Source organism: Callithrix jacchus, chromosome 12, assembly GCF_049354715.1.
Source record: "Callithrix jacchus isolate 240 chromosome 12, calJac240_pri, whole genome shotgun sequence".
NCBI lineage: Eukaryota > Metazoa > Chordata > Mammalia > Primates > Cebidae > Callithrix > Callithrix jacchus.
Window position 1 is genome coordinate 10788772 of NC_133513.1, and position 71738 is coordinate 10860509.

The 71738-nt window shown below is 46.7% G+C and overlaps 1 protein-coding gene and 1 long non-coding RNA gene across 4 annotated transcripts; one reads left to right on the top strand and one right to left on the bottom strand.

Annotated features, from left to right (window-relative positions):
- The first annotated feature begins 29822 nt into the window (after positions 1–29822).
- LOC118146185 (uncharacterized) lies at positions 29823–53507 on the top strand. The gene is made up of 5 exons (XR_004731693.3): positions 29823–30329; positions 33060–33161; positions 39276–39353; positions 43687–43891; positions 51035–53507. It is a non-coding gene; the product is annotated as an uncharacterized LOC118146185 (long non-coding RNA).
- On the bottom strand, positions 34443–55949 carry TMEM114 (transmembrane protein 114). 3 transcript variants are annotated; one of them, XM_035266880.3, is made up of 5 exons: positions 55747–55949; positions 55057–55304; positions 54652–54732; positions 37472–37609; positions 34443–34939 (listed from the first exon to the last, which is right to left on the bottom strand). In XM_035266880.3, the coding sequence occupies exons 2-5, from the start codon at positions 55271–55273 to the stop codon at positions 34707–34709; spliced, it is 669 nt and encodes a 222-aa protein (XP_035122771.1). In that variant the 5' UTR covers positions 55274–55304; positions 55747–55949; the 3' UTR covers positions 34443–34706. The 3 variants fall into 3 exon arrangements, with proteins under 3 accessions (XP_035122771.1, XP_035122772.1, XP_035122773.1); XM_035266881.3 differs by lacking the exon at positions 55747–55949 and adding an exon at positions 55539–55602; XM_035266882.3 differs by lacking the exons at positions 55057–55304; positions 55747–55949 and adding an exon at positions 55539–55602.
- Positions 55950–71738: the final 15789 nt, after the last annotated feature.

Below are 71738 nucleotides of genomic sequence, written 5' to 3' on the forward strand. Positions count from 1 at the left end.
ACGCGCAGTGGCTCATACCTATAATCCCAGCACTTTGGGAGGCAGAGATGGGCAGATCACTTGAGATTAGTTCAACACCAACCTGGCCAACAAGGCAAAACCCTGTCCCTAATAATAATAATACAAAAAATTAGCCAGGCATGGTGGCCCACATCTCCCAGCTACTCGAGAGGCTGAGGCAGGAGAATTGCTTGAACCCGGGAGGCAGGGGTTGCAGTGAGCCAAGACCACGTACTGCACTCCAGCCTGGGCAACAGAGTGAGACTGTGTCTCAATAATAAATAAATGTGCATTCCCTTGCTGTTCAACTCATGGGCCCTCACAGCTCCCAAGCTCCTAAAGCTGTGAGATCTTCCCTCCAGGGAAGGAAGACAACAGGGGAAAGCAGCAAAGCTCCAGCTTTGGTGTCAGGGACACCCAAATTCAAATCCTGTCTCTGCCTGTTAGTGTCTGTGTGCTTTGAGGCTTATTGCTTACCTGAACCTCAGTCCCCTTGTTCGTGAGATGAGCATAAAAGGGACACTTCCTCATGGCTTTGCTGTGAGCAGAAAATAAGATAACATCTGTAAAGCCCAAATCAGATTTCTAGTCTGTGGTAAGATTTTTTTTTTAATCAAATCATGGAATTTTGCGTGTTTTTAGCCAAACTGCATTGGGACTATACTCTAAGCCCCTTTCTTGTGCTGTGTCTTTTTATTCTCACGTGGGACTATTGAGGGCGGTAGTTTGGGGCCCCTCTTTACAGAAAAGGGAACTGCTCAGAGAGGTTTAGTAACTAGTCCAAAGCCACACAGTTGCAAACAGCTACTAAACAAGATCTGATTCCAAATTCACGCCATGACCCTGTCTCCCCACAATACGGGGTGCAAAGTGAGGGGTTCTGTGAGCTCTCTGTGAGTTATTTCTTCACCCTCCTCATCACCTAAACCGGGTCTCTAGCTTCCTGATCATTTCCTCCTTTTTGTTTGTCGGATTGTTTGTTTCTGAGACCAGGTGTCCCTGTGTTGCCCAGGCTGGAGTGCAGTGATGTGATCTCAGCTCACTGCAACCTCTGCCTCCCGGGCTCTAGTTTATTCTCGCACCTCAGCTTCCTAAGTAGCTGGAATCACAGTCACATGCCACCATACCAGGTTAGGTTTTGGTAGAGACAGGATTTCGCCATGTTGCCCAGGCTGGCCTTGAACTCCTGGGTTCAAGTGATCTGCCCACCTTGCCCTCCCAAAGAGTAAAGTGAGCCAGCATGCCCAACCTAGTTTCCTGATAGTTTCTGATATGAATTTATTCGCCCAAGATGCACAAACACACACACACACAAGCTTTCTCTCTCTTTTGAAGGAATTCGTAAGTTCTGATAAAGAAGGAAGATGCATCTCACTTCACCCTGCTGCCCCACTCTGCTGCAGAAGGCTCATGCACCACACCACACTTTTTTAGTTAATAGACATCAACACTCCGCTGCCCCTTCTGACCTGCTCCCCCAAACACAGTTCTTTCAAAGCCTCCAATCACACCCTTCCTCAACCTCTCACACCAAGGGGGAGCATCTCTTGGAAGGCAGTGTTGAGGAGGGGGGCATGCTTTCACAAAGAGGAGCACAACAGGCTTTTGACAGATCCAAGGGAATGACTCTCTCTCTCTTCACTCTGTTGACATAATGAGGGGATAACCTGGTATTTAAATCGCAGCCATGGTGGTAAATCTGCATTGCCAGCCTTCAACATGATTTACAAAATAATTTAAAAATGCATGAGGATGCTTCTTCTTTATAAAGCATGAGGGTGCTAAGTTAACTTCTGAATATTTCATAGCCCAAGGTGAGCTCTTTGCCTCTGGCCATCACTCACTGAGCACCCTCCCTGTGCGTGCTTCTGAAGACACTCCATTACAGAATGTAAGAATTTGTAAGGCACTCTTGGTCGGGGGGCTATTTCGCTTCTGGTCATTTGAATAATGCTATTATTTGCCATCTTCCTGGAAAACTGCTGCTGCAGGAATTCCCAGCAGACTTTAGAAGTTGTCTATTTCATTAGAGCTGAGAACAGGACTATTGATTTTGAAGGTCTTTCCTGAAAAGTGGGAAAGGCACTCTCAGAAGAGGACTTTAGAGAATTATTTGGAGAAGAGAGCAAAATCCTCAGCCTCTCGGCTACCTGGAAGAGATTGCAGCTGGATTGGTGAGAAGCAAGGATGACCAAAAATCCTCCATCAATATGGGAAGAGAACAGCTAGACTTGGATGAAGGTTATTTCTCTCTTAGCGCTAGCTTTCCACTCAAGGCTAGGATTACGTGTACATCCCTGGAGCTAGAGGTTGAGTACTGCTCTTGCAAAATGATTCCAACCAGGACTCCCCAAAGCTATCTGAGACGGTTGCCCTTGAGTCAGAAGTCTCTTATGTGCAGTTAACCCATTATTGGAATTGGCTCCTCGTTGCTGGATGCAGCGAAGGGGCAGCTGGATAACTAGCAGGGACATTTGTTGAAGAGAATGGAATATCACATGGAGAAATGGGCAGGGAGTGTTTGTGAAACTGTGGTCCTCAGATCAGCAGCATCAGTGTCATCTGGGTTGTTTGTTCAAATGCTGATTCCCAGGACCCCCTTCAGATGAACTGAATTGGCATAGGTAGGCAGAGGCACCCAGGAACCTACGCTGATAATTAGCTTCGTAGGTGTTTCTCATGCACACTAAAATTTTAGAACCACTGGACTTACTAGTAGTTCTGAATCCTAACTGAACATTGGAATTCTTAAAAGAAAACTTTTTTAAAAAAGTTCTGGGGCCGGGCACAGTGGCTCATGCCTGTAATCTCAGCACTTTGGGAGGCTGAGGTGGGCAGATCACTTGAGGTTGGGAGTTCGAGACTAGCCTGGCCAACAGGGAGAAACCCCATCTTTACTAAAAATACAAACTTAGCCTGGCATGGTGGCACATGCCTGTAATCTCAGCTACTCAGGAGGCTGGGGCAAGAGAATCGCTTGAACCTGGGAGGTGAAGGTTGCGGTGAGCCAAGATCACACCATTGCATTTCAAAAAAATAAAAATTTTAAAAGTTGCTTGAACCTAGGAGACAGAGGTTGCAGTGAGCCGAGATGTGCCACTGCACTCCAGCCTGGCGCCTGGCGACAGAGCAAGACTCTGTCTCAAAAAAAAAAAAAAATTCTGATACCTTAAGTCGCACACCCAGAAATTTTGATTTCATCAACAAACACTGTGGCTTGAGCATGGAAAGAGCTTTCAAATCTCTCCTCGATGATTCTGAGGTGCAGCCAAGATTGACCACCACTTAGCTGGAAGAATTTTGGGCTCTCACATTTCTCTGAAGTAGTATTTGCACTCAACCTGAAATTCTCTACGTGCTGGAATTCGCACCACTTCACCAGGCAGTTCCTTCTTTGACTGATGGTTCAAACTGTGAAACGTTATTTTTTCAACTGAACTGAAATTTTACTCCACACCAATTCTAACTTGCTGTCCCAGTTGCCTTGAGATCAAGTCATCCCAATCAATAAACTGTACAGTTGATGACATGTGCGTTAGCTTTTTCCTGCCACTTCCTTTCGCCTCCACTTTCTCACCTCTTTCCCACCCTCTAATCTCACCTGAGAGCCAGTGCCCTAATCTCTCTCCCTCCATGCAAACCCACTCTCAGGAAGGTGTCTGAGATGAGTCAATTGCTCACTGGCATGATGGAGTCTACTGAGGGGGTGAGTATTGCAGAGACCTGGCTCCACCTGGCTCTATCCCTGTGGCACCTTGGACATGACTCACTCTCTGGGTCTTGGAGTTCCCATCTATAAAATGAGTGGGACTAGTCTAGATTGGTTCTTAAAACTCTTTCAGCTCCAATAATCTAACCTGGCAAAAATTAGACTGTGAAGCACAGGAGTAATAGCTGGTGTAGCCAGTGGAAGGAGAATGATAGAGAAGGAAGGAAGGAGACAGGGAAGGAGAGAGAAAGGAAGACAGCAAGGGAGGGAGGGAGGAGAAAAAGAAGGCGGGAAGAAGGAAAGTGGGAGGGATGAAGGGAGGGAGGGAGGGGAATGTAGTTAACCAATAGAGAAGGATGGGAGGGAGGGAGAGAATTGGGGTTGGGAAGGAAGTCTGGAAAAGAAGGAGGGGCCGGGCATAGTGGCTCACGCCTATAATCCCAGCACTTTGGGAGGCCGAGGCAGGTGGATTGCTTGAGGCCAGGAGTTCAAAACCAGCCTGGCCAACATGGAGAAACCCCAGCTCTACTAAAAATGCAAAAATTAGCAGAATTTGATGGCATATGCCTGTAATCCCAGCTATTCAGGAGGCTAAGGCAGGAGAATGGCTTGAACTGGGAAGTGGAGGTTGCAGTGAGCCAAGATCGTGCACCTGCACTGCAGCCTGGGCAGCAGAGTGAGACTCTGTCTCAAAAACAAGGATGGAGGGAAGAAGGAAGGGAGGGAGGGAGGGAGGGGTGAGGAAGGAAGGGAGACCCATTACAGCCTTTTGAAAACTTTCTAATGCATTAAGCAAAATATTTTGAAAATGTAGACAACAACACTACTCTTTATATAGTTACTTATTACACAGTGCTGGTGTGCTGTTTGAATCACAAATTGCATGCTAATGGCCTAATTCATAAACCATTGACATTCTTTATGAGTCTTTAGCATTCAGAAATGAAGAATTTCTGTTCGAAATATAATTTGCATTGCAAAATTCAATAATTTAGTTTCTCAGATTCATTAATGCCTAAAACCACAACACATAACTTATCCCATTCCAACCCCCTCCTTGGGACACTGGAAAAAGAAGTGTTTCAGCTAGGAAATCAAGTACTGCTTTTTATGGCCACATTTGAAACTGCCGTGAGAGTTATCACAAGGGAAACCATGTTGGTTTTCCTCAAGGAGTGGGCACTGAAGGGTTCTGCCACCACAGGATAACAGAGGTAGAAGGATCTCTTGAGCCATGCAGAAAACCTTCACAATCTTAGGAACCCCATCTAAGAGCAAAGTTCCTGCTGAAAGAAATGTGCGATGTTCGATGCACTCATCCATGGAAAACTCAATGAAGTGACCAGTAACATTCAAGATATCAAGATAACAGTTGAATAATTCATGGGACACTCAGTTGAATAGTCTGTGGAACCCTCAATGAAATGAATAATGTAATAGTCCATGGGTAAACTGAAGAATCTGTGAGCACTCAGAGGTATTGTCAATCAGATATTTAATGGAAAATGCTGTAGAATTCTCTGTGAACTAGAAATGAGGAACATTCTCTTGGCAGATACCTCTGTAATGAGACAGAGAACCTACCTCATGTAGATGAGAAGTAAAGTTGAATTCGTAGCAACTCCAGCTATTTTTGTGTCCTAGTAAAAGAGAGGCACTGAAAATCCGTTGGAAGAAAGAATGGAATGGTGGACTGCTTATGGAAGAGCCAGTGGGAATGCTTATCTGATGCCAGTGCCCCTAGTAAGGTCTTTTCTGGTACTACTTGGGATTCAGCTCCAACACACAGATCTTGATGTGATGGGTTTTAATTGGATTGTGCTAGTATAAATTTTTCTTTTAAAACAATGTGTAGGCTGCTCAGAACCCAGATTCTACTATAGAGACAATAAAATTGAATGAACTCTTGGAGCCAAAAGTCATACATTTTAATTTTCACTCTGCCTTTAACTCTCTGTGTAAACTTGTCCACAGCACATGCTCTTGCTGGGACTTATAAATAAATAGGGACATTTGGATGTCGTGATCCCTAAAAATTCTTTCAATGCTAAAACCTCTAGGACTTCTGAACCTGACCCTAGTATCATGACCAAAATTAGACACCAATCAGTCCTGTCTGGGTGCGTTTGCCTCCCAGAGCTGCTATCCCAGGCCATGAAAAGTGAACAGCCAAATATCTTATTGCATGTAAAGGGGTCCATTAAAGAAAACCACGGGTCTCATTTAGTGCTGTATTCCAGGTGCTCAGCATACAACCTGCAAGTCATTAGTGCTCAAGAAATATTCATTCATTCAACAGATGTTTGCTGTGCAATCACACTGTGATGAGCCACATTCTAAGCAGTAGGGATACCATGACGAACAACATAAATAAAGTCCTTACCTTTATGGAGCTTATATTGAACTGGAAGCAGATAATCAACAAGTAAAGCACATGGAAACAAAGCAGACAAGTTCAAATAGGGATGAGAGTTGATGAAGTAATTGGTGGAGAATGGTTGAGATGAAGGGATTCCCTTAGCTCAGTGCAAGAATATGTGCTCAGACATTTGATAGAACATTTGAGTTGAGACCTGGATGACAGCAAGAAGCCAACCATGGAAAGATCCCAAGGGAGAGTATTCTGGGAAGAGAGAGGAGCCAGTGTCAAGGTCCTGGTGCAGAAACATGCTCTGTGAGTTCATGGAAGATGATCAAAGGCCTGTGTGGATGGAGTATTATGAGGGGCGATGAGTGGGTGGGGTGGTTATGATTCATGTCGGAGCCTTAAGTACATGGTCAGGAGTTAGTATATTATTCTAAGTGTAATAGGAAACCAAGGAATATTTTTAAAAGGTAAATGGCATGATCTAGTCCAGAGCTTTGAAGGACCAAGTGGATGATTTATGGGAAATTGAATTGTTGAATGAATGGAGTACACAGTACCAATTGAATGTTACATCGATCATTTCACGGAGGGTTCCACAGACTATTCAACTGAGTGTCCCATGAACTATTCAGTTGTTACCTTGGATGTTTCATTGGTTGCTTTACTGAGTTTTCTATGGACCAGCTTACATCAAATTGCACATTTCTTTCAGGAGAAACTTTGGTCTCAGAGGTGGGCTCCTGAGATTGGGAAGATTAAATGTGCTCCTTGGAAGAGAGTCAACCCAGGAAAGTGACCCCTGTCAAGAAGAAGGACATAGGCATTTCAGAAAGCAACTCCAGTGTGACTCCAGATGTGCAGTGACGTCTGACCAGGAAAGCCACCCCTTCTGCCTGGCACCCGGCACCTCTTTGTGAAGCCTGAGAGTGACTCTCATTTTGAGTTTTGCTCCACTTCTTCCTCCTTCTGTCCCTGCAAAACTCTATCCCTGCAGCCTTGCCATGAGAGCAAGTCATTCATCAGAAAATCTAAAATATTTATTGTGCATATTTTAAAGGCCAAAGTGCTATATCATTGAGCTCTGCCCAGATGGGAACAAGGTTTCGCAGTGTGATGACTGAGATAAAGACGTGCCGGACAAAATTGCAGATAATTAATCTGTGCAAATGTAACTCTTCAAAGGGGACCAGAGGACTTGCTTCAGTGCCAAAGACAAACCAGTCCATAATGACCATCATTAAAATTTAATGCAATTTGCTTATTTGAAAAGAAAAAGGAATTCTTCATGTCCTTTATAGCTATCATTTATCGTACTCCTACAGGGATAATGAGAGAAGTGGGAGCAGGTGGAGGGTGTAGAATTGCTTTGAGGGCTAATCGTGAGCCAAATTCTGGTGGGAGGATCTCTCCAAGGCAACTACATCCATAGACATCCCTCTCTCCTGCTCCCATCACTACTTTTCCTTTGGCAGTGAAAGGAAGAATAGGAATGGGGTGGTACATCAGATGGGATGACACACACGTGCTTGGTGGGAGCTGAAGGCAGAGGTGCCAGTGGAGAGGTGAGCAGCATGCTGGTTGTTACTGACTTGGAGCAAGTCCTCTGATCCTCAGGATTCTCGTTTATAAAGTCTACAAATGTACTTAGCACATGGTCAACGTTGAATTCATGCAACTATCATCATGGTTATCATTTGCTGTCATTGTACTCCTAGATACTAGCTGTGGGCATTTGGGCAACTCTCCCAAGATTTCCATAAAGTGGAATTATTACTGTGTCTTCCCCATTGGGAACTTGGGAAAATTAGACAAAGTAACCTGTGCCCAGCACTTAGGTCCCGGTACAAGTTCAGAGAACAGCTACTCCTGTCATCATCACCCTTTCCATCAGTCTCAGTGATTGACTTTCTCCTTAGGTCAAGATTTGCCTTGGAACTGGGGCTGGTGCTGAGATGCTATGGTGGGGAGTGGTGGTGAAGGGGTGTGGGTGGCGGGAAGTCTCACCATCTGAGTGTCTTCTGTGCCCAGTCTCTGATGTGTCTCTGTGTCCCCCATTAATAAATAGGGCCACTTATTGGAGCCACATACTTCATGAGTCTTGTTTTAAAATGCAGTCATACTCAGGCACTAGGAAGGGTTAAAAAGCTCTATATAAATATAAGGTGTTGATGGTTATTGTTTATTAAGTAGTGAGGACTTTTTTATTATTATTTTGATTCCTCTATCCCTGAGATAGCAAATAAATCAGAAAAACGTCAAATCAGAGTGAAACATAGATCTCCAGGAAGCAGGGTACAGAGCTTCATCGGGATTTTTTTTTTCCTCTTACAATCTTCGCTGAAAGACATTTGAAGGGAAGTTAATAATTGAAACGTAGTGAATAATTGCAGTTTGGGGTCCATAGCACAATCATAATTGCCAGTTTATTACTTTTTTAATATATTTGCCAAGTATTAATAATATTGAAATAATGCAAGAAGATCATGGGAAATAAATGAAATATATCATTTGTCAAGGAAAAAGGATTTCCAAACTGTAGGCACTGCTCTTATGAGTTCTGTGATGAATGTGGCATCGCAGCAAATCCTTCATCGTGGGAACGTCACCTGCAAATTTTGGTTCCTGCATCATTCTCATCAAGTCAAATAAAGGTGAAGGTATGCAAGGCTCACTGCGTAGGGAGCCCGGCCATCTTTCATGTGCTGCCTAGGGTATGTAGAACACAACGTTGAAGAAAGTTCCAGAGCTAAGAATCATAATACCCAGGTTTTAGCCCTGGCTCTGGTTTGATCCTGAACAAGGGTATTCTCAAGTCTTCACGGTCAAAATGAAAGACAAAAGCATCAAAATTAAAGGGGTTGGGCAGGGCGTTGTGGCTCATGCCTGTAATCCCACCACTTTGGGAGGCCGAGGCGGGCAGATCACCTGAGGTCAGGCGTTGGAGACCAGCCTGGCCAACATGGTGAAACCCCATCTCTGCTGAAAATATAAAAATCAGCCAGGTGTGGTGGCATGCACCTGTAATCCCAGCTACTCGGGAGGCTGAGGCAGGAGAATCACTTGAACCTGGAAGGCAGAGGTTGCAATGAGCCAAGATCACACCATTGCTCTCCAGCCTGGGGGACAGAGCGAGACTCTATCTCAAAAAAAAAAAAAAAATGAAGGGTTTGAAACAGGCTCTGAATCCCAACTTTTTCATCTCTAATAACCCATTTTATTATTTTTAGCTCCCAGGTACTTGTATGTTTTGAAAGCTTTTCATATAATAATTTCTACATAGCTAACTTCACCACGCCTCGACGTCTTCTTCAAAAACCAAACATCCTCGTCTCTAAAATGAGAAGGTCGACTTGGGTGAAGGCTTGCAACCTCAGTATCTCAACATTAGCAATGGGGAGAGTCACAACTATTTTATTACTGAAATCAGCTCCAGTAATGAAGTCTGTAATGAATTGCTAAAACAAAATAGATTCGAAGGCTCCTCTGACAAAGCCACTCTTGCTGCCTTCAGTTCAGATGCTTGTTCTTTTTCTTTTTCTTTGTTGTTGTTGTTGTTGTGTGTTTGTTTGTTTGTTTGTTTGTTTGTTTGTTTGTTCTGGGTTTTCTGCTTCCAAGTCTTCATCATGTTCCAGGCATTGAGCTAAGCAAAAGGAGAAGACTCACAGTTGAGGCACTGGGAATCACCATCCCTCATGGTCTGATTATCCATCCTAAGGCAGTGGTAAAAGGCAGAGCAGGTGTGAAGGGCACTTGTTTGTTTCAAAACAAAGATAATATTTCCTTTGTCATGGCTGTAGGAATCACATTTTCAGTTTTATTAAAAATACAGGACAGGTGTGGTGGCTGACACCTGTAATCCCATCACTTTAGGAGGCCAAGGTGGGAGGATCATTTGAGCCCAGGAGTTGGAGATCAGTCTGGGCAAGAAGATGAGACCCCATACAAAAAAAATTTAAGAATTATTAGAACACATGGACACAGGGAGGGGAACGTCACACACTGCAGTCAGTGGGGCTGGGGGCCTAGGGGAGGGACAGCGGGGATGGGGAGATTGGGGAGGGATAATGAGGGGAGAAATGTCAGATATAGGTGGCGGGGGGGGTGAAGGCAGCAAACCACCTTGCCATGTATGTACCTATGCAACGGTCCTGCATGATCTGCACATGTACCCCAGAACCTAAAGTACAATTCAAAAAATAATAAATTTAAGAATTAACTGGGCACAGTGGCACATGCCTGTGGCCCCAGCTTCTTGGGAGGCTAATGCAGAAACATCTCATGAGCTCAGGAGGTTGAAGCTGTGATTGCATCACTGCTCTCCATCCTGGGCAACAGAACGAGATCCTGTCTCAAAAAACAAAAACAAGCCGGGAATAGTGGCTCACACCAGTAATCCCAGCACTTTGGGAGGCCAAGGTGGGCAGATCACCTGAGGTCAGGAGTTTGAGACCAGCCTGGCCAACATGGTGAAACCCCGTCTCTACTAAAAATACAAAAGTTAGCCAGGCATGATGGCGCATACCTGTAGTCCCAGCTACTTGGGAGGCTGAGGCAAGAGAATGGCTTGAACCCGAAAGGCAGAGGTTGCAGTGAGCCAAGGTGGCGCCATTGCACTCAAGCCTGGGCAACAGAGCGAGACTCTGTCTCAATATGTAGATATTATGTATATATACACATGATATATATATGATAGTAAATCTACCACTGGGATATAACTGATGCTAATATTTTAATAAACCTTCCTCCCAATTCATCTAGCTATTCACATACACATATAGATTCTGTTTTTCATAACCATGATAATACCGCGTGGTGTGAAAACTACAACCTGGTTTTCTCCCCCATTATGTTTTACACCGGGAACTTCTTTCCATGACATCAAAGCCCTGCAGAAGTTTTCCATTCTATTGATTTACTGTTAATAATTCACCACTGACATCCGTGGAGCTATCAAAAAGCAGCTGTAAAGAAGAACAAGAAAGCTTTTTGTATACTGATATGAACCACCTCCCAGATAGGTATAAGTATAAAAGGCAAGGTTAGAACACTGTTTACTTTGCTCCCATTTGTGTATAACAAGAGGGAAATGAAAAAGAAGGGTGTCTCAGGGTCGGGGTGGCAGTATTTAAACATTTGTGCTCTGAGGCTTACACCTGTAATCCTAGCACTTTGGGACGCCAAGGCAGGCAGATTGCTTGAGCCCAGGAGTTCAAGACCAGCCTGAGTAGCATGGTGAGACTCTGTCTCTATAAAAAAAAAATAAAAAAATTAGTTGGGCATGGTGGTGCATGCTTGTAGTCCCAGCTACTCAGGAGGCTGAGGTAGGAGCATCACGGAAGCCCAGGAAAGCAAGGCTGCAGTGTGCCACAATCCTGCCACTGCTCTGTAGCCTGAGTGACAGAACAAGATCACGTCTCCAAAACAAAAGATAAACGTATTTGCTCTGGAGGGGAGGCCAAAGAGTTGATGGTGCTGGCTGTGCTGAGAGATAACCCAGTGGGCAGACAGAGACCTGAGGCAGAAGAGAGAAGTGTCATCGTGTACCCTATTGTACCCATGGAAGTTTGGACAATATGATTGTATGAACCTAGACAAAGAATGTGTGTGCTGTGTTTTTATGTTATAAATACTTCATTGCGGATGGGTTTGTATGTATGTATTTAATTTTAAAACAGTAGATACATTTGTGTTATATTTAAGTTCTATCATTTATAATGTATCTATTTGTGACTTATGAGAAAACAGTTTATCACTGAATCCTCGATCTCCAATCAAATGCCTGGAATATAAGGAGCTCAATAAATATGTACTCCATAACTTGATGTTCACATGAATAAATAAATTCTGATCATTAAATAGCATATCTGTGAGTTGCGATTTTTTTTAGTTACTTCCCCTTTTTTCAGTTTGGGCATGGCCACAGAACATGTGACCTATATGAACGTATGAACAATGTCTGCCTTGTATGCAGTGCTGAAGAAATGTTTGAGGATTCCTGGGCCAGCTGCACTCACAGTGCTTCCAGCTGATATAATCTGGAATCCCAGAATGGGATCTAGAAGACTCAAGATTCCGGTATTCTTTTCCTCTGAAAAGGGAATTGAAGGGTGGGAGGGTAGAGAAGCTGGAAGCGTAATCCCAACCCAAGACGCACTTACGCAAAACACCTGCCCCTGGCCCAAGTGATTTCTTCAGCTCCGCAAAGTCTCCTTCTCTCTCCCATCCCTCATCAGACCCAGAGGAGGGCTCTGCCTTGTACAAGCAGGCTCAGATGCCTGGACCGATCTTCCCAGCAGCCTCATACCACCATTTCCTTCCAACCTCCTACACCTCAATTCCCTTCTCCAAGGAAAATGACCCCTGAGCCTTCACTCTTCCAGATCCCATCCTGGAATTCCGGGTTGTACCCGCTGGAAGCACCCTGTGCACAATGGGCCCAAGGATCCTTAAATATTTATCCGCCTCCACAAGCAAGACAGACGTTAATATAGGTCACATGTTCCATGAGATACCCAGATTGTGACAGAAACCTAAATTTAAAAAAGAAAAAAAAAGGAAGTAACTAAAAAAAAAATTACAACTCACGAATATGCTATTTATTTATTTATTAGACAGAGTCTTGCTCTGTCACCCAGGCTGGAGTGCAGTGGCACAATCTCAGCTCATTGCAACCTCCACCTCCCCGATTCAAGTGATTCTCCTGCCTCAGCCTCTGCAGTAACTGGGATTACAGGTACGTACCACCATGCCTGGCTAATTTTTGTATTTTTAGTAGAGATGGCATTTCACCATGTTGGTCAGGCTGGTCTCGGACTCCTGACCCCAGACTGAGGCCATCCGACCACCTCAGTCTCCCAAAATGCTGGGATTACAGGCTTGAGCCACAGGACCAGGCAATAAATGTGGTAATTTAATAATCAGAATTTATTTATTCTTTCAAACTTCAAGTTACTGAATACTCCTTGTTTCAGGCACTTGGCTAGAGATTGAGGATAAGGTAATGAACTACTTTTTCATAGAACAGTTCATAGGAGGAATAGAACAGTCTCAGTAGAGGCAGGAGCCCTGGAGTCAAGCCACCTGTGCAGGAATCCCAGCTGGTCACTCACCTGCTGGGTATCATTACCTCAGCATCAGTTTCCTCATCTGTGAATGTGGGTGGTGATGACTGCATTGAATTCGTCAGATTATCATAAGTCTTCAGAGAAATAATGCAAGTAAAATATGTGGTATATAGCAAGTACTCTGAAGATCTCAGCTTTTATTACTGTTATAATAGCACCCATTTTATCCAAGGATGGATAGTCAGTGAACGATACGGAAAACGACGGGGAGACTCGGGAGTTGACAGGAACAGATGAGGTAGAACTGATGAGTCAGAAAGCAGTGAGATTCAATTCACTCATTCAACGAATTGTTATTGACCACTCACGATAGCCCAGCATTCCACCAGGTACTGAGAACCAGTGGTAAACAAAGACCGACACAGCTCCTGTCTTCTCAGAGCTTACAGACTGGTAGGAGAGATGGACATAAACCAAAGAATCACACAGGTACCTGCTAATTTTTTACAATGAAAGTTTTTATAGAAAAGAGATGTAGGATGTTTCAAGAGCTGACAATAGGAGGACTTGACCTGATGAGAGAGATCTGGGCAGGCTTCCCTGGGGAATAATGTTTGAGCTGAGATGCGATCAGGTTAAAAGATGAAGCAGCAGGTACAAAGTCCCCGCGGCAGAGACATACACATAGAACTGAAAGAAGTCCCTTGCTGCTAGACAGAGGCTGCAACAGGAGGTGTAAAGTGAGGTGAGGCTGAGAGCAAAGTCTGGACCAGCCCCAGGCAGGGTCTAATGATAATAATAGTCACGAATATGGTGGCGGCATCATGTATTGATCTCTTGTTATATGCCATGCATACTGTATCATATCATCTAAACCCATGACAATAACGTGAAGGTGGTGCTATTATGTGCTGCATTTTACAAATGGGGAAACAGGCCAAAGAGAGGTCACATGGTTACCAAGGACGTGAGCCAGTTATGTCAACTCAAAAGCCCTTACAGTCTTAGACTCAGAACCTGATACACTTTGTCATACAAATGAGGACAATCCCGGGGTACATTATTAACAATACTAAGACCACAGACATAAACCAGGACCTCCCTAAGCACTACTGGATAATATCTCAGGATTTTTAAAAAAGAAAGTACTTTGGCCAGGCACAGTGGCTCACACCTGTAATCCTAGCACTTTGGGAGTCTGAGGCAGGCAGATCACCGGAGGTTGGGAGTTCAAGACCAGCCTGACCAACATGGAGAAACCCTGTCTCTACTAAAAATACAAAATTAGCCAGGTGTGTGGCACATGCCGGTAATCCCAGCTACTCAGGAGGCTGAGGCAGGAGAATCGCTTGAACCCAGGTGAGGGAGGTTGCAGTGAGCCGAGATCACGCCATTGCACTCCATCCTGGGCAACAAAAGTGAAAACTCCATCTCAGAAAAAAAAAAGAAAAAGAAAAAAAAGAAAGTACTTTGTAAACAGTGATATCTATTAAGAGATCAGAGACAGTTTATCTGACCATAAGGTTCAGGAAGGGAAAGAGCTCAATGTAACCAAGAGATCATTTTCTTGAACCAGTGCCTCCTTCTGCTACAACATGAAGCTTCATTCTAGTCCCACATCTTCAACATATTTGACATTTTGAAAAATAATTAATTGTGTCAGTTTTATTAATGTTTTCAAATACAAATTAGAAATGTGACAAATGAGGGAGAAACAGCAGTCTGTTTTAATGAAAATTTCATATTCTCCATCAATAAATCATAGACTAAAGAGAACCTAACATAAGCTACAATATTTTTCGCCTGTTTGTGTAGGGGGTTATTTGGCAGAGGATTCCACTTGGGAACTGGGAAGATTCTGGAATTCTGCAGGAGTCAGGAGGTCAGGCTTGCGAGGATCAAAAGGGTCTGGCCCCAACCGGAATGGCTTAGAGTGATGTAGCACAGTGGCCCGATACAAACTTTACCTCTGAGGGATCCGCCACCCCATGAGGCAGCTCTCATCAGGACAGCATGGTGATCTAGAAAAGGAACCCTCACATTAGGTTGAAATGCAGCCACAGAATAGCACTGTGCTTGCTGGAGAGGTCATCCACCATCACCCTCCCTGGTTTAGATGTTGAAGATGATTCAGGGCGGGAGATCCTGTGACCAAGGAGGATGTGAAACCAGGCACCCCTCTACTTCCTGTGCCAAGATTTCTCCCGCTTCAGACTTTGTTCCAACTACAGCGCTCATTCCCAAAGTGTGTGTCTAGAACCTCTACTGAAATATTCTTTTGGCTGGGTGCTGTGGCTCACGCCTGTAATCCCAGCACTTTGGGAGGTTGAGGTGGGTGGATCACGAGGTCAGGAGTTCAAGACCAGCCTAGCCAACATAGTGAAACCCCAGCTCTACTAAATATACAAAAAGTTAGCTGGACATGATGGCGCACGCCTGTAATCCCAGCTACTCCGGAGGATGAGGCCAGAGAATCTTCAACCAGGGAGGCAGAGGTTGCATTGAGCTGAGATTGAACCATTGCACTCCAGCCTGGGCAACAGGGCAAGACTCCATCTCAAAAACAACAACAAAAAAAAAAGAAATGTTATTTTCCCTGTTTTAACATCTTACAAGAGATGTCTTATCCTACCTCTGGGTAACAATAAACCAATTCCACCTATTGCACATTTTTCAAGAGACCCAGATAAGGAGATGCGACGGTCTCCCTTGGTCATCTCAGGTGGTTTGAAATTCCCACATCTGCTCTTCCAGCACCATCCTGAAAAACTTTCATATCCGATTTCAGGTTTGCAAAGGATTGGGCCTGATTGAGCTAGATCTGCTTTTCAAAAATTCTAAATACGTAAGAATGATTTGTCAGGGAGTAGTTGGAAATGCAAATTCCTTGGCTTTATAACGTTCTAAATGTTGATTCTGTGGGTTTGGGATGGGGGAAGGCCAGCAAAGGGGGTAGGAGTGTGCTATGTACATAAGCAACCGAGGTGCACTCTCAGAAGCACTACACTGAATGAGCCTTGGAAAGAACAGGGGAATTGGAGCCTGGGGTTGGTGGGTTCTTTGGGGGGACTGGTATATTTCCAACCAGAATCACCTCAGTCTCAACTCCCCAATCCTCCCGGCTTTTCCCCACATCCTCCCTCTGCACCAGAGTAGAGCAAATGTAGCCTCCTTAGGCCAGATTGAAATGCCAGAATGTATGGAGATTAATCACAGAATAATACAAACTGCCGCTTATCATCTCCCATATATTTGACATAATTACCCTACAAGCAACATGAAAATGTTATACTGTAATAACTCCCAGCCAGGAGAAAAGGCAGCGTTGCTGATAACACGAAAATAGAGAAGAATACAGAACACGGCCCTTCGAAAACTTTTAATTAATTTTCCCCCTTTCAGCATAATTGATGTCAGCTCAGGCTTCAGTGTTTTGAAAGTGCTTGGCCTCGTAGCAAAGAAACTTAGGACCAGTGCAGATTGTCTACAGAGCAAAGCTGGGCCCCGGTGGGGGACTAAGGAGAGATGGCATAAGGAGCATTTCTTCATCTTTAAACACATAACTTAGACTATGTCACTTTTTTATTTAAATTATTTTATAGCCCCCCTTGCCCTGCCCTGCAGAACCCAAAGACCAAGGTCCTTTGGTGTCATTGGGGATGATTTATGGTGTGGCACTTGCTTGTTTACCTTGTCAATTTCACCTGCTTCCACTACTGCCAAACACCCTAGTGTTATTGAATTGCTTGCATCATGCAGTGGTACACTATACACCATGCTTCATTCCTCCAAAACTTTGCACTTGATGTTCTCTCTCCTATGACACCCCTTCATCTGGCCAACCCAACTCATTCTTTAAAACTCAGCTCAGATGTCATCTCCTCCCCAAAGCCTTACTTTCTCAACCACAGCCAAAGTTCCTGCCTCAGGATCCTAGAGCCTCCCGACTTTCCTTCTAACATGGACTGTATCACTCTCTACTGTATGAATCCACCTTTCTCTCTCCTCCTGTAGAATGTGAACGTACCATTGGTTTCTGTGGCCCAATATCCGCACAATGTCTAGGAAAGAGCAAATGCCCAAAGAATATTTGAAGAATGAACAAATAAATATTCTCTATAGCTACTAATCTAACACTTTATTGATGTTCATAACATAGGAACCTATAGAGTAAATTCCTTGTGTAAAACCATGTATCTCTCTTGATAAACTACTGTGATTCATTAGTCAAACTGGCTTATGTAACCCAATCTTTTCCTTTTTGCCTAGACTGCCAGGAAGCTCAAAGCTAAATGCCATGATAAATAGTAACCACAGCATTAGCCTAGGTTTTTGTTGATTGATTTTCTTTTTCCTTCACTGTGATTTTGTTGCTGTTTTTGTTTTCTGTTTCTCATTTACCGACTCATCAATAGCAAACAACTTTGTATAGGCAAGCTGCAAAGAACAAGTAAAGGATACATGCAAGCCCTCTCATGTCTTACTTAACAAATAAGCACACCTTTTAGATAAATAACAAGTATAATTTGTCTAAGTGGTAAATGAATACTCAATAAATATTTGTTTAGCATTAACTGAGCCAGGCATTAAGCTGGGTCCTGTGCATATAGAGAAAAAAACACATGGTGGCCTCACTCAAGCAGTACATTGTTTACTTAATAGATATGTAGGAGTTCATCAGTAAAAGAAACAAAACCTGCCGAATTTTAAGAACATCAAGTGGCCAGGCACAGTTGTTCACACCTGTAATTCCAGCCCTTTGGGAGGCCAAGGCGGGCAGATCACGAGGTCAGGAGTTCAAGACCAGCCTGGCCAATACGGTGAAACCCAGTATCTGCTAAAAATGCAAAAAAAAAAAATTTTAATTTTTTAAATAAAAAAAAACTAGATGAGCATGGTGGTGTGCACCTGTAGTCCCAGCCACTTGGGAGGCTGAGGCAGGAGAATCACTAGAACCTAAGAGGTAGAGGTTGCAGTGAGCTGAGATTGTGTCACTGCCCTCCAGCATGAGCAATAGAAGGAGACTCCATCTCAAAAAAAAAAAAAATCAAGTGACTTGATATTGCTGTAAGATACAAGTGAATGAGCAGTCAGTAGATGACCCAACCTATTGAAACGAGGAAGGATAACTTACAAGACACTTAGGGACAGACCTTGCTGATAAGTTTAGACGTTACCCTACAGGCCACTGGTCTACAACTGCTTTACATAGGGAGACCCCTTTTCAGTGTTCAGAGATTTCATGGCAGTGCAAATTGACTGAGAAAACACATCACAGCAAAAGTCATCGTAAGTTCAGTGATGCATTTAAATTAATTTGTACTTTGTTCAACCCAATCAAATTTATAGACATTTGAAAAATAGCTGCACCCAGCAAAACACACAGTGTTCTCCTCAGAGATATAAATAAAATATGAATGTGTCTATTCCAAGTGGTTACTCTTCTCCCCAGCATCTTTCTTTTCTCTCTCTCCCTCCCTCCCTCCCTCCCTCCCTCCCTCTCTCTCCCTCCCTCCCTCCCTCCCTCCCTCCCTCTCTCTCCCTCCCTCCCTCCCTCCCTCCCTCCCTCCCTCCCTCTCTCTCTCTCTCTCTCTCTCTCTCTCCCCCCCTCCCTCCCTCATATCTTATCTTGTGAGGCTTAGCATTGAAGTACAGTTTCCACAGTACATATTTCCAGTGTGGTTATAACTTGTGGGCCCGTTTTATCAGATGCTCCTGCTTTTTATTTAATCAGGCATATATTGTACCCTTTCTCTTTTCTTCCTAAATGTCCTCGTCTTTCTCCTATGTTCCTGATCAATAATCTATTGTCGGCCAGTCTCAGTGGCTCACATCTATAATCCCGACACTTTGGGAGGCAAAGGTGGGAAGATCACTTGCATCCAGGAGTTCAAGACCAGCCTGGGCAACATAGCAAGAGCCCTTATCACAAAAAATAAAAAAATAACCAGGCATAGTGGCACATGCCTGTAGTCCTAGCTACTCAGGAGGCTGAGGCAGGAGGATTGCTTGAGCTGGGGAGGTTGAGGCTGCAGTGAGCTGTAATCAACACTGCACTCAGCCTGTCCAACAGAGTCTGTCCAACATACTCTGTCTCAGAAAAAAAAGCAAAATCAGCATCATCATCATCATCATCATCATTATCATCTATTGCCATGAAGTTACAATTTTATGCATTAATCTAATTTTGTGGTCCTTAATATTAATGTGTATCAGAACCAACCAGAGGGCTACTCGAATACAGACCGCTTGGGGTCATTTTCAGAGTTTCTAATTCAGTAGATCATTAGTAGGGCCTGAGAATTTGCTTTTCTAACAAATTCCCAAATTAGGCTGATGCCGCTGATTCAGGAGCCACACTTTGAGAACCAGTGAGCTACCTTATCTCCTTTCTCCTATTGTATTAGCATTTCATCTATGGTTTTATCAGTTTCTTATGTATCTTATTCTTAAAATTCTCAAACTTTTGATTTCATAAATAAATACTCAGCCGGGCTCAGTGGCTCATGCTTGTAATCCCAGCATTTTGGGAGGCGGAGGGCGAAGGATTGCCTGAGCCCAAGAGTTTGAGACCAGCCTGGGCAACATAGCAAGACCCTATCCCTACAGAAAATGTAAAAATTAGCTGGGTGTGGTGGTGTGTGCCTGTAGTCCCAGCTACCTGGGAGCTGAGGTGGGAGGATCACTTGAACCCAGGAGATGGAGGCCATAGTGAGCTGTGATCATGTCGCTACACTCCAGCCTGGGCAACAGAGCAAGACCCTGTCTCAGAACAAAAACAAAATGCTCAAAATGAATGAAACAATTCTATTAAGAGCATGAATGTTCGTAAACACATACATACAATCCTGATGAACACTTTTACATGCATCATGGTATTTAAGATTGATTGTGTACACATTATAGAATTTCTTAACTCATTTCAAACTGTTAAGTAAATCAATGCATGTAATTTGTGTCCCTTCTAATTGTCACCTGTCAGTAATTGTAAACATAAATGAGAAGCCAAGATTGTCATGTGATCTCTCTAGGTTTACACATTTACCGGAGAGACTGAATGTACAGGCAGTGACCAAACTCTATATAAAGACAGAACCCTGACCCAACAATCTGCAGCCACCAGCCCAACATTCTCTACAGGAACCAGCCCAGGGCACCAGCCTGCTCGCTGGAAATCAGACTTGTAGGAAATCTGGCCACTATATGTAGCAACTGGCTCAGGAAGCCAAGCAACAGCCCCTGTAACAATCAGTCCCAAATGCCCAGGGTTCAAATAACCGACAGCTTCCCTAAAATTTTTGTCCCTGCTTCCAACTGGGGATAAACCAAAGAAAGCTAAACAGACACCCCTGCCAGATCACAGAAGATGCCCACTTCCAATTATCCCACCTTCAGGTTCCCCACGACAGCAGCTCCAAGCAGAGCACACCCGGAGTCTTCTTTCTCTTCTGCAATAAAGGTTTTCCTCTCCTCCATCTACCTCTGAGTCTCTGCCAAAACACGAGTGATGCTGGCTGACTCCCTTGCTATGGCAAGCTCTGAATAAATAGCTTTTGCTTGTTCTTATTTGGTTGGGCTGTGTTTATTTCTAAAGCTAACTGGGAGAACAGGGGAAAGCCACCGCCAATGAGCTTTGGGTAAATGTATCTAAGAATTTTATAAAAGATCTGTGTGTACAGGACCCGTTAGCATGTCTATCCAGTCTACATATAATGGTTGCTGCAGGTATATGTTCTCAGGATCTTTTCCGGAATTCTGTTGAGGGATCATGCGGTCTTGTTGATGCCAAATACTGCTAGAGGAAAGAGGGCGTCGTGAAGGAATTTTTTAGCTGAAAGGTGCCATGATGTGTGCATTAAAGACCCAATCCTGGCTAGGCACGGTGGCTCAAGCCTGTAATCCCAGCACTTTGGGAGGCCGAGGCGGGTGGATCACAAGGTCAAGAGATCGAGACCATCCTGGCCAACATGGTGAAACCCCGTCTCTACTAAAAATACAAAAAATTAGCTGGGCACGGTGGCTCATGCCTTTAATCCCAGCTACTCAGGAGGCTGAGGCAGGAGAATTGCCTGAACCCAGGAGGCGGAGGTTGCGGTGAGCCAAGATCCCGCCATTGCACTCCAGCCTGGGTAACAAGAGCGAAACTCCGTCTCAAAAAAAAAAAAAACAATCCCAGCAGCTGTGTGGAGGATGAGGAGTAAGAATGGACAGAATGTACAACGCAGATTTATCCAAAGATGGTAAGTAAGAACCGTCGACTGGATTCTGTCTCTATGGAGGCCCCTCATTGTCCTGAAATGCATTCCCATTGCTCCCGGAGAGGCCTGCTTTCTTTTCTGAGCACAAAGGTTGGTAAGGTTGTCTTCTCAGGTAAAAACAGGTCCTTGCGTGGCCTCTGAGTGAAGTTGTGGGAAAGTGCCAACCAGTCATGGTTATTTAATTAGCCTGAGAGACTTCCATGAGGAAGCCAACACACACGTTCACAGCTGAGAATCCCCTCTTCATTGCTGGGCTTGGGAGGCCCATCACTCCACTGATGGACCTGTGGCTTGCTCTTTTGACCTCCAACATCTGGATTTGCTGGGGCCGTGCAAATGATTCTCAGCCCAGGTGATAGGGATGCCAGGAACAAGACTCTGGCCAAAACATTTGGCCAGACTTCGTTCATTTCATGAGGAAGGGGAAATGCAAGTTTCACGCTCCTGGAACAGCTGCAAGCAAGGCCCTCTGAAAAGCCCGTTCTTCAAATAAGTTAGTCAGACACTGTGAATGTGAATCCAGGCTTGAACCCCTACTAACGGCGGGACCCTGACTGAGCAAGTGGCTTAGGCTCTCCAGCCCTGGATTTTCCCATTTGTGAAACGGACATAATCCAAGCTCCTGCCTCTCAGGGTTGCTGTGAAATGATGCATGTAAAGGGTTTGGCAGTGCGCCTGACCCATAGCAAACTCTGGCGATTAAAACGCGTGTTTCTTGAGTCCTGGGTGGTACCTCGATCGTTTCCTACAGCGAAGGTCAACGCTTCTCAGATGCCAGCCATGTACAGTGTGGCTTTACAGCCTTTTATTCATTATTACCTCCCTGATGAGTCTTTTAAACTTTTCTTCCTAATCGTCACCCCACACACACCCTTGAAACAATAGCACAGGTGCGCTGTGTATCTGTTTGCTGTACTGCGACCCTTTGCAGGGCCATGAACCATTGTAGGATTCAACACCTTTCTCACCTCCCTAAGAGCCAATTCTCCGAGCAGAGATGAAATCTGATAGGCATTTTTTGTCCTTTTTCTTGCCCATAGAGAAGTGAGCTAAAAGTTGCCGTGTATATATGTATACAAAAAAAAATACACCCATATATGGAAAATGCTTTGTTTTCCTTTAACTAATGGGAATGACCATGTGAAATATTTCAACGTTACATAGTCGGTGGAGGAGCTAGTATTAAAAAGAAATAAAGCATCTTCCAATTTAATAAAGAGAGTGAGGGAGAGAGATCCAGCTGTTGCCTGAGTTAAGAATGCATGATCTCAGGCCAGGGGTGATGGCTTACTCCTATAATCCCAGCACTTTGGGAGTCTGAGGAGGGGGTGGGTCACCTGAGGTCAGGAGTTCGAGACCAGCCTAGCCAACATGGCAAAACACCATCTCTACTAAAAATACAAAAATTAGCCGGGAGTGGTGTCTCACGCCTGTAATCCTAGCTACTAGGGAGGCTGAGGCAGGAGAATCACTTGAACCCAGGGGGCAGAGGTTGTAGTGAGCCGAGATCGCGCCGCTGCACTCCAGCCTGGGCGACAAGAGTGAAATTCCATCTCTATAACAACAAAAACAACAATAAAAAAGAATTCATGACCTCAAAGTAAGATCTGTGTGAACTGAGAAAAATATGAAAGTTCACATGCATTCTGTTTAGAGTTCAACCTTTTCTTCCAAGATATCATATTTTCCTTCCAGTGTGTGAGAGAGACAGATAGAGACGGTTGTAACAGGAAATGGTAATGATTATCTTTTTCTACACAGGGTTCTGTGTCCATGTGCTCGGGTGGTGGCTGAATTGATGGACTTACTTGCCATGATGAAAAGTAAGTAACAGAACTTCTTCCTGTATTAGTCAGGGTTCTCTAGAGGGACAGAACTAATAGGATAGAAGTATATATGAAAGGGAATTTATTAGGGAGAACTGGCTCACATGATCACAAGATGAAGTCCCATCACAGCCTGTCTGCAAGCTGAGGAGCAAGGAAGCCAGTAACGGCTCAGTCTGAGCCCCAAAACCTCAAAAGGGGAAAAGCCAATCGTGCAGCCTTCAGTCTGTGGCCAAATACCCAAAAGCAAGAGGGCAGGAAGCATCAACTCGGGAGAAAGATGAAGGCCGAAGACTCAGCAAGTCAGCTTCTTGCACCGTCTTCTGCCTGCTTTTTCTAGCTGTGCTAACAGCCAATTGGATGGTGCCTACCCACGTTGTGAGTGGGTCTTCCTTTCCCAGTCCGCTGACTCAAATGTTAATCTCTTCTGGCAACACCCAGAAACACCCAGATATACCCACAAACAGTACTTTGCATCCTTCAGTCCAATCAAGTTGACACTTGGTATTAACCATCACAGTGCCCTAGGATTTTGTTCGTGTTCTGTGGAATCTAAAATCTGGACTCTCCTAACAAACACAGCTCTTGGGGCTCTGAAGTTTCACTTCCTGTCACTCCCACATCCACACATGCTTGTGGCTGCTAGAGAGATTCATCCCCTTCCTCACCCTGTGGTCCTGGCTGGACCCACAGGATAGAACATCCACGGCTCTCCTCCCGAGAGAACCACAGGAGAACAAGAGTGAGCAAACATTACTGGGCACAGCTATTCTGCACCTCACCTTGTACTTGATTTGCAGAACTACAAAGATAAATGCTACATGGTTCTGACCCTAAACAAGTTCAAAGTCTATCAAAGGTGACATAGGTCTCCCACCATCCTGTTCGCTCACTCTTCCTTCTTCTACTGAGCGATGTGTCTCCCAGGAAACATGCTCTGTTCTCTAGCCCTGGAGGATTTTTTCTCCAAAGACAGGAGCCCCTAGAATTCTGGTAAAAATTCTCTGCAGTGTTGTACTTAAAATAATATTTAAGGTAAAAAACAAAGATGAAAATATCAAGGCCAAATTAGGTGAGGATCGCATAAGAACAGAATTCCACAGATGAACAGTTGGCCCCAGACTCAACTTCTGGTGGCCAAAGCAAAGAGAGAAAGTCTATCAGTGACAACATTCCCAGTATCTTCAGATGCAAACACACTAAAGGTTAACAAGAAACATTGGCTTTCTGTCTGCGAGGCAGGATGGAAATCATCTTTTCAAACCTTTCATAGAATAGCACAATTGATATTACGAGAGCATCTAAAACAATACCCTGAAATAAAATTTAACAGTGTGTTTCTAGGGGTGTTTTATTAAACTTCTCCATTCAAGCACATGTACCAAATGTAAAACCCATGGTCATCATTGTGCAGAACTGAGAACCACCCAAATATACTTCACTAGGTTGTTGGATACACAAACTGTACTATACCAGAACCATGGAATACTACTCAGCAATGAAAAAGAACAAATGCGACAATGTTGATGGATCTCAAAGGTATTACACTGGGTGAAGAAGAGCCAATCTCCAAAGGTTCCATATTTTATGATTCCATTTCTATACCATTCTAAAAATGACAGAATTCCAGAAATAGAGGACAGATGAGTGATTGCCAGAGGACAAGCAAGGACTGCAAGGGCGGCCAGGTACAGCGTCTCACACCTGTAATCCCAGCACCTTGCGAGGCTAAAGCAAGCAGAACACTTAAGGCCAGGAATTTGAGACCAGCCTGGGCAACACAGCAAGACCCCATCTCTGCAAAAAAAAAAAAAAGGTACATATTAGCCAGGCATGGCTGTGTGTGCCTGTAGTCCCAGCACTAGGGAGGCTAGGGTGGAAGCACCACTGGAACCCAGGAGGCTGAGGCTGTAGTGAGTCATCCCACTTCACTCCAGCCTGGGCAACAGAGCGAGGCTCTGTTTCTTTAAAGGAAAATAAAAAAGACTACAAAGTGTAGCTAGATAGAGCTCCATTGAGGTGACGGGAGAGTTCTGCATTGTGACTGTGCTGTGCACAAATCTATACGTGGTAGAAATTTGCACCAACTGTGCACACACACACACTCTCACACACATACACACACACGCACACACACTCACACACACGCACACACACACGCGCGCGCGCACGATAAGATCTGCTTAACTGACAGCATTGCGATGTGGACTTCCCAGCTTTGATACGGCACGGCAGTTATGTAGGATGTCACCACTGGGAAAGATAAATGAAGGGTTCCAGGGACTTTACTATTTTTGGCACTTCCTGCGAGACTATAATTATTTCAAAATAAAGAGGAAAAAAAGACAATGGCTGTGCTCTAGTATCCTACCTGCTCCTGATCTTCTAACTTAGGGACCTCGGCCTCCTGCCCTGAAGGTGAAACCTTGCTACTTTCTGCACAAACCCCTCCCCTCCCCGCCCAGCAGCCCTTGATTCTCTGGCTTAAGCAGCTCCCAGGGCCCGCAGATCTGTGATTCCGAAGTCATCTTTGATCACTCACTTTAGGTCTCTTACCACTTAAGCTGCCTGCATTTAAACTCTCCCTGAGTGATCTCCATCCTTTTATCCAGGTCCTTTGATGGCAAGGTTCTGGTCACTTGCTAATCCAGCTGAGGTTCTTGCTTCCTGCCAGGTTTTTCTTCCAACTTTTCATCCTTCCCTTTGTTGCTCGCCCTTTGCTTGGTGGAGAGGCCAGGATGGCAACTGCAGGAGTGCACAGGAGGGTTGATCGCTGCCGTTTCATTCCTCTGGTCTGAGAAACACTAAGCTGGCTCTGGGGCAGCAGCTCAGCACTCCTGCTTTCCAGACCAAGGATCGAGACCTGTGATTTAAGGGGCATTGTTTCCTATCACTTTGAAATTGAAGTTCTGGAAAATCTCGCAATGGGTGTTCCTCGTGGCTGCCTGTAGCCAGAGAACTCTTTCAGGAGAATGAAAATGTCTGTAGAATCCAAAGAATCAGGAGATGGAGATTCAAGGACTTGAACCGTTTTTTTTGTTTTGTTTTGTTTTGTTTTTGTTTTTTTGAGACAGAGTCTCGCTCTGTCGCCCAAGCTAGAGTGCAGTCGCGTGATCTCGGCTCACTGCAATCTCAGTTTCTAAAGTTCAAGCTCTCCTCCCATCTTAGCTCCCCTCCCATCTTAGCTCCCCAGGTAGCTGGAACTACAGGCCCACACGACTACAACTGCTCATTACTTTATTTTGTATTGTTTTATTTCATTTTTGAGACAGGGTCTTGCTCAGTCACCCAGGCTGGAGTGCACTGGCACGATCTCAGCTCACTACAACCTCTGCCTCCCAGGTTCAAGCAATTCTCATGCCTCAGCCTTCCAAATAGCTGGGATTACAAGCATGCAGCACCATGCCTGGTTAATTTTTGTGTTTTTTGTGGAGAGGGGTTTCACCATGTTGCCCAGGCTGGTCTCTAACTCCTGAGCTCAAGTGATCCGCCCACCACGGCCTCTCTAAGACGGCTTCACTGTAATACTTTCTCCAGAACAATAAGAGATGCATTTGAAAGGCCTTCCGTCCTTTGATTTTCCCCTTTATTGAATGCCTTGGCCCTGCAAACAGATGAGGCTGTGTGACTTAGGGGGAAAAAAGGGCGGGGGTGGGCAGAGTGGCTCAAGCCTGCAGTTCCAGCCCTTTGGGAAGCTGAGGCAGGGGCATCGCTTGAGACCAGGAGTTTGAGACTGCAGTGATCTATGATTGCGCCAAACTCAGTCTCTAAAAATAATGATAATAAAGACGAGGCACCGTAGCTGAGCAGAGAGGGGGTCTCCTTGGCCTCTCGTAGCCCCGTCACAGAGCTTGTCTCCATTTGGAACCATGCATGTGACACTCAATTGATCCCCCACCCCCAACCATGGGGGTGAGCCCTGCTTCTGTTTTGCTCACCACACACAGTGTCTGCTAGTGCACAGTAAGTCTTCCATAAATATTTGCTGAATGTAAGAATGACGGCGTTAAGTCCAAGGAGTGAGGCCAGGTTCAAATGGGCTGGAAATGAGTCAGCATCATCATAAGAGAAGCTGACACTGACTCAGCACTCACAGATGAGAAGTCCTGTTCTAAGTGCTTCGCCTACTGTATCTCATGGCCACAGCAACCCTGAAGGTAGGAACTGATGTGAGCCCTGCCTTAAGGATGAGGACGTGGAGGGACAAGGAACTTAAGCAGTTTGTCCTTGATACCACAGCTGGGAATTCAAACTTCCATAGAGCCTGTGCCGTGAGCCCCCGTGCTCTGCAGCCCCCCAGAAGTAAACGTGGAAATGTGGTCTCGTGGATGGTTGGAAGTCAGGCGAGGCAGCCTTTAGTACCAGGACCTGCCCAGTCACAGGGTTTTTTCTTTCCTCTCTTCTCCCTGATCGCTCCTTCTCAGGAACCTTTGCTGTCTCCTCTGGTTCGCCCGTGTGAGTTGGTGTTTATCGTGCACATTTCCTGAGCTCTCTCCTCTTCGCGTGTCACGCTGAATCTCTGAGCGCCTCATACATCCCAGAGGTTTGCACTACTGATGCAGGGCAGGTTCTTGGCTTAGCCCAGGAAGGAATTCAAGAGCAAGCCCGTGGTAGAAGGAAACAGCTGTGCTGAGGAGGTGGCAGGGTGAGAGCTGGCAGGGACAGCTCCTGCAAGAGCAGGGCTGACCCAGAGGCAGTGTGCTGGGAGCAGCAGCTCCGGGCAGCTGTGCAGTCCTCTTTATACCCACTTTTACTGACATGCTAATTAAGGAGCAGCCTTTCAGAATGGCTAGAAAATGAGCAGGAACTCCGTGGGGGAGTGTGTTGCCATTGCCAGGGGCGGTAACGTCCTACTGTTGTCATGGCAACGGTAGGCTGTCATGGCACTGATGGATGTGTGTTTTGGTATCTCTTCCCAGCTTCCATCAGTCTTCAATCAGGTCCAGAGTCCAGTTGCACCTGCCCCCTACCTCACTATTGTTTTCATGTTGATGACTCCCCAGTGCATCTGACCAGGTGATTCTCTACCAGGGCAATCATGTCCCCCAGGGGACACCTGGCAATATCTGAAGATGTTTTTGATTGTCATCATTGCAAAGAGGGGTGCAGCTGGCATCTACTGGGTGGAATCCAGGGATTCTGCCAAACATCCTACGATGCAGAAGACAGCTCCCGAGAACAAAGAATATCTGGCCTCAAATGTCACTAGTACCAAGGCTGGGGAAGTGATTGACCCAACCCTAAGAAATATCTCCCTCTGCCTCTTGGACCTGTCCCTCTTGAATGCCCCCACAGTGTCTCAGGCACTGTCTTCCAGAGTGAATTTACTGTCTACTCCCCTCCTTCAACACAACCTGTCGGCATGCCTCCCATCATTTTCCAGCTCTGTGAATCACAGTACCATCCACACTCATATTTCATCTGGGAACCTGGTCTCTTCTTCCTGCATCAATCACTCACTCAGTCCATCAATTCTACCTCATAAATGCCAAGTCTGAATTCTTCTCTCCTCCCCGCCAGCTCTGCCCAAATTCTCTCATCTACACAAGCCGCAGTCCTTCTGCTGTCCTTTATCTCTGCAGTTTTACCAGTCCCCACTGCTCCAGCCCATCACTCAAGCTGTAGACAGAGATACTCCTAGGGCACAAAAGTATCACTTCCTCCTCCATAGAACTTGACACTGGGTTTCCTTTTGGGTTGAAAACAGGTGAAAATGTTCATCCTCTTCATCTTTTGGGGATGAAAATGTTCTAGAACTAGATGGTGGTGATGGTTGCATGACATTATGCAGGTGCTAAATGCCACTATGTTGTGTGCACTTTATTTATTTACTTTTTGAGATGGAGTTTCGCTCTTGTTGCCCAGGCTGGAGTGCAATGGTACGATCTCGGCTCACTGCAACCTCCACCTCTGGGTTCAAGCGATTCTCCTGCCTCGGCCTCCCAAGCAGCTTGGATTACAGGCACACACCACCATCCCTGGCTAATTTTTTGTATTTTTAGTAGAGACAGGGTTTCTCCATGATAGGCAGGCTGGTCTGGAACCCCTGACCTCAAGTGATCCATCTGCCTAGGCCTCCAAAAGTGCTGAGGTTACAGGCCCAACCCATGTGCACTTTAAAGTGATTAAAATGTAAATTTTAGTCATGTGTACTTTATCGCAATTTTTTAAAACCCTCCACATTGATCTCAATGCTCCTCCCTATGGCCTTCTGTAACATGGCCCCTGCTGACCTCTCCAGCCCCTGTTCTTGCTAAGGATGCAAATAAATAGTTGGATTTTGCTGAGGACCAGAGTTGGAGGTGTCTGAGATCCCATGATAGAAACAATGAGTCAGTGAGGCTTGAGAAAACAGGCTACACTAAGAGAGGGTAGCAAATTGTACTTTCTAAAGGTGGTTCTAGCAGATCTCCAATCCCCCACATGCTTATTACATACAATATGACCTTGATACGCCTCCCAGGGAGGTTGAGGTCTGTGTCCTCTCCTTGTGAATCAGAACAGGCTTCTGACTGTGGCAGGAAGGATGCTATATGACTCCTGAGACTAGGTCACAAAAGGTAATGCAGCTTCCACCTTGCCCATGGGAGCGCTAGCCCCGGACCCAGGAACTGCCATATAAGCCTCCCGACAGCCCTGAGACTGCCATATTGTCAGGAAGCCCAGTCTAGCCCACATGGAAAGCCACATGGAAGGTCCCCAAGATGATGTAAAGAGAGAAGGGCTCAGCCTGCCCCGAGCTGCTCCACTGCCTGCTGTTCCAGCTCCAGCTACTGCATGAGAGACGCCAAACCAAAATCGCCCAGCTGAGCCCTTCCATGATCCTCAACTCTCTAAGACCACAAGCAACATACAAGGGTCACCGCTAGTTTTACCCACTACATCTCGGGTGATTTGTTAGGCAGCCGCAAAGAAAACGTGTGTGGCCCTTAAGAGCACAGGTCCCGGTCAACAGCATTGGTCCGTTTTCCAGAAACAACTAATCCAGGGAATGAACTTGGACGATTATTGCCTCAGTTTCCTCATTGTGGGAAAGATAATAACAGCACCTGCTTCGCAGACGTCATGGGAAGACTGACAAAGATACAGCACAGTCATCACTTGGTAATGTGAACTGTTATTAACACTGATCTTTTTGAAATACTCTTGTCATACAATGACTTTAGTAACCTCCTCGAGCTTCCCTCATAAACCACCACAAATTAGATGATGCTTGAAACAATAGAAATGTGTTCTCTCGCTATTCTGAAGGTCCAAAGTTCAAAATCAATCCAGGCACGGTGACCTACGCCTGTAATGCCAACACTTTGGGAGGCCAAGTCAGGCGGATCACCTGAGGTCAGGAGTTCGAGATCAGCCTGATCAACATGGTGAAAGTCCCTCTCTACTAAAAATACAAAAATTAGCCAGATGTGTGGTACACGCCCATAATTCCAGCTACTAGGGAGGCTGAGGCAGGAGAATCACTTGAATCCAAGAGGTAGAGGTTGCAGTGAGCACAGGCCAACAGACTGGGACTTTGTCTCAAAAAGAAAAAAAGAGAAAAAAACAAAGTTTAAAATGAAGGTGTCAGGTGGGCCACGCACCATCTGAGGACTCCAGCAGAGGACCCTTTCTTGCCTCTTCAAGGTTCTGGTGGCTCCAGGTCCTCGGCTTGTGGCAGTGCCGCTCCAACCCTGCCCTGTCTTCATGTGACCTTCTCTCTGTATATCTCTCCATCCTCACCTGGTCTTCTTAGAAAGACACCCGTCATTGGATTTCAGGCCCACCCTAATCCAATATAACTTCATCTGAACTATAGTAATTACACCATGAAGACTCCTTTTCCAAGTAAGGTCACATTTACAAGTCCTGGAGTTACAATTTCAACATGTAAGGCACATGCCCAAACCTGCCAGGATCCCCCATCAGCCTCAATGTTCACCTCCAGGAGAAGGCACCAATGTCAGCACTGGGGACTGAGGCTGGGTGCATTCATCTGTTCTCACACTACTAGTAAAGACATACCTGAGACTGGGTAAATTTTAAAGAAAAAGAGGTTTAATGGACTCGCAGTGCCACATGGCTAGGGAGGCCTCATAATCATGGCAGAAGGCAAAAGCCATGTCTTACATTCACTAATCCTAATGTGAAGCCAGGGTTGCAAGCCACTGTCTTAAAGGCACATTGCTGTCAAGAGAGAATCCAAGTGGAATAGAAAAATAGAAGAGGAGAGGGCAAGACAGGATGGAACAGAAGGGATCAGAATAGACAAGAACAGATCAGAATGAATTAGAATAGAGCATGACAGATCAAAACAGAACAGAACAGATCAGAACAGAACAAAACAGAACAGAACAGAACAGATCAGATCAGATCAGAACAGATCAGAACTGAACAGATCAGAACAAAACAGAACAGATCAGAATAGAATAGAACAGATTAGAACAGAATAGAGCAGATCAGAATAGAATAGAACAGCATCCCAATCCCACTTAATCATCAGCACCTTCTTACAGAGGGCCATGGGCACCACCCACTGCCATCTCCCTCCCCATCTCTACCTTCACCTCCTGTTTCTCTCAATCAACCCTCCCTCTTTGTTTCCCTCAAACACAGAAGCCCCCTCCACCTCGGGGCCTTTGTGTGCTGTCACCTGCCTGGTCTGCAGTTTCCCTACCTGCAGGTTCCTCATGCACGTCTCAGCACAATGTCACCTCCTCCAAGAGGCCCTTAATGATTAACCTCCCTGGAGTCGCATCGCATGTCTCCCAGACACCTTTCATCCCATCACCCTGTTTTGGTTTGGTTTGGTTTGGTTTGGTTTGGTTTGGTTTGGTTTGGTTTGGTTTGAGACAGAGTTTTGCTCTGTCACCTAGGCTGGAATGCAGTGCTGCGATCTCAGCTCACTGTAACCTCCATCTCCTGAGTTCAAGCAATTCTCCTGCCTCAGCCTCCCAACTAGCTGGGATTACAGGCTCCCGCCACCACACCCAGCTAATTTTTATATTTTCAGTAGAGACAGGGTTTCACCATGTTAGTCAGGCTAGTTTTGAACTCCTGGCCTCAGGCGATCCACCCCCACCTCCCATCCAGCCTCCCAGAGTGCTGGGATTACAGCTGTGAGCCATCAAACCCAGCCTCATCACCTGTTTTGTTTTCCTCATAATACTAATCGCTGTCTGAATCTCTCAGATAGATTATGGGCTCATGTGCTTATCATCTGTTCCCATATGAGCTAGGAAGGGTGAAGATCTTCTTGGCCATCCCCACTCATGTGTCCCCAGTCCCTGGAATAGTCTCTGACACATAGTAGGTGTCTGGCAGGCACTTACTGAATGCATGCTTGGTGGGCAAATGAATGAGAGTCTTCTGCGTTGTCAGTCCCTGGAGTTTTGGTTTGTTACTGCTCACTGTTGCTATCTTAGCGTGTCTCGGCATTTCCCACGGTGGACATGCGGGACCAGATGTTCTGAGCATCATAGGATGTTGAGCAGCATCCCTGACCTCTTCCCACTGGAAATGCCAGTAGTACCACTCCCCACACGCACTCAGAACGACCGAAACTGTCTCCAACCATTCCAAACGTCAGGTGGGGGAGAGAATTGCCCCAGCTGAGGACCCCTACCCTGCAGTGTTTCATCCAGCACCGGGCGGGCGCTGGGTGGGCTGAAACTAATTTGGAAATCAAATCCCGCCTCTGGTGCAGTTCCAGAATATGTCCAGCAGGTGGAAGCAGAGACCGCCCTTTCGCTAGTACGGTTGCCCTCACTTTGCAACAACTTTCTTTTCCCCAGCCTAACAATTACTCCTGTGAGGCCTTGTGAGTAATCCATTCCATTTGCGCCGTTCCAGATTAGACAGGACGTCACAGCAGCATCCTGAACCCAGGAACAGAGAGCCAGTAAAGAAGCGCAGGCGTTGGTGGGAGTTGGCGGAGGACCATCTTGGGATCAGGTAGTTCTGAATTTTACTTCCATTTGCATCCCTTTCTCTCCTTATGCCCTTAGTCCAGTTATGTTAACCTGCTGGTGCCTCAGTTTCCTCATCTGTACCCTGCTTTGCTTATCTCCTTGTCCTCATCACGGGCTACAAGTTTCATATGTCTCTCTCCTCAACCATGTGGCACCCCAGAGAACAAGGGCTGGGTCTGGAGGACTCACTGGCCCCTAGTTGCTGGTGTGTACTGGCTTTCCATTGGGTGTTTGTTGAATGACTGACTGATCGACTGGCCTAGAGAATAGCTCAGGTGCATAGAAAGTACTCAGTGGGTGTCAGCTATGATGAAGGCAATGCTGATGTCATGGCGATGAAGATGTTGTGATGAAAATGATATTATATTGTTGATAACGGTGGTGTCATCCTTTAATCCACACCAGTATTCCCCAAACCACCAGCACTTCCCAGAGGCCTTCCGAAGCTGAAGGCTCCTCAGGCCCTCCCCCTCCATCTCATGACTCAGAATGTTATAGGAACAGAATCTCAGCCACGGTTTTGGGCTAGAATTGCCTGGAGAGCCCTTAAAAGACACTGATACCTGGACTCCATTCCTAAGGAATATCAGATTTTAAAGATGCAGCCAGAGCAGTAGAATTTTTGGAAGATACCCAGGTGATTCTAAGTGCAGCAAGGTGACAACCCTTCCCTGTCACTTAACAAATGCCCCAGCTCAGCATTTATGGAAAGAGTGTCTTGGTTCAGAATCCTCAGCATCTCCTGGAAGCTAGCTAGAAATGTGAGTTCTTGGGTTTCACCCAGGCCTCCTGACTCAGACACACTGGGGGTGGCATCAGCCTGTGAGTACCAACAAGCCCAAAGGGTCTTGGGCACGCTAAATGTGAACAGCACTGCCCCAAGGGACCCAGACATGGAGCCCATGCCCAGGGGCAGGACACCAGCATGAAAGGAGGAATGGATTTTTCTGCGGAGGACGGAAAGCTATGATTCATCCTGAAGAGTGCTTTATCAATTGGCCGACCTCTTAGGAGTCTGGCAGCTTCATATTGTAGACCTAACCCGACCACCCGGCCCTGTAGAAAGCCAATGTCATGTGAGTTGTTGTAGAACAAAAGGAACTCCAGGCCAAAGATCCCCAGAGAGAGCTCAAGGTGTTACAGGGCCCAGGAGGTGGGGCACCCTCTCCCTTTCCCAGACCCACCAAGGAGCTGATCCAAGGGGCACAGTGAGGAGGAAATGAAGTGAGAGGGGTTGCCAGGACCTTGCACTCTGTAAAGCTCCGTGTGTCCTTAAAAGATCATTTTTATTTCCTGTGAAGCAGTTTGGGTCAGCCAGGCCAGACAGACACACATGGACATGAGCACACAGGCGCTAAGATAACAGCCAGACCCCGAGCTTAGTCCGTGGGGATTTGTGGGGGGGGGGGGGTCACCTGACCTCCCCGAGTGGCCTTTGAGGAAGAAGAGGCCACACAGCCCATGGAGAAGAGTCGATGAAGCTCTGGGGCCAAGCCCCTCCCTCCCCTCCTCGACCCAGCGCCCAGGCTCATATGTCCTGGTCCTGCCTCCGTCTCAGGCTGAGCTCGCGGGCTGCTGCCAAGAAGGTCACCCCGGTGAGCAGCTCAGTGATGAAGCTGATCCAGCCCAGGGCCAGGGACCAGCCGAAGCGGATGTCCACCTGGTCCAGGAGGGCCTTCTCCTCCAGCAGACAAAGCGCCTCTCGGAAGGCGGCAGCCGAATATGCTATGTAGATGCTGATCCCAGCAAGGGTCACCATGGCTGCAGGGATGGCAAAGGGAGAGCAGATCAACCCCCACCCCCCTCCCACCCAGCACTCCCTCCTCCTCACCCTGCCCGGCCACACTGCTCAGCGTCCTCACTCCTTCCTGCCACAGGACCTTTGCACGTGCTGGTCTTCCTGCTAGAGGCGCTCACCCCTGCTTCTCCTCCTGCCATCGGCAACTCCTATTCTCCCCACAGATCTCAGCTCATGCTTCGATTCCTGGACTTGCCCGAGCAGTGATTCCACAGCTCCATACAGCTGTCTATCACTGCCCCAGTCACAACTGCAACCTCACATTTATTTGTGATTTTTTTTTTTTTTGGACAGTCTCACTCTGTCTCCCAAGCTACAGTGCGGTGGTGTGATCTCCACTTGCTGCAACCTCCACCTCCCGGGTTCAAGCTATTCTCCTGCATCAGGCTCCCGAGTATCTGGAACCACAGGCGCATACCACCACACCTGGCTAATTTCTGTATTTTTAGTAGAGACGAGGTTTCACCGTATTGGCCAGGCTGGTCTCAAACTCCTGACCTCAAGTGATCTACCAGCCTCGGCCTCCCAAAGTGCTGGGATTACAGGCATGTTTGTGTAAGTATTTAACTAATGTCTGTCTCCCCAGGGGCCTGTGAGTTTCCAAAGGGCAGACACACCCGTGTTGGTTTGGCTCATTTTCAATTCCCCAGCACCTAGAACAGTGCCTGGTCCATGGTGGTTCTCCACAGATATTAGATTTGAGCCACATTGTCCAGTACAGTAGCCACTGGCCAGTTATACGTGGCTATTTAAATTTAAGTTAATTAATTTAAGTGAACAGCCCAGCGCCCCCATCAGCACTCGCTGCCCCAGCCTGGTTCACAGCTCCCGATGCACATCAGAGGCTAGGGAACTTCTCCACCATCCCAGAAACTTCAACCAGGCAGTACTGGTTTGGAGAATTTGTCATTGGGTGAACTAGCAATGCCAGTATTACAATAATTGTGAGTGGGTGGAGGAGACGAAGCTTTGCAGTATGTTCACCTCCAGGCGTCCCTTTTGTTTTTTCCCCTCTGCGGATTCCACGTGTGCATGTCATCACTGCTGTGTTTTTCTTAAATAAGGAACATTTCAAATACACTAGGGCACGGGGAGGTGTAAAGCAGCCAGCCACATGATGGGTCCCAGTTTTCAAAACCCCGGTCCACTGAACCAAGCCATGGTGTTAACCAGCCACTGTCTATCTATCTGTTGTTTTCATTTATCTTGTTTCTGTGTGTGCTGCTGTTTAATTGACAAGTAAAACATTGCATGTATTTATGGGGCACGGCATGAGGGTTTGATGAGTGCGTGCATACTGTGGAATGGCTCAGTCCAGCTATTCAACACAGGCACGGCCTCACATACTTAGCATTTCTTTTGTGTGTGGTGAAAACTAAAATCTACTCTAAGCGATTTTCGAGAACTCAGTATGGGGCTGTTAACACTGTCACCATCATGCCCAACAGATCGCTGGACCTCCTCCTTTTACACTGAAATCCCTGTCCTCAGCCTGTCCACTCTGTTTCTATGAGTTTGGTGACCGCTGTTCCATTCTCTGCTATTGTGAATTTGACTCTTCTAGATTCTACACAGAAAGGAGTTCATGCGGTGTCTTTCTGTGCCTGGTCATGCCCGTTTTTTAGTCAATCAAAGCATCTGTTGAGAAATGCTGAGCGTATGATGGAATACATTGTTTGCTGGGAAGAACGATGGCAAGGAAAACCTAGCCGCCTCCCGCCTCCCCATAGAGAAAACTACTTGGGGCATTCTAAAGTGGCAGGACAACATATACCAGTTAAAACAATTCTTTAAGCTCGGGACATTTGACCCTGTCCCCGTGGCCTCCTCGTGGGGAATACTTTTTAGTTTGTCTGTGATCAGTGGTAAACGGGCACCAGCTGCCTACTTGGCATATTGTATGTTGTGAGAAAATGCGGAACATCTGTCTGTTAATAATGATCACCTGTTCAGAGAGGGTAAATGCGTGGGTCAGCGTCTGCTCGAGGCCTTCAGCCTGGAATGCTATCGGCCCCTGAGATTCTCAGCTCAGAAGGCTGCTGGTCCCCCAGATACGCCCACTTTGCTGTTCTATCTGGGTGTCTGCTTGTCAATGCCTTCATCACCACCCGGGTGGGGGTCTCTACGGCCAAGCTGGACTCGGTAAGTATCTATCAGAGCGGCTGATCAGCAGAAGGGAATGAGGGTGGCTAGAGCGAGGGTTTCTTGCCAGCTCACAGCCCTGGAGCTGGAAGCTATCACGAGTTCAGGCAAAGGCAATACATGTGGCTCCTTTGGTGAAATCATGAAAAGGATTCTTGGAAGCTGCTCCCTCTGCACAGGTCCTGTCTTTGAACCAGAAACTAGGTGATTCTGGGCAGAAAACCACTCATCTCTTCCAAGTGAACCCCAAGAGGCCCTGGGAGCTCCCTCCTTTGTTGAGGGTTCATACACAGTACCCACGACCCCCCCCCCCCCGACCACAAGCCAGAGTCCCAGGCAGGGCGGGCACCTACCTCCAAAGAGGAAGACAGCTCCGGTGAGCAGGAGTGGGAGGGAAGCCCGGAGGAGGAAGCTCAAAAACCCTGTCATCCCCCCAAAAACCATCAGGATAAGGCTGAGCGGCAGCAGAATCACAAACGTCCCATGCATGGCTTAGAAGAGACAGAGAGGATACCAGGTAGAGGAGAATTACTGACATCCTTCAGTCAATCAACAGACACTTCCCCAGCACCTACTAGAGCTGGGGAAAATCCACCCTGTCACTGCCCATATGATTATTATTTCTACTGTTGATGATGATGATGACCACAACAGTGGTTGACACTCATGTGCAAGGCTGTGTGCTTTGTTGTTTGTTTTGCTTTTGAGACAGGGTCTTGCTCTGTGGCCCAGGCTGGAGTACACCGGCACCACCATGACTCACTACATCCTCGACCTCCTGGGCTTAAGAAAACTTTTCACCTCAGCTGTCTGAGTAGCTGGGACTGCAGGTGTGCACCACCACACCCAGCTGATTTTTTTTTTTTTTTTTTTTTTTTTTTTTTTGGTAGTGATGAGGTCTTGATATGTTGCCCAGGCTGGTCTCAAACTCCTGGGCTCAAGTGATCCTCCTGCCTTGGCCTCCCAAAGTGCTGGGATTACAGGTGTGAGCCACTGTGCCCCGCCAGAACTGGTTTCTAACAAGAGGGAAGCCACAGTGCAGATGACCACACACATCACGAATTATTCATTGCAAGACTGGGGTGTTAGGAAGAACCTGGGATTGGGGGATGGCCGCCAGTATTTGTGCCTTGGCTCCGTCTCCACAGTAATGGGACCTTAAGAGATCTAAAAATCACTGTGGTCCTTGGCATGGCGTTTTGGGGCCAGCACCTGCTGATCATCTGGAAGTTACCTTATCTCAAGGCTGTCTTCACTGACCAGAGTGCTGGCCCCATTCTCTACAAGAACATATTTGTCGCCACAAGGAGGAGCCTCAAGCAAGCTTTTCGGGTTTTGTTGAAAGCTTTTGCCAGTACCTTGATGCATCATGCAAGCTTTCTGGATGGGATGGTGGAGCCGGGACTCTGTGGATGAAGGGCTTTGGGCAATGAGAGAACTAAAGGGGACATGTTATTCTCAGGGCAGGAAGGCGATGTGCTGTGTGGGATAACCAAGTGAAGGGAGAGAGGCTGCCTCCCCACCCACCCCCCCATCCCCTGTTGCAGAGCCAGACAGATCCCTGGAGAAGAGCCCTGCATTGAATATATTTCTCTTGTCCCCTCTCTAATAGGATCTGGGGCCATTTCTAGAGAAATCCCAAGCCCAAACAGTCAAAAATAAATATTAATACAACCGACAAAAATCAGCAAGTCAAAAAGAATGAAAGACATGAAAGTCAAGACCCACGGTTGAGGGTGAATGGGGGAAGAAAAAGAGGAAAAGAGGGAAGTCTAAGGTCTCAAGGTCTATCCCTCTGCCACTACTTTGGCTCTGACCTTCCCAGCAGCCAAAGGAAAAAGAGAAACAAGTGCAAAGTTGTTTTTATTTTTTTAATCCATTCATTTACCAAATGTGTATTGGCTGTTTACTATGAGCTGGGTGCCGAGCATCTTTAAATCCTTTTGGCAATAGGATAGTTATGAAAATAAATACTTCCTTCTCATCCTTCAGTACAAGCTAAGCATCATTTGTTCTGGGAAGTTTCCTTACACTGTATTCACCCCTGTCCACACAGACAAGCGCCCTTCCTCTGTGCCTCCTCAGCACCCCATAGGGACGGGTATTTACTACCTAGTATTGAGGGCATCTTAGTCACTTTTATGTCTCACCTTACAGGACGTGAGTTCCTTGACAAGGAAGATATTGCCACGCATGACTGTATCACTGAGTTTCTAGCAGAGATTCTGGGACATGGTAAGTGCTGAACAGATATGTGTTGACCAATGTCTTGAATGAATGAAACAATGAGTGAATTTTGAGGTACACAGTGTGGCTCTCAGGCAGGAAAACTATGGCAATTTCTAGGAAATAACATTGAGGAAGCCTGAGAGAGGACTTCCTGGTGATGAAAAATATAGACTTCAGAGCCAGATTATTTTTGCACTTGATTTCAGGCTGACTGTGGGGTACTGGGCATGTCATTTAATTACTCAGAAACTCCACTTCTGCTTTTTACGACATGGAGGTGGAAGTATACAGCTCACAGAACTGTAACACTTGTATGCCGTAGTCTCAGCACTTTGGGAGCCCGAGGTAGGCAGATTGCCCGAGGTCAAGAGTTAAAGACCAGCTTGGCCAACATAGTGAAACCCTGTCTCCACTAAAAATAAAAAAAAAATTAGCCAGACATGGTGGCAGGTGCCTGTAATCCCAGCTACTTGGGAGGCTGAGGCAAGAGAATCACTTGAACCCGGGAGTTGGAGGTTGCAATGAGCCGAGATCATACCATTGCACTCCAGCCTGGGTAACAAGAGCAAAGAGCAAGACTTTGTCTCAAAAAAAAAAAGGCCAGGTGTGGTGGCTCTCACCTGTAATCTCAGCACTTTGAGAGGCCGAGGGGGGCAGGTCACCTGAGGTTGAGAGTTCAAGACCAGCCTGACCAACATGGAGAGACATTGTCTCTACTGAAAATACAAAATTAGCCAGGTGTGGTGACGGACACCTATAATCCAGCTACTCAGGAGGCTGAGGCGGGAGGCTGAGGAGGGAGGATCGCTTGAACTCGGGAGGCAGAGGTTGCAGTGAGCCGATATCATGGCATTGCACTGATATTGATGACAGGAGCAAGAATTCATCTCAAAAAAAAAAAAATACTTGTAAAGACCATAGGGCAGCATGGGGCAATGTAGCACAGTGTTTAGTGCTGTGTCCTATAGAGTAGGCACTAAATGATAATAATAAAGATGCTGATGACAACACTCTGGTCTGTGACCTCCGCTGTGACCAAATCACTTGGTCTTCAATCCCTCAAGTGGCACTGACTTTGGTGAGTCAAGGAAACAAGACTGAACTTCCTCCCAGTGCTGTTGTGGGATGAAATATGATGACAGGGGATGAGACCAATGGTCTTTGGTTGAGAAATGTTAAATCGTTGAGAAATGCTAAGGGTGTGAATATTGAGAAGCACTGAGTGTATGATGGAATATATTGTTTGCTAGGAAGAAAAATGGCAAGGAAAACCTAGCCACCACCGCTCCCCCCACACACACCACCACAAAGTAGAGAAGTGCTTGTGACATTCCAAAGTGGCAGGACAACATATACCAGTTAAAACAATTCTTTAAGCTCGGGACATTTGACCCTGTCCCCGTGGCTCCCTCGTGGGGAATACTTTTTAGTTTGTGATCAGTGGTAAGCAGGCACCAGCTGCCTACTTGGCATTTTTTGTGTTAAGAGAAAATACTGAACGTCTGTTTGTTGATAATAATCACCTGTTCAGAGAGAATAAATGAATGGGTCAGCTTCTACTTGAGACCCTCACCCTGAAATGCTGTCAGCTCCTGAGGCTCTCAGCTCTGAAGACTGCTGGTCTCCAGGATAGTCTCACTTTGCTGTTCTATCTGGAGGTCTTTCTCTCAGTTCCTTCAGTGCCACCTGGGTGGGGGTCTCTATGGCCAAGCTGATTCTCTGTAGTCTTTCTTCCTTTCTTTCTTTCTTTTAAAAGGGAAAATCTGGGGCAGGGAAGTACCACAGGTCTTGCAAAAACCTAGTCTTTTAAATTCCATCCCCCGCACACCATCATCTCCAGACTGTGGCCAAGAAAGGAAATCATTTCTCATTCAGAAATTAATGAGGTTTTCCAGAGTTGATGCAGCCACAGCAGCCCCATGTGAGTTCCCCAGTCTCACTGCAAACCGCCTTGACATCCAACGTTCAATTAAATGCCTGGGTAAGAACAGGCTCCCCATGAGAGAACAGTACAATCTCCTGCTGAAACTGGGTTTAGCTTTCTTTGGGTGTGTGCCCTATTCTTTGCTGTATTTTTTTCCCCAGGATTGTGGTTTTGGAACATGAGTATTGATTCTGAGTTCTGTTCTCCTTGGAAATGTTCCCATCTGTCACCACATCTCAGAATGCATTTGGGGAAGATCTTCCTCTTTAGAATGTGGATATGATAAAAATAATATTAATCACCAATTTGGGGGAGGTGGTCTGGGCTATTGGGAAGTGGTGGATATTAGGTAGTGAAGAGTTACAGTCAAAAGACCAATTAATAAGAGTCTGTGACATACAAGCTGTGTGACTTTGGACAAATGACTGGACCATCCTGAGCCTCTTCTGCAAAATAAGAGTGAAAACACCTGCCCACTGATCTCCCAGAGCTTACTAACTTCACCAAAGGTATTAAGAGTGTCTGCTCTGAGTCTAGCTCCATGCTGAGCACTGGCCTAAGGACAAAAATAAGTGAGTCACAGACAGTTTCTCTCTTGCAGGCTTGTTGACTGAGTATATAATTAACTATCCAAACCACACTTTTGAGAATGAAACAATCATCGACTGTATTAAATTATCTACCATGACCATGGGCGTCTGCAGGAACCAGGCAGAACAAACCAGGACCGCTGGTCACCACTTCTCCATTTATTGTTTCAGTAAACATTTCCCTAACACCTGCCACCTATGCTCACCAGGGTTCCAGTGTCAGCTCTGTCACTTCCAGCTGAGGGGCCCTTGGTGAGTTACCTTATAACGTTCAAGCCTTGGTTTTCTCATCAGCTAAATGGGAATACTAACAGTACGCACTTCACAGGATTGTATATTGAGGATGAGATAAAATGGACAAACTTCTCAGAATAGTGCCTGTCACATCATAAGCCCAGTAAGTGTTACTGTTTCTCAGCTTCATATTGGGCTATCTAAATGAAGTAATGTGCCTGAGATCTTGCAAAGCTTTTGGTAATATGGAAAGCCTGTTACAACCAAACAGATCTGAGGCCGTGAGACCTGATTCCCATTCATCAGTAAGCCTCTAATGAACCCCTGTGATGAAGACAAAGAAACAGTTTCCAACTTCTGGGAACTGGCGTGGCGCTCACAGCTAGACTGCGGTGTTTCGCTGATGGAATCTCTTGCACTCCAGCATCACAGGAGGTCATCTGAGACTACAATACAATGAGACCCGGCAAGGCCACTTCACAGACTGCCTAAGCACAGGCGAAACAAGGTCTCTGTGCCACCCACAAAATACCAAACACCCCCTTCTCCAGCTAATATGTGTGTTCCTACTTGCTCAATCACAGCTAGTCTGCCTCCCTTATAGATAAGATTGAGATATTTGGTCACAGAATTGTCTCTACTTCCTGATATTACCTAGTCCAGAGCAACCTCCACTTCCTCAGACCCTCCAAAGTCACTTCATCAAAGCTTGAATCCTGTAAGTCCTTCCTAGCGACTCTTACTGAGACACCCCACAGCTCCCCACGGTATGTGTCCTCCTTTGTGGCAGTAAGCAGTAAACCCCAAATTGCACTGCAGGAGTGTCCCTGGTGATCTCTAGCTGGAGGGCATTGACAGGGGCTAGAGGGTATCCCAGGCACTGACAAGGAGGGAAGATACAATGGAGCAGGACAGAGAGGGCAGGAATCAAAGGCCAGCAAGACCTGGAAAATGTCCTGCTTGTGATGTGTCCTTGCATCTCCCTGAACGCCCAGTAACGTGCATCACAGAACCTAGGATGTAATACATGCTCCTTGTGCAATGGATGGCTGAGTTAGTGAATGAGAATGGGAAGGAAGGAAGGGAGGGAGGGAGGGGGAAAGGAAGGACACTGAGTATTTGCTGAGCATCTAAATAGGTGCAATATTTGGGGATGGGTATTTTAGAGGTACAAAGGTGAATCAGACATAAATCCCACCCCCTTGGAACTTACAATTCAGAAAGGAAGTTCAGATGTGGACATAAACTGCTGTAGTGGCAGGTGGCAGTGGGTCTTAAGAGACTCAGGCAGCCATGTGTTAATTCAGAGAAGTCAGGCTGAGTAACATGATCACAGGCCCTCCACCTGAGGCACTGAATTTTAGAGGAAAGAGTGGCGTATTTAGCGTTAGACCTGGGTGTGGTTCTCATTGGCCGTGTGACTTTGGACGTGTGTCTCATTGAGCTTCGATTTTCTCATCTGAGAAGTGGAGGTGGACCATATTCATCTTGACAGGAGGACCGTAACAGATGACTTGCACTCAGCCCTCATTGAGGGGCCACTTCCCCTCCCTCTACCCCATATAGCTAATTGGCCCTTTCCTTCTCCCAGGACACCTGAAGCAGGGTGCCCAGCAATGTCTGCCTTTAACAGCTGGAGAGGAATTACGTGAGGCAGCTACTAAGTTGGACTCAAAAGCAAACTTCCTGAACGTTGGATTTCTATCTCAGTCCTGTCATTCCCTGTTGGTGGTCTTGGAAGAGCAGGGTCTTGGGTCTGAGGCCAGCCAGACACATTTACTTACCATGAACCTTAGGTAAGTCCCTTCACCTCTGTGAGCCCTCATTTTCTCATCCTTAAAAATATTTAAGACTTAAGACCTACCTCCCTGCAGGGTTGTTTTCCAGATTAGCATTGCTTTTTTTTTTTTTTTTTTTTTTTTTTTTGAGGCAGAGTCTCACTTTGTCACCAAGGCTGGCATGCAGTGGCACTATCTCAGTTCACTGTAACCTCAGCCTCGTGGGTCCAAACAATTCTCCCATCTCAGCCTCTGGAGGAGTTGGGGCTACAGGTGCCAGCCACCACTCCCAGCTAATTTTTGTATTTTTCTTTTTTAGCAGAGACACGGTTTCCCCATATTGGTCAGGTTGGTCTCAAACTCCTGACCTCAGGTGATCCACCCACCCCAGCCTCCCAAAGTGCTGGTATTACAGGCGTGAGCCACCGGTGATGTTTTCAAAAGCACTGAGCTTAACCCTGAGCATATGCATTCATTCAAAAACAAATGCCCAGTGAGGGTCAAGCCATGTCCTAGGGTCTAGGGATACCACAGTGAACAAGGCCACTCCCTCATAGAGTTCTCAGACCCGAACAGGAGCCAGCAGTAGCCAGGAAGCGAGAAAACAAAGATCATTGCAGGCTGCGATGTGTCACAAAGGAAGTCACCGTGATGACGCAGAAAAACTTGTGGGCGGTGAGGGTGGGGGCAGCGGGGGCTTGTTCTTGGATCAGATGGTGGTATTACGTTCCTGTGGCTGCTGGAACACATAAAGGCAAACTGAGTGGCTTCTAAGCAACAGGAATTTCGTGTCTTACAGTGCTGGAGGCCAGAAGGACAAAATGAAGCTATCAGCAGGGCCAGGCTCCCTCTGATGGCTCTAAGTGAGAATCCTTCCTCATCTCTCTCCTGTCCTGGGAGCTGGCAGAAATCTGTGATGCTCCCTGGCTTGGGGGTACGTCACTTCAATCCCTGCCTCCATCCACACATGGCCATCTTCTCCTCCTCTTAGAAGGATACTTGTCATAGGATTTAGGGCACAGCAAGTTAGTCCAAGATGATTTCATCTCGAGAATCTTAATATACCTACAAAGATACTCTTTCTAAATAAGTCACATTCGCAGGTACTGGGGCTTCGTACATGACCATATGTTTTCGGGAGTGACATCATCCACACAGTACCACATCTGGGATGGCTTACAGTAGGAACTCAAAAGACAATACTATAATTATTGCTGGAATTACCAATAATATTAAAATGTTGGTCAGATGCAGTGGCTCACACCTGTAATCCCAGCACTTTGGGAGGCTAAGGTGGGTGGATCACCTGAGGTCAGAAGTTTGAGACCAGCCTGGCCAACATGGTGAAACCCTGTCTCTACTAAAAATACAAAAATTGCCAGGCATGGTGGCACAGGCCTGTCATCCAAGCTACTAGGGAGACTGAGGCAGGAGAATCACTTGAACCTGGGAGGCAAAGGTTGCAGTGAGCCAAGATTGTACCACTGTACTCCAGCCTGGGTGAGAGTGAGACTCTGACTCAAAAAAAATAGGAATAAAATATTGACAGGCCATTGTTTCATCACCAGTAAATATGTGTGCCCAAGTGCAGAGATATTTTAGACCTAAAAACATTTTGTTGCAAATCAAGCAAAAAGCAATCCCAGAAAGAGAAAAGAAGCAGGCGGGGCGCGGTGGCTCACACCTGTAACCCCAGCACTTTGGGAGACCAAGGTGGGTGGATCACTTGAGGTCAGGAGTTCAAGACCAGCCTGGCCTACATGGCGAAACCCCATCTCTACTAAAAATACAAAAATTAGCCAGGCACAGTGGCAGGTGCCTGTATTCCCAGCTATGCCAGAGGCTGAGGCAGGAGAATTGCTTGAACCCGGGAGGCAGAGGTTGCAGTGAGCTGAAATCACACCACTGCACTCCAGCCTGGAGGACAGAGCAATACTCCATCTCAAAAAATAAAAATATAAAAGAAAGAAGCAAAGATGTTCACAGCAAAAACAAACAAAAGTGTTTGCGACTGCTCGGTCATCATGCTATCCAAAGAGCTGCTCAGTGGGGAAAGCCAGCTTCCACGACTTGGTTTGCAAGCTCAGGAAGCCCCAGGCTGGTTAGCGCTCTTAAGCAGAGCGGGAGGATGTCTCCTACCCCAGGAACATCAAAAGCTCTGGCAAAAGAAGGTTTCAGGATCCATTTACCCCAAGGAAGAAATATCAGCGCCTCTATTTTCTCACCTTGTCAATCTGACTTTGAGACTTCAGGAGGAGCTCAGAGCTATGCAGTCCGGTTATTCCTGAGAAGGAAGTGGCTTTTTCAATATTTTTATAAAAGTGTGGCCTTGAGTCTGTCCTGGAGGATGGGGGCTGCATCTCCATGATCTCCAAGAGGCACTGTTAGGATAGGGAAGGAGCGGGAGTCTACCAGCAAAGACCTGGGTTCCAGTTCTGACTCCACCTCTTACCCAAGCAAACCACATCTTCACTCATCATCACTCAAAAGCCTCATTTTCCTCACCTGTCAATTGGACTCTAACCTTGAAGAGCTGTGAGCACTGAATGTGAGAAAAAGTCTCTTTCTCCTCTTCAGCTTACACCCTACTAGGTGGGAGTTTTTAATTCCCATTTCACAGATGGAAAAATTGAGGTTCAAGGAACTTACATCAATTACCCCAAGATCCAATGGCCGTGGAGTGTCAGAGTTGGAACGAGATTACAAAGGAGGTGGACAAAGGGGTCAGGGGACTCCAGACACGTACTCCAGCTTGGGAAGTTAGGAAAGGCTTCCTGAGTCGGGGAAAGGTCTCAGCTGAGAGGCAAAATGGTGAGGCGTTAACTGAGCTGAGAGGTGGGAGAGGGATTCCGAAAAGTGGAGACAGAAAATGCCAACATCTGGAAGGAGGAGACATCCGAAGTAGCACATATCTCAGCTCTTGCAGCTGGAAAGGTGAGCCAGGGCCACAGATAGCCCGACAAGCCACGCTGTTGAGAAATCCAACCATATAGGCAGCCCTCTTGGAGCTTGCTTTACGGCAACACGTGCTAACATTCTTCTTAGAAAAAATTAAAACATGGCCCTGCGCAGTGGCTCACACCTGTAATCCCAGCACTTCGGGAGGCCGAGGTGGGCGGATCACTTGAGGCCGAAAGTTTGAGACCAGCCTGGCCAACATAGTGAAAACCGGTCTCTACTAAAAATGCAAAAGGTAGCTGGGCATGGTGACGTGCACCTGTAATCCCAGCTACCTGGGAGGCTAAGGCAGGAGAATCACCTGAACCTGGAAGGCAGAGGCTGCAGTGAGGCAAGATCACACCACTGTGTTCCAGCCTCAGAGACAAAGCTAGACTCCATCTCAAAAGAAATAAAAAAAGAAAAAATTTAAAAAGATCTTCTTGGCCACAACCCCAAGCCCTGTGTCTTTGTCTCCTTTCCAGATTGACACTCTATAAATGTCTCAATTTGCTTGTTCCCAGTTTTTTAATATGCTTATAATTTTTCTATATATTTATGTATTTCTCAAATTCTACAGTGCACACTTGATCATACTTTTTTTTGATTTTGAGATAGGGTCTCACTCTGACACCCAGGCTAAGGTGCCATGGGCCTTATCTCAGCTCACTGCAACCTCCATCTCCCAGGCTCAAGCAACCCCCCACTTCAGCCTCGAAAGTAGCTGTAACCACAGGTGCAAGGCACCCCGTCTGGCTAATTTTTTTTATTCTTGGTAGAGACAGGGTTTCACCATGTTGCCCAGTGACCCATCTGCCTCAGCTTCCCAACGTGCTGGGATTACAGGCATGAGCCACCTCACCCAGCCTTGATCAGACTTTAACATTTCTGAAAACAGAGTATGTTTGACCATCCCCAGCATCTCACAGTCATAATTGGGAGTATATTTGTCCATCTTTATGGTACATAAAGTAAATGTGCATTTTTAAATTTTGTTATACACTCACAGAAAAGGTATAATATTGGGAAGGTTCTTTGGGGACAGATAATAAGTGACATCCTACTACCCATAATAGTCTGTAACTTGCTTTTTTCATCCCACTATACATCTTAACATATTCTTATAGACTATGTAATATTAATATTAATAAGCACTGGTATATTCTTTTTATAGGCTATATAATATTCCATAAAATAGATACACACCTGTAAATGTCTAGCCATTTCTCCGTCTGTGAGCACTGAGGCTGCACATGTCTTGTTTTTCACTGTTTGAAAATGGTATGGTAAACTTCTTCTTAAAAGCCTGAAATGGCTATTAAGAAGTGAGTGTGTGTTTGTGTGTGTGTGTGAAAGAGAGAGAGAGAGAGAGAATGTCTCATTCTGTCACCCAGGCTGCAGTGCAATGGTGTGATAGGTGTGAGCCACTTTGCCCAGCCAGAAGTGGACTTACTTTAAATATGAACTTTTGTTAGTTTCAAATGTGGCCTTGATTTTTTTAATGGGCACCCCAGAAAGGCATCCTGAAGCCCAGGCCCTTGTACCCAGAGGAGCTAAGATCCACAGGCACCTGCTCCCTCCCCGCCTGCCTGCAGCACCACTAAGCATAAATCACACTGAGAGTTCCTCCCTTCTGGGCTCAGGCAGCCTCTTCACGCATTGATGTCCCCAGTCCTTGCTCTGTCCCTCACCTCCTCCCCTCCTGCAATTTGCACCAGGCATTGTGGGTGGGCTGGTTTTAATTTTCCGTGTCACTGCAACAGCCTGGCGCCCAGAAAAACTGGAAATCCAATCTTGTGATTTTCCAGCCTCACCTCCTCAGAGGACAGCCAGGCCAGACCAGTTCCTCTCAGTTCAGCTTCCACCACTAGCACGCTGTGTGAACGAGGCGTTTGACCTCTCTGGGTCTGCTGTCCTCATCTGGCCAGCCTGGCCTTTCCCATGGGCTCTTAAGAGACACAGCTGAGGTAATACATAGAAAAAAACAGGAAGTGCCCTGAAGAAGCACTTTCCACACCACTCTCCAGAAACACCAGCCTTCCTGCTGTTTCTGGAACACACCAAGCTCAGTCCTGCCTCGTGGCTCTGAACCTGCTGTTCCTTCTTGTAATGCAGGTCTCTGGTTTCCTCTCTGAAAGAGGCAATGTTGGATAGCAGGACTCTGAACCCCAGAAACGGGCCAGGCGCTCCTCTGGGCTACCATGACCTCTAGTCTTAATATACACACATTACACTGAAACTATACTCAGTGTTGCATTGTTTCAATGGAGTAGAAACCAACTGCTAGTAAGCCAGGTGTGGTGGTTCATACCTGTAATCCCAGCACTTTGGGAGACCGAGGCTGGGGGATCACTTGAGGTCAGGAGTTCAAGACCAGCCTGGCCAACAGGGTGAAATCCCATCTCTATCAAAAATACAAAAATTAGCTGGGCATGGTAGTGCACATCTGTAGTCCCAGCTACTCGGGAGGCTGACGCAGGAGGCTCAGGAGAATTGCTTGAACCCACGAGGAAGAGGCAGTGGCAGTGAGCTGAGACCTCACGACTGCACTCCAGCCTGAGCCAGAGAGAGACTCCATCTCAAAGAAAAAAGAAAAGAAAAGGAACTGCTAGGGTTCAAATCCTACAAATTCCAGTTACTGCGCGAACTTAGACATCATACCTAATGTCCCTGGGTCTCCGCTGCCTCATCTGCAAAGTGAGGATGATGATATAGTGCCTCTTGTGCTGTGGTGAAGATGAAATGAGTAGAACAAGCCAAGAGCTCAGAATAGCGTCCGGCACACAGCACCCGTCTCATCACGTTCCATACCAGGCAGCTGACCCAGTACTGAGGATGAACTCAATGTATACGGAGCAAATAGATGAGTCTGGTGGGTCTGCAATAATTAGCTCTATTTCATAGATGAAAAGCTTGAGGCTCAGGGAGGCAATATGAATCAGAGCAGAAGCAGGAGGCATTAACTAAGCACCTACTACGTGCAGGGCTATGCTGGCTGCTTTGTTTATATGATCTCACCTCATCTTAGAACAGCCCATTTGTAGATGCAGGTGACTGATCAGAAGTCACACAGTTGGCCAGCTACAGTGGCTCAGGCCTGTTATCCCAGCACTTTGCAGGAGGAGGGTCACTTGAGACCAGGAGTTCCAGACCAGCCTGGGCAGCATAGCAAGTCCCCCATCTCTACAAAAAAATACAAAAATTAGTTAGGTGTGATGGCATACATCTGAGGTCCCAGCTACTTGGGAAGCTGAGGCAGAATTGCTTGAGCCTGGGAGGTCGAGGCTGCAGTGAGCTATGGCCATGGTACTACACTCCAGCCTGGGTGACAAGAGCAAAATTCCACCTCAAAAAAAAAAAAAAAAAGACATACCTGAGACTGAGTAATTTATAAAGGAAAGAGGTTTGATGGACTCACAGTTCCACACAGCTGGGTAGGCCTTACAATCCTGGCTGAAGGCAAATGAGGAGCGAAGTCATGTCTTACATGGAGGCAGACAAAGAGCTTGTGCAGGGGAACTCCCCCTTATAAAACCATCAGAGCTCATGAGACTTACTATCACAAGAACAGCATAGGAAAGATCCCCACACACACACCATGATTCAGTTGCCTCCCACCAGATCCCTCCCATGACACATGGGAATTATGGAAACTACAATTCAAGATGAGATTTGGGTGGGGACACAGCCAAACCATATGAGGAGGTGAGTTAGATCGTGGGACTTCCCTAACAGCCCTCCATCTACCAGGGGTTACAGCGAATTACTTGGCACTGAAGTGGTCTCTCTGCAAGGGTTTTCTTAGAGAAAAAATCAAGGTTTCTCCCCATAGAGCCCCACCAGGATTTGTCTAGGAGGCTGACTTAGAGAACGTGCTGCTTGTGAAGTAGCTTCTCCTCTATGGCCTCTGCAGCAGGTCCTTAAGGAATGAAGGATCTTCATGTAATAGAAGAACTTGGACCAAACTCAAAATTCATTTTGGGAGAAAAAGAGATTCTGGGGAGAAAAAAAAAACTCTTTCTGGGGGTGATTTGCAAGAAGCACATGGTCTGAAGGGGCAGCCTGTCCTCTTTTCTAGATGATATAATGGGAATAATAGCAGCCACCATTTATAGCATATTTACGGAGGCCAGACACCACATTAGGCTCTTTAAATACACTCTTTCATCTTAGCCTCACAATAACCTTAGAAAAAGAGATGACAATTTTCCTCATTTTGCACAGGAGGGACCTGAGGCTCAGAGGTATAACGAAATAACAAGACGTCCAAGTCCACCTGCCTAGTTGGCGGCGAAACTGCAGGTTAGCCCTAGGACCGAGGGTGAACAAGTGAACACATTGAATGTGCATTCTGCTGTTTCTCAACACCCTGGAACAAGCACCGTCAGGTTTGAAGAGGAAGCCAGCCCAGTGCCTGCTGTGGTTAGCCATCCAATTTACCCACAGATGTAATAAGTTGGCTGAATGCCTACACCCAGCTCGGCAAAGGGGCAGCACTCCATAGATGGTACAACCTCCAGGAGGAGGCTGGAAAGAAGGGCAAGAGGGAGAGCTCACGCTTACTGAGCACTTCCCATGTGTCTGGAGCCTTGGTGTGAAGTCATTCCTTCTTGACTGGTCCTAGACAAGGTCCATTTGGTTCATTCATTTTTATTCCCATTCATGGAATTCTAACCATATCCCTTGATGGTGTTCACATCTCATTTTGGCAGATGTGAAAACTGAGACTCGGAGAGATTAAGACACCTATCCTAGGATCACAGAAGGCCTCTGTAAGGGTTTTAGCTGGGACATGACCCCCCCCCCATTTCCATGACAATAATTCTTATGATTTTTTTTTTTTTTTTTGAGACAGAGTCTTACTCTGTTGCCCAGGCTGGAGTGCAGTGGTGCAATCTCAGTGCACTGCAGCCTCTGCCTCTGCCACAGGTTCGAGAAATTGTCATGCCTCAGCTTCCCAAGTAGCTGGAACTACAGGCATGCACCACCACACTGGGCTAATTTTTGTATTTTTAGTCGAGACAGGGTTTCACCATGTTGGCCAGGCTAGTCTTGAACTCCTGACCTCAGGTAACCTGCCTGCCTCAGCCTCCCAAAGTGCTGGGATTACAGGCATGAGCCGCTGTGCCTGGCCAAGTTCTTGTAATTCTTGAAACAGTGTTTCAAAGACACTCAAAGTTCCCCCTTGTGCAGTTTGGGGCTTAGGACAGAGCACACAGTACCTCCACCTTTCCTCAACTCCCACACATTCCAGGTGTCTAAGGCTGTCTCCTTCAGCAGGAATTCACACAGCAGTGTGCTGGGGCTGACTCATAACAACTCACAAGAGCCGATTAAGATTTTGAGAATTTTGTGAGCCAGGTAACATCATGTTGGCATCTTGAAATTGGCCATAGTGAAAGTATTTTGCACCACAGAAATTGGCAAATGCTACAAACCAGGGCTTTTTTTTTTTCTTTTAATTTTGCCGAGATCCAGTTGTTAAATATTTCTGAGCATGCCTCTGGACCTCAGAGAAACAGTTCTAGTTCACCATAAATCCACACATTCATACAATAAACACACGGATTGAGCTCTACTTACAACGTAATACAGTTTGCACTCACTAAGGTGTTTGTTCAGCAGACTTTGACTCATGGCCTACTATGTGTAGGTTCTGTGCTAAATGTTGGGAATTCAGCAGTGGCAAGATAGACATGGTTCCTGTCCCATGGAGCTTTCAATCTAAGGAGGGAGTCAGATTTAAACACCCCAAAAGACACACAACCTGCACTGTGAGTGGGAATTAGCCGAGTCAAGTTGATGGGATAAAAGCAGGGAGGTTCCAGGAAGAGGGAACAGCATGTACCAAGTGTTTGTGACAGGAGGAAACTTGGCAGGTTCCAAGAACTGGCCAAGACCAGCACAGCTGGAGAGAAAGGAATAAAGGGGGAAATGGGACTGGAGAGAGACGCCCCCCCAGGCCTTGAGGGCCATGCTAGGCACTTGTCTTTTTTTTTTTTTGAGACGGAGTTTCGCTCTTGTTACCCAGGCTGGAGTGCAATGGCGCGATCTCGGCTCACCGCAATCTCCGCCTCCTGGGTTCAGGCAATTCTCCTGCCTCAGCCTCCCGAGCAGCTGGGATTACAGGCACGCACCACCGTGCCCAGCTAATTTTTTTGTAATTTTAGTAGAGACGGGGTTTCACCATGTTGACCAAGATGGTCTCGATCTGTTGACCTCGTGATCCACCCGCCTCGGCCTCCCAAAGTGCTGGGATTACAGGCTTGAGCCACCGCGCCCGGCCTGTCTTTATTTTTTTAATCCCCAGCCTCAGTAAATCTATCAAAAACTGCTCATGCCTATAATCTCAGCACTTTGAGAGACGGAGGCAGGAAGATCACTTGACCCTAGGAGTTTGAGGCTGCAGTGAGCTATGATCGTGCCACTGCATTCCAGCCTGGGCAACAGTACAAAACCCTGTCTCTGGGTAGGATTGGGTGAAGGGAGAAGGCAAGGCACAGTGGCTCACACCTGAAATCCCAACACTTTAGGAGGCCGAGGCAGGGACATACTTGAGGCCAGGAGTTCAGGACCAACCTGGGAAATATAGTAAGACCTTAGCTCTATTTTTTTTTTTAATTTTTTAATTAAAAAGAAAAACTCTAGTGAGCTGCCCATCTCAGCCTTCCAAAGTGCTAGGATTACAGGTGTAAGCCAATGCAGTGGTCAGGAGTTCCAGACCAGCCTAGCCAACATGGTGAAACCCCAATTGCACTAGAAATACAAAAAAAATCAGGTGCGGTGGCAGGTGCCTATAGTTTCAGCAACTCTGGAGGATGAGGCAGGAAAAATTGCTCGAATCTGGGAGGAAGAGGTTGCAGTGGGCTGAGATCATGCCACTGTACTCCAGCCTGGGCAACAGAGCACCACCCTGTCTCAAAGAAACAAAAAACTGCCCACATTTTCAAAGTCTATGAAACTCAATCTTCATTTCCTCAACAGATCCTCCTACAGAACCTCTCTGGGCCTCCTCATTGGAAAAAGAAAGGCAGAAATGGAGATACTAATAAGTTCATAGGGTGTGGCTGTAGGAATCAAATGAAGGTATACATGAAAAGCAGTTCACTCCATGTATGGCTTGTAGCAAGCCTCAATGAATTGAACTGTTATTTTCCTCCCTCCGCAAACACTCATTCATCCCATTTGCTTTCTTGCTTTCAGTCCTCACACCTTTTACTGAGTTCCAGCTGTTCAGCTGGGTACTAGGAACCAACCACGAATAACAGGGACACAATGGCCCTGGGAGGAGGGGCTATTCCCGCCTCCTAATTGCCTGGCTCCAATCATAAATTTATATGCAAATTTTTATCGCATCCTACTAGTGCAAAGCCCTCCTTCTAGCAATGAGGATACAAAAAACGCTGGCTTGGAATCTGTGGAATGAGACCTCTCTCTTACAATGCACCTCCCAGGCGAATTTAGGTCCCCTGCAGGGGACTCTCACCTTCCACTCCTCACGCTGCTTGTCACTGTTAACTGTACGCATTTCCACATTTGTCCCCAACTACACTGAGCTCCATGAGGACATGGCCTGTGTCTTAACCATCAATCAAAACGGTGCAAAGAAAGCCATCGGTCAACGCGAGCTGAAGGAACCCTAAACCATGCAATGTTGCAGGTGGATCAGGAGACACCCCGCCCCGCGTCTTAAACACACTCGGTTCTCGGGCTGGGATGTCAGGTGCCACCCCCCAGTCACCTCTTCCGCTGGCCCCGAAGCCCCGCTGTTTGGGGAAAGACTCCAGAACCCATGGCTAGGACAGGGGCGCTCCCTCCCTCTTCACCCTCCCTGGACTCACTGAGAAGTTGCCGGCTTGATTCGCTGACTGTCACGTTCTCCAGCCAGAAGGGGTTCATCAGCGGTGTGCACGGGCTGTGGACTGGATGGGACAGAGGAATCCATGGGCGCCGGACCCCGGAGTTCTACGCAGGGCCCTGGTCCGCTGCTTTTCCCCCATGCTTGCCCTAAGTACCCTACCCGGGGAGGGCGTGCGGAGAGCTAGAGCAGTTGGGATCGCAGCCAGGAGCCTCTCCGAAGAGCTTTCGCGGCCACGGCCTTCTTCCCACCTTCCCCCGAGTTCCTAGACACTGTATTCTAGGGACTTGGGGGAGGAGTGCGTGCCAAGCAACAGGTCCCAGGCGAGCAGGACACTGCGCAGGGGCCGTTCGCAGCCACGGCTCCCAGCCCCGGGGTGCACCCTTACCCCGGCAGGTCCGCCAGAGGCCGGAGTGGGAGCTCAGAGGCTCGGGATGGCTGCGATTGGCCCCCAGCCGGTCCTGTGCCCCCGGGCCGCTCCTCTCCAGCCGCTCCGTGTCAATGATGTACCAGAAGTCCGTGCAGATGGCCGCCGCCAGGAGCACAAAGCTGAGCGCCCCAGTCAGCGCAGCCGCGCCGGCCAGCGCGCCCAGGTTTACTCGCATCGCGGAGCTCAGGACCGGCAGCCGCGGGTTCCTGCGGCGGAGGCGCGAACCGTCAGCGCCCGCCCCCCGCAGCTGGCCACGGCCACTGTGGGCTCCCAGCTCCACTCCCGGGCCGCTGAGCTCAGATCTGAAAGCCGGTCCTTAGGACCCCAGGCCCTAGCTCAGGCCCTGGCTGCACCCTCAGACCCTGACCTGCGTGGTCCGACTTGCATGCGCGCCCTGCTCAGCCCCAGCCCTGGCTCCCAGCCTCCAATGCCAGTTCTACCTGCAGACCCCCTTGCCTGTGCCGTCCGACCTCCACCTCCGCCTTCAGACCCTCCTGGAAGTCCTAGTCCCTCCCCACCAGCACCTTAACCCACACCGTTCCTCAGCCCCACTCCACCCCGGGCCCTCCAAGTCCAGCCCAACGCACTCTCTCACTTCAAAATCCTCTTTTTCCCCCTACTCCTACTCCCTCCATTCCCCTTCCTCACTCTCCACAAACTCTTCCCCCGCTCCCAGATGCTCCGTCTCTGCCTATAGCTCTAGCTTTCGGCACCAGCCTTTTTTCTTGGCCCCACACAGCCAGCTCCCCACTCCCAGCCCTGCGCTCTAGGGTATTTCCGCAGCTCCAGCTCTGGCCAGGGCGCAGTGGTTTGACCCTGTGCGCTCTTCTCGCCAAGTACAAGCTCTGAGTGCGCACGCAGCGTGGATGGGGGCGGTCCCCAGTCCTGGAGCGCTGGAGGCTGCGGGTGTGGAAGGGACGGTGGCCTTGGGACCACCTGGGGCAGTAAGAAGGAGGGGCGTGGCAGGCCTCACAGTCTCACACGGGTTTGCAAATCATCTCCAAGAGCCCCTCCAGCTCCAAGTACCCTTCCTCCAAAATCCACCTTCAAGTGTAGTCTGCGCTGACTAGAATGGGAAAAGGCACATTCGTTTTTCATAAAAGTTCTCTAAGGCACTGAGGTAGCCCAGGTCCTCAGAATGTATCATTTCTATCCCCAAAGTCTTTCTCCATTATCATAGCCACCACCAACAACGCCGTGGACAGCACCATCACCACCACCACCATCATCATCACCACCACGACCACCACCATCACCAGCAGCTGCAGCATCACCAACACCATCATCACCACCACCACCATCACTATCACCACCATCGCCATCGTCACCATCATCACCATCACCATCACGATCATAATCACCACCACCACCATTATCACCACCAGCATCATCACCACCACCACCATCCCCACCAGCATCATCACCACCACCACCATCCCCACCAGCATCATCACCACCACCACCATCCCCACCAGCATCATCACCACCACCACCATCCCCACCAGCATCATCACCACCACCACTAGCACCAGCACCCACTCTCCTCTTTATCATCGTCATCACTCTTACCAATTCCACCATCTTCTTCACCACCATAAAAACTTTTATTTTTTCAAGAAATACTTCTGGTACCGTCCATGTGTCTGATGCTATAGTTTATGTTGAGAATATAAGCAAGAACCATCTAAAAACAAGTCCTGCCCTCATATTTCTATATAGGGGGCCAGGCACAGTGGTTCACGCCTGTAATCCCAGCACTTTGGGAGGCCAAGGCGGGTGGATCACCTGAGGTCAGGAGTTCAAGACCATCCTGACCAACATGGAGAAACCCTGTCTCTACTAAAAATACAAAATTAGCCAGGTGTAGTGGCACATGCCTGTAATCCTAGCTACTCAGGAGGCTAGGAGAATCACTTGAACCCAGGAGGCGGAGGTTGTCGTGAGCCGAGATCATGCCAATGCACCCCAGCCTGGGTCACAATAGTGAAACTCTGTCTCAAAAAAAAAAATAGGGTAAGAACTTACAGGGTTTCATCATCTTTGCCACGCTGGTCTCGAACTCCTGATCACAAGAGATCCACCCACCTCAGCCTCCCAAAGTGCTGGGATTACAGGCATGAGCCACCACACCCAGCATTCTACTTATTTTAATAACAACATTGGCACGACTCTTCACACATACAAATGACTTTTACACCCATCATTTCATCCCATCTTCATGTTGGCCCTGCGGAATTGGTCGGTAATATAGTTTGGATATTTGTCCCCTCCAAATCTCAAGTTGAAATCCTCAGCATTGTAGGCAGGACCCAGTGGGACATGTTTGGGTCATGGAAAATGGCGCCCTACTATTAGTTCATGGAAGAGCCGGTTGTGTAAAAGTCTGGCATCTTCTCCTCTCTCTCTCTTGCTTTCTCTCATGCCCTGTGACACATCTGCTCCCAAATCACCTTCTGCCATGAGCAAAAGCTCCCTGAGGCCTCACCAGAAGCCCAGCAGATGCTGGAGCCATGCTTGTACAGCCTACAGAACTGTGAGACAGATAAATCTCTTTTCTTTTCAAATTACCCAGTCTGAAGTGTTTCTTTATAGAATGCAAAACGGATCAACACAGTAGCTATGAGTGACCCCATTTTACAGCTGAGGAATCTGAGGCTCAAAGAAGCAAGACAACTTCTCTGGGCTCAGATGGCCTGTCAGATGCCGATTTAAGACAAAACCAGCCTCTGCAGTTCCTGCTGAATGTTGCGCTCCCCCGTGCTGTACAGAGCTAGCATGGTAAAGGTTACCTGGTATAACCTTAATCTGAAACTCCATGGCTTGTTTGGATTTGGCCTTGGGAGAATTCAGATTTTACCATGCCTCTTCAGCTGACTGGCTAAGTAATGACATTACATGATGTTTGACGTGCTCCTCTCCGCCTGAGTGACAGAGTGAGACACTGTCTTGAAAAATAAGATAAGTAGAAAGCACTTTCAGAAATGTGGAGGGAAATGCATGTTAAGAATGAAAAGAGGAAACATTTTGAAAGAAAGAGAAGGAAGGGGCTAGGCACAGTGGCTCATGACTGTAATCCTGATGATTTGGGAGTCTGAGATGTGAGGATCACTTGAGGCCAAGAGTCCCAAAACAGCCTGGGCAACATAGCAAGACTCCATCTCTACAAAAAAATAAAAATTAACTAGGTGTGATGGAACATCTGTAGTCCCAGCTACTTGGGAGGCTGAGGTAGGAGAATTGCTTTAGTTCAAGAGTTTGAGGCTGCAGTGAGCTCTGCCATGCCACTGCACTCCAGCCTGGGCAACACAGTGAGACCCTGTCCCTAAAAAATAAAAAACATATATTTTTTAAAAAGAAAGAATGAAGGAAGAAGGAGGGAGGGATCAGGATGTAGGGAAGAAAGGTTACCTCTTATTATGTGGCACTGAGCCATCATAGGTTACAAAACAATCAGTGAGACCTGGCTTTGGCTTTCAGCTTTTTTACTCACCAGCATGTAAACTTGGGTAAGTCTATTTTTCCTGAAGCCTCAGTTTCCCTTTTTCTTTTTTTTTGAGATGGAGTCTTGCTCTGTTGCCCAAGCTGGAGTGCAGTGGCGTGATCTCAGCTCACCACAACCTCCATGTCCTGGATTCAAGCGATTCTCCTGCCTCACCCTCCCAAGCACCTGGGACTACAGGCACGTGCCACCATGCCCAGCTAATTTTTTTGTATTTTTAGTAGAGGCAGGGTTTCACCATGTTAGCCAGGATGGTCTCAATCTCCTGACCTCATGATCTGTCATCCCTCTTGGCCTCCCAAAGTGCTGGGATTACAGGCATGAGCCACCGTGCTCAGCCAGTTTCCCCATTTCTATATGTATCTTACATATAGAGTTGCAGAGGGATTCAGTAAGATAATGTATTGAAAGTGTCTGAAACATTAGTAGGTGTTCAATAAATCCATAAATGCTTTTCCCTTTTCCCAGTTTCCAGGAAGCTCTCTGGCCTGGACAATTTGTCCTAACCCAGACTGAGCCCAGATGGATGAACACAGAAACCTTGGGGCATCAATTAAGCATCCAAGGCCAGGTACGTTGGCTCACACTTGTAATCTCAGCACTTCGGGAGGCCAAGGTGGGAGGATCACTGGAGCTCAGGGATTCAAGATCAGCTTGGGCAACATGGCAGGACCCCATCTTTCCCAAAAACATACACAGAAAAAAGCCAGATATGGTGATGTGCACCTGTGGTCCCAACTACTCAGGAGGCTAGATGGGAGGACCACTTGAGCCTGGGGGGGTGGAGGTTGCAGTGAGCTGAGATTGTACCACTGCACTCTACTCTGGGTGACAGAGCAAGACCCTGTCTCAAAAAAAAAAGCATCCACCCCAGGCCATTGCCATACCCACAAAGTCCTCACAACTATTCAGTCAGAGAGGTGATGCATGCCCATTTTATAAATGCAGAAGCTGAGGTTCAGAGTTTGAGCGACTTACCCCAAAGTCAGTAACTTTGCAGAGGTCAGATAACTGTCTGACTCAGTAGATGACCATCCATGAGTGCTCTGAAAACTGGACTCTTGATCTCCTTCACGATCTCATGGTGTTACCACCTCAGGAGACAGCGCCATCCTCTCCTCTGTTGCCTTTACAGAAACATGGAAGCCATTGAGTGCTCTTGTCACCCACAAGCCCCACAACCAAGACATAGCCAACTCCTATCAGTTCTACTTCCAAAATGCAGCGTGCATCAGCAACTCTCCATCTTCACAGCCATGTCATTAATACCAATCATCATTGTCTCTTGCCTGGATGCTACAAAACCTCCTACCTGGTTATAACCAACTGTCCTTTTCCAAATCTGGTGGCAGCAATATTGCCCATGCCGCGGGCTCTTCTCCAGCCGACTTTGCCACTCCCCAGCAAAATGTTGACTGTACTTCTCTACTGCCTCAAAGCTGAGGAGGCCTGTGCTTGTCTTCCTCAATAGCATTTGGCAGAAGGGATGCTGGGCCAGTTCCAGGTGCCACCCTTAACTTGCCTGGGGGCCTCCATTTTCAATCTCTTGGAAGCTGGCTACAAGGTAAGGATGCAGCTTCCTGGAGACCACCCTTCTGTGAGAAGACCAGGCCATGAGGAAAGTCGAGGATGAGATGCTAGAGAGCAGGGGAGGGTGGAATCCAGAGAGCACCAAGGTGCCAGGCTTATGAGTGGAGAAGCCATCCTGGAAGTAGACTGTATAACTCAATCAAGACAGTTGCAGGTGGAAGGAAAGAAAAAAAAAGGAAGTAGACCGTCCAGCTCCAGCAGCTCCATCTGCTGCCACATGGATCAGAGATGAACCACCCAGCTGAGCCCTTCCTGAATTCCCAACCCACAAAGCATGAACAACAAGCCAGCAAATTTGGGGGTAACTTGTTACACAGCTACTGATAACTTGAAGACTAGTGTCCCTGCTTTTGCTGTTGTCTGCCATTGCCCCATCATCACTATGACCATCCATTCTTACAAGAGCCTGCATGGTCATTGTGAAACACAAGTCAAAATGTGTCATTCCTTTTCCCACAGCTCCTTCATGGCTTCACATTTGCTAAGGCAATCCTCCCTGAGGCCTGTCTCCACTCTCAACCTGTGTTAATTCAGATCTTCTAAGAAGCAGAGACAGAGTTGGATGTGCAAGGCTTTCATTCAGAGAAATACCAGGGTGAAAGGGAATAGAGTGGAGGATAAATAGATCACACCAGTGATCTCACCTGTTAGGGCAGGGGAAAGCTCTGAGAATATTCTACTCTGTCTCCCAGAGTTTCTCAAGGAGACTGAGTTGCAGCATCCCACAGTAGTGTCCTGCTCAATAGCACATTTTATATTGGTTGTCTTTCCTTCTCTTTCCTCCATCTCAGTTCCCCACTCCTGTACCAGGGCATCCTAGGATCACTCACCAAATAAAATTATTTTTCCTGGGCCAGGCACGGTGGCTCAAGCCTGTAATCCCAGCACTTTGGGAGGCCGAGGCGGGTGGATCACGAGGTCAAGAGATCGAGACCATCCTGGTCAACATGGTGAAACCCCGCCTCTACTAAAAATACAAAAAATTAGCTGGGCGTGGTGGCGCGTGCCTGTAATCCCAGCTACTCAGGAGGCTGAGGCAGGAGAAATGCCTGAACCCAGGAGGCAGAGGTTGTGGGAGCCGAGATTGTGCCATTGCACTCCAACCTGGGTAACAAGAGCGAAACTCCATCTAAAAAAAAAAAAATTATTTTTTCTCAGCCAGGCACAGTAGCTCATGCCTGTAATCCCAGTACTTTGGGAGGCCGAGGCAGTCGGATCACTTGAGGCCAGGACCTCAAGAACAGTCTGGCCAACATGGCAAAACCCCATGTCTACAAAAAAATAGAATTAGCTGGGTATGGTGGCACGTGCCTTTAGTCCCAGCTACTCAGGAGGGTGGCTAAGGCAGAAGAATCACTTGAACCTGGGAGATGGAGATTGCCATGAGCCAAGATCACACCACTGCACTCCATCCTGGGTGACAGAGCAAGACTCCATCTCAAAAAATATATATATATATTACTTTCTCTTAAATCTTTATCTCAGGGTCTACTTCCAAAAAAACCCAAGCTAAGACATGTTATCTAGCACTCTTACACCTTCATAGAGACCTTCCTAATAGTAATTCAGGAATATTTAACAATGAAATTATTTGCTACCTATGTGTCTGCTCCCTTGGACTATAAACCTCATTTGGGCAATATGGTAGATACTATAGAATGACTCACTCAACACCATTCAGACCCACCTCCCTTTCACATTTCTAGACACCTTCCAGCCAGTAGTGGCCATGACATAATTCAGACCAATAAGATAGAAACAGTGTCTGTTGGGAATGGCTCCCCCAAGCCAAATGACAAGGCCTTGGGAGAAGGCTTTTTGTCCACCTGGAATGTAAATGTGATGTCTGGAAGTGCAGCAGCTATTTTTCAGCCATCAGGATAAACCAGCTGTGATGGCAAAAACAGAGGATACGGAGACCTGAGCACCCAGTAGTATCCCTGAACATTGCAACTCTGCATTCGGTGAACATATGAACACCCAGTAGTATCACTGCCCCATCTTTGACTGGCCCACCTCTGGAATTCTTGTTAGAAGATAAAAATAAACCCTTATCTATTAAGCCATTAACTTAGAGTTGTCTGTTACTTGCAGCTGAATGCATTGTGAATTGAGGCAGACAGGGTGGCATTGGTCCTATCCAATGACTATCACTGGCTTTTGGGTTAGTAAGTGACACACAATATGTGTGTAATACAAATTGTTGATTTAATAAATGAATCCTGCAAAAAGCATCTTCTTGCAAGCACAGAGCTTATTTTGCCCGGCAAACTGTAAGAAACCACCTGAAGGCTTTAGAAATACAGCTAGGATGTGGTGCAGTTACTAAGATTGCTGCGTTAGAGAGAAATGCCTCCTCTCTCTATTAAGTTTCATGAGGTCATGATGTTCTGCTGATGGACTGGACTCCCTGGACCTGACCTGTACATAACCATTTATGTGTAAAGCCTTTATCTGTCCATTAAGGACATCTAGAAGAGCTAGCTGCCCCTCTCCATATCCTAGGTGATGCAATTAGCTTAGAATGAGAAGAGCTCAGTAACCCACCGGCTAATTTTGCCATTACCCACCTGGCATAACACCAAGAGATAAAGCCTGGGACTGAGCTCTCTTTCTTTGGGGAAACTTCTTCTCAAATTGGAATAAAAAGTCTTCAGCCAGAGAGAAGCTTCTTCCAGGCATCACGTGGCTGAAGGGAAAGAATTTAGACCAGGAACCAGGACAGCTGGGTTCCGGCACCAGCTCTGCCTTTAGCCTGCTGAAAGGTCCTGATCTGGTTACTTCTCCTTTCTGGGCCTCAGTTTCCTCATCTGTAAGAGGGGCTATTAAAAGCCCTTCTCTGGGAATCTGTTCCAGTGGTAGCTGATATGTGCCAAAATTGTGACCATGGCGCAGGCACATCAGGCACATTACTTTTTGAACCTTCACATCACTTTTGGGAGAAAGGTATGCCTAATGCAAGCATGCTACAGATAGGAACACCAAGACTCGGAGAGGTTGAGGAAGTGAATCCGTATCACACAGCTATTAAGTAGAGGATCCAGGATTCAAACACAAACTTGTCTGACTCCAAAGCCACACTTTTAATGTGGGATTGTTTCGTGCATTTGAGTAACAAGAGCATAAAGCAAGACCAACGTGTCAATATTCATTCATTCATTCATTCATTTTGAGACAGGGTCTCACTCTGTGGCCCAAGCTGCAGCGCAGTGGCATGATCTCAGCTCACTACAGCCTCCACCTCCCAGGTTCGAGCAATTCTCCTGCCTCAGCCTCCCAAGTAGTTGGGATTACAGGCACCCACCATCATGCCCAGCTAATTTTTGTGTTTTTAGTAGAAACAGCGTTTCACCATGTTGGTCAGGTCGGTCTCAAGCTCCTGGCCTCAAAGGATCCACCCGCCTCCCACCTCCCAAAGTGCTGGAACTACAGGTGTGAGCAACTGGGCCTGGCCTCAGTCAATACTTATTAATTCATATTGCCTGACCATAGTTTAGTATGTGAGATGTAGTCGTAGGAACTGAAGAATCAAAGAATTCACTTCAAATGCCACCCTACCACTTATATGCCGAGGGACACTGATCAAGGGCTTTAGTTCTCTGAACTTCATTTTCCTTTTCAGAAGAATATGGTTATCGTCTAAATTGAATCAGGCAATATATTAGAGGCTGGGCACAGTAGCTTACACCTATAATCCTAGGATCTTGGAAGACCAAGGCATGGAGGCTAGAGCCCAGGAGTTTGAGACCAGCCTGGGCAACATAGTGAGACCACCCCATACAAATAAAAATTTTAAAAATTAGCCAGGCATAATCGTGAGCACCTGTGGTCCCAGCTAATTAAGAGGTTGAGGTGGGAGGATCACTGGAGCCTGGGCATTCAAGGCTGCAGAGAAAGAAGAGAAGACACAAAGACAGTCCTGACCACAGGGTTATAAGGACATGACCTGGAATCACTCACACCAAACCCTGAGCAGAGTCCCAGACAGCCTGTAAAAAAACAGTTGGTAAACATTAGCTCCAGCTATTAGCTCAAGTCCATCTTCTACAAAACGTCGTACGGAAGCTCAGGGTTGGGCCCAGCAAGGTCACACAGCTAATAAGGCATAAACTTGGCATTTAAACCCAAGCCTGGCTCCAAATTCAAGGCTGCTGTTGCTACCTGGGTATTAATCTGAATAATTAGGTCTGACACCTTCGTTTGCCCTAGGGCCACAGGCAGCAGACAGCCTACCCCTCTCCTCCCCACTGAAAGCATCTGCAGTTCACCAGGAGTCAGCATCTCTACAGATTTTTAAAGCCAGAATTGCCACATCAGTGTCCAGCACCAGCCTCCAGCCAGCTCCGCCCACCCCCGCCCAGCCTATGTGGCTAAGGCATACAAAGGCCATGCTAGAAATTCACTGACAGAGATTTTGAACATCACAGGGCATGGTGGGTACAGGGACAGGAGTCAGACAGGTCTCCCTGGGTATGTTGCCTTGAAACTGCTTGCTGCTGGTGCCCCTGGCACCCCACTCCCCCAGCCCAGGCCTGCAAGGAGAGCATTTGAGACACAGATTTTGTCCTTCTCCGTACTGTGGTGTGGTGGGGATACAGGGAGGGGCGAAGCATAGGAACCACAGAGCTGGGAGAACCCATAGCATCTGCCCATCATATAACAGAAAAGAAAAGTGAGACCCAGAAGAGAAATAAGACAGTTACTCAAGCCCTCACCAAAGACAAGAAGAAAGTTATCTCAGTTCGTCCCAGCCACAGCCTGCCTCCAGAGCCCATATGCTGATTATAGACGCCGCAGCTCCTCTGATACAAACAGCATCTGCTTCCCAGGATTGTTGGGTTAACGAAAGATGATGGAGGCGATCAGTGTCTGATGCATAGCAAGAGTTCACATCTAGCAAGTGGTGCTGTTGTGATGACTAACACTTGTCAACCCCAACATTGTCATTGCACCATCATCATCCCCATCCTCATTCCTGAGTTCTCAACCTGTTTCCTCTTGTTCAGGCCTAGGTAAGTCAGATATAGACTTTTAAAAATCTGGGCATGTATTTAAAGCACTCGTTTATTGAGCAACTACTGTATGCCAGGCACTAAGGATACAATAGGAATAGGGCAATATCCTCTGCCTCCTCCAGGGAGCTTGCAGTGCCCTGGGGAGAACAGAAAAGGAAAGAAATACAGGTAACAACATGTCTCACCTGCAGTCTTAAAAATAAGTACAAATAATACTATTTAATGATAACCACCATTTGCTGAGTGCTGAAATTAACAAGCGCTTCACATAGCCCCCACGCCTGCCTTCACCCCAGTGACTCCCCGTAACCTCATTGTGGCAGTGAGATTTTATCTTCACAGCAACCCTGTATTCGTTTCTCATGGCTGCTGTGTCAGATTATCACACACTTTGTGGCTTAAAACAACACAAATGTATTCTTAGAATTCTGGCGCGTGGAAGTCTGAAATCAGTCTCCCTGGTCTAAAGTAAAGGTGTCGGTAGCGCTCTGCCCCTTCTGGAGGCTCTAGGGGAGATCATCTCCTTGCCATTTCTGGCTTTTACAGGCCACCTGAATTCCTTGGCTTGTGGATTCTCCCTCACCTGCAAGCTGACCTCTGCTTCCACCCTTCCATCTTCTCTTTCTGACCCTCTTGCCTGTGTCTTATAAGGTACCTTGTGTTCACACCAGGCCCACCCAGATAGTCGAGAATAATTTCACTATCTCGAGATCCTTAACTAAGTCGTAAAGTCACCTTTGCCATAGTCACAGGTTTGGGGGATTAAAATGTGGACATCTTTGGTAGGCCATGATTGTGCCTTCCACAAACCTTAATAAGGTGGGACTCATGATCACTCCTGCACTAGAGTTAAGGAAACTGAGGCTTAGGGAGGTAATGTGGCATGCAAAGTCACAAAAGCAGGTGGGGTTGGAACCCGGGTTTATCTAATCCGTGAGACCAGGGTCTGGTTTTCACTGTGCTACAAAAGGCAATGCAGAAGTAAAGAGCAGGCCGGAGAAGACGGCTTCCAGGAAGAGGGGGTCCCGAGACAAGTTATGCAAAATAAACAGGGCATTCCCGTGTGGCAGCACTACACTGTGGCTCTGCAGAATGACGTCTATGCGTGCAATGTCGCCAAAACACACCAGGCCAGGTTCCCCTACAAGTCCATAATGTTGAGGCGAAAATCGTAGCTTGAGTAAGGGCTTCAATAATTCAGCTGGTGATCTCCATTCCAGAATTCAGGTGAATGTCTGGAAACTTTCTTGAAGATCAGTCTCCTGTCTGAAAAATGGGCATTATTAATGCCTGCTAATGCAAGCACACTAGCCATTCTCCTCTACCCGCTTTTTTTCTTCTTTCTGAGCCTGGAGAGTTTTTTCTTGTTGTTGTTGATGTTTGAGACAAGGTTTTTCTCTGTTACCCAGGCTGGAATGCAGTGGTGCAATCTCAGCTCACTACAACTTCTGCCCCCGGGGCTCAAGCAACCCTCCCATTTTAAGCCCCCTGTGTAGCTGGGACTACAGGCACGCCACCATACCCGGCTGATTTTTGTACTTTTGTAGAGACAGGGTCTCACTATGTTGCCCATGCTGGGCTCAAGCTATCCTTCCACTTTGGCCTCCCAAACTGCTGGGATTACAGGTGTGAGCTGTCTTGCCTGGTTTTTTCATTTGTTTGTTTTGTTTTGTTTCTTTTTGTTTGGAGACAGAGTCCTGCTCTGTCACCCAGGCTGGAGGACAATGGTGCAGTCTCAGCTCATTGCAACCTCCACCTCCTGTGTTCAAGCAATTCTCCTGCCTCAGCCTCCTGAGTAGCTGGGACTACAGGCATGTGCCACCATGCCCCCTAATTTTTGTATTTTAGTAGAGATGGGGTATCACCATGTTTGCCAGGCTGGTCTCAAACTCCTGATCTCAGGTGATCTGCCTGCCTTAGCCTCCCACAGTGCTGGGATTACAGGCATGAGCCATGGCGCCCATCACTTGTTCGTTTTTTAATAGACTTTTTAAAATGTGCGTAAATGTAGCAGATCCAAGTGCAATTTTATTACATGCATGCACTGCCTATTGGAGAAGTCTTGGCTTTTAGTATATTCATCACCCGGATAATGTGCATTGTACCTATTAAGCAATCTGCCATCAGCCACTCCCCTTCTGCCTCCAATCCTCCAAGCTTCCAATGTCAGTCATTCCACACTCTATGTCCATGTGTACACATTAGTTAGCCCCCACTTATAAGTGAGAACATGCACTATTTGACGTTCTGTTTCTGAGTTTTGTTTCACTTAAAATAATGGCCTCCTATAACCCCAGCTACTCAGGAGGTCACTTGAGCCTAGGAGTTCAAAACCAGCCTGGGAAACATAGTGTGACCCCATCTCAAAATTAAATGAATACATAAACTTTTTTTTAGAGAAATCTTAGTTTCAGAGAAAAACTGAGCAAAAGATACCCAGACTTCCTGTGTGCCCCCTCCCTGTTTCTGTGTAGCTTCCCCCATTATCAGCATTCTGATATATTATGATCTCCCAGAGGCTGGGGTTTTGTTCAAAACCATCTTCCAGTATTAAGGAGCATCTTGTTTCTACAGCAGGTGAGGGAAATAAGCTGTCTAGACACAGGCTAGACTAGACTGGCCTTTTCCAACCTCAGCCATTACTTAAAGTCTGAATAGAATCCCCCAGAGAACTTGCAAGCAGAGACTCTTGGGGTCATCCAGGCTGGGAAGGAGTGAATATGCTTGTTATAAAAATCATATGTAACTTTTTTCAACTTTAGGAAAAATAAGAAAATAAAAGTCACCTATGATCTCACAACCAGAGAAAATTCTATTAACATGTCAGGAGCATTTCTTTTATGATGCTTTTTCAATGAATAAAATAACGAACTTATTCCGTGCGCAGGGTCCTGTTTTAAGTGTTTATATGCATGATCCCAATCCTCAATGCCATCCTTCGAGGCAGGGGTTGTTATCATCTTAGTTAACAGGTGAAAATATGGAGGCAGAGAGAGATGAAACTGTAAAAGGATAAATAGATGGAAATATATATGAATGGAAACGGAAGCCAGGATGGTGTATAAGAGTATGGTCTTGGGAGGAAGACCACCTCCAATTTTTCTCTGATTTTGTATATTCCTTATACAGGTAGTATTGACACAGTTGTAAAATGCATGTGTTTTAAAATTCAAAAGGTACAGAATGCCATATTGTGAAAAATCCCCTTCTCTCTCCTGAGCCCAGCTACTCAGAGGCAACCACATTTACCAATTTCTTTGCATCTTTCCAGAGTTGTTTTATGCAGGCAAATATAGCTTTAGAGAGGGGTGTGTGTGTGTGTGTGCGTGTGTGTGCATATCTGTGCGTGCATTTCTCTTCACACAGGTGACAGTATATTCTATGCTTTGCTTTGTTAATATAACAAAACATTTCACAGGTCATTACATGTCATTCAAGAGTGGTTTCTAATTTATCAGTTGCGTGGTCTTAAGAGGATATTGCACTAGTTCCACCTCTATTTAGGTCATTTTGAGAAGTAAATAGAATAATGCAGGTAAAACACTTACCCAGAGTGTGTTCCACAGTAAATACTCACATGTAAGAGATTATTATTAGAATTTTAATCATTCTGCATGTAGACTTTTCCATTTGGTTCTTTTTAACTAAAATTATGGCACTCCGTTGGCTATCACTTGCGAAAGTAAAAATAAACCTCTATTCTTACCTTGTACCATATAGAAATATTAACTATAAATACATGCCACATGTGCGCATGGGACACTTCCCGGCTAGAAACTCATGTTTCTGTCTCATTTCCATGATACTCATTTTCACAGCTGGTTTCTCTTCGTGGCAAGAAATAACACTTTTTCATTTCAGTAGCAGCACACAGAATTGTTTTAAAAATTATTTTACCAGGATACGTCAATTTAAAGGAAAATACTAAGTAAGTAATGGGACATCTAGATTTTGGCAAAAATCATTAAGCAGGCATTTGGGGGCATATGTTATAAAGCATATATATTACAGCTGTGCTGTCCAAAATGATAACCTCTGGTCCCACATGGCTATTTAATTTTAAACTAATTAGAATTTTAAGAGCTTGAAATTCACAGTATATATGCAGTATATAGCATGCACTCCGATAAGTACTTGTTGCATGAATAAACACATTTCTTAGCATGAAATCTCCATAAAACATGAAAAACAAATACACAAGAAGAAAGACATGGAGGACTTCCCATTTCAAGAAAAAATAGGTGACAGCATATTCACCTACAGATGTGTTTATAGAAGCAAAGGACATATCGGCATAACCAGACAGCCCCCTGTGAGTATTTCAGTTTGGGTCCCATAGTCTACAGAGAATACATACGTTATCTATACAAGAGGTTGGCCATCTTTTTTTTTTTTTTTTTCTTTTTTGAGATGGAGTCTCATTCTGTCACCCAGGCTAAAGTGCAGTGGTGTAGTCTCAGCTAACTGCAAACTCCATCTTCCAGGTTCAAGTGATTCTCCCACCTCAGCCTCCTGAGTAGCTGGGATTACAGGTGTGCGCCACCACATATGGCTACTTTTAGTAGAGATGGGGTTTTGCCCTTTTGGCCAGGCTGGTCTCAAACTCCTGACCTCAGGTGATCCACCTGCCTTGGCGTCCCGAAGTGCTAGGATTACAGGCATGAGCCACCATGCTCAGCCTTTTTCTTCAGGGCCAGACAGTAACTATCTGAGGCTTTCCAGGTCACAGCATCTCTATCCCAGCTGCTCAACTCTTGGCACTGTAGCACAAAGGCAGCCATAAACAAGTGTAAATAAAGGGACCTGGTTGTGTTTCAATAAAGCTATATAACAAAAGCAGGTGGCCAGGTCCATTGGCTCATGCCTGTAATCCCAGTGCTTTCAGAGACTGAAGTGGGAGGATCACTTGAGCCCAGAAATTTGAGAGCAGCCTGGACAATATAGTGAGACTTTGTCTAAAAAAAAAAAAACAGAAATTAGCTGAGCATGGTGGCATATGCGTATAGTTTCCGCTACTCAGGAGGCTGATGGGGGTAGGATTGCCTGATCCCAGGAGGCGGAGGGTGCAGTGACCCCTGATCATGCCACTGCACTCCAGCCTGGGTGAAAGATTGAGACCCTGTCTCAAAAAAAAGAAAAAATTTTTTAGAGCAGGCATCAGGGTTGGATTTGGCCTATGGGCTGTGGTTTGCCAACTCTTGTTCTATAGGAACACTTCAGGGACTGTTGTTTAAGGACAGCAGAAGACAGGAAGATGTGACCAGGCATGGTGGCTCACACCTGTAATCCGAGCACTTTGGGAAACCAAGGCGGGAGGATTGCTTGAGACCAGGAGTTCTAGATCAGCCCAGACAACACAGCAAGATCCCATCTCTGCAAAAAAGATAAAAGAAATTAGCCAGGCATGGTGATGCATGCCCATGATCCCAGCTACCTGGGAGGGCTCCCTTGAGCCCAGAAGGTTGGAGGATCACTTGGGCCCAGGAGGTTGAGGCTTCAGTGAGCTATGGTGGTGCCACTGTCCTCCAGCCTGGGGGACAGAGCAAGACCCCATCTCTAAATGAAATAAAATAAAGGAAGATGTGTTAATTGAACAACAATTATCTATTGATACCAAGCTGGGCTGTTTCATTTAATCCCTAAAACAACTCTGTCAGGTGGGCACTCTTACCCTCATTCACAGATGAAGGAAAATGAGGCTCCCAGATACTAATAAGTTGTCCAAAGTCATGTAGCTCATTAGGGAAAGGGGCAGAACTTGAATCTCAGACTCCAGAGCCCAGGCTTTTGTGCTTACAACATGCTGCCTCCCCTGGATAACCCATCATAGCTCCTTCAGTGCCCGTGTGCCCCAGGGCATTCTAGCCTCCCTCATGCAGCTCCCCCATGCTCCCTCCCTCCCAGCCCATGCTGCCTCTTTCGCTCTCCTCTTCCCAGAGCTCAGCAGCTTTTCTCTGTCTGCACACATTTTCCCAGGTGAGAAGGAAAAAGTCGAAATGTTGTTTTCATACAAGCTGCCCTTTTCACCTGTGGCTAAAATTCCCCCCACAGAACAGGAATAACAACCAGTCATACAAAAGGGAAGCTGGAAACTTGGCCCTCCTTCAGGAATATTCATTGAGCCCGCACCATGGCCAGCAGCTGCCTGGGGGCTGGAGAGATGAGGAGGAAGGAAACCAAGCCTCCTGGGGAGCCCACTGAAACAAGCACAGGTCCCTCATAGAACAGAGGCCCCTTAATTCAGCCTGCTCAGGCAATGGACTAAATCTCCAAAGGATGGAGAGTGTGGAAAGTAAAAGAGGTCCTCTTCAAGGTTTCCTTTCTTGTTAAAAAAATTAATTTGCTAATACCTCCTTGTTAAGCCCTATCCCATGCAGCTGTTAAACATGCCATGCTTACAGGCACATAGTATATTCTATGTCCTTGTACTTTAACCAAGATATCTGTGCTGGATGTGCTCACAGGCATGTCCCAGCTCACAGCCTATGCCCCTTATCTGTTTAAAAAGTTTTAAGTTGTTAGCCAATCGGGTTTTA

What these genes read in the sequence shown, in the direction of transcription:
- TMEM114 (XM_035266880.3), bottom strand. Translation starts at nt 55,273, where the DNA reads ATGCGAGTAAACCTGGGCGCGCTGGCCGGCGCGGCTGCGCTGACTGGG. An exon ending in CCTCTGGCGGACCTGCCGGG is followed by an intron (nt 54,733 to 55,056) that starts GTAAGGGTGCAC and finishes TGTCCCATCCAG; the next exon opens with TCCACAGCCCGTGCACACCG. An exon ending in AGCTGTCTTCCTCTTTGGAG is followed by an intron (nt 34,940 to 37,471) that starts GTAGGTGCCCGC and finishes CCATCCCTGCAG; the next exon opens with CCATGGTGACCCTTGCTGGG.